Here is a 72089-nt window from a genome sequence, read left to right on the forward strand (position 1 = left end):
TTTATGTTTGGTTTGCAGGAAGCTTAGCTTATAAAGTTCATTTGGGATCATATTTACTTCTGTGAGGTGCTTATATTACCTGGTGATGAGAATAAGGATGACCAGACAAGGAAGAAATGGTGAATGGTTATGATGGATGGGGCCAGGGCAGGGTTGACTGGCAACTAATGAGCAAAGATGGGCAAGTAACTTAAACACTCAGTCTTGGAGCTGGCCACTTTTCCTCCTTCCTCCATCCGGACTTGGTCAAGATTGGCTGGTTTATCGTAAGTCACTGATTCCTGACCCAGCAGCTGCCTCCTCATCAGCACAATATGGTTGTAACCACATCTCCCTCCAAGAATGTTTGGAGAAGTAATTAATGTTTATAAGATGTTTTGAGATCACTGGTAAAATAAACTTTACCTGTCCAGGTATGTATTATTTATCTGCCCAGGTATGTATGTAATATGTAAAATATTGCATTATTTTATTTTCCTCTTCATGGTCAGAACCAAACCAGTGATAATTTAGAAATGATATCAATTTGTAAAATGTGTAGTGTGAAGGCCATCTTAACAATTGGATCTCTATTGGACTGTGCATTTCACTTGAACTATGTACATAAGAAGGAGAAAGGAAAGGAAATGGCAAATAGATGGAGAAGCATTGGAAACAGTGACAGACTATTTTCTTGGCCTCCAAAATCACTGCAGATGTTGACTGCAGCCATGAAATTAGAAGATGCTTGCTTCTTGGAAGAAAAGCTATGACCAACCTAGACAGCATATTAAAAAGAAGAGATATTACTTTGTTGACAAAGTTCTGTCTAGTCAAAGCTATGATTTTCCCAGTAGTCGTGTATGAATGTCAGAGTTGAACTATAAAGAAAGCTGAGCACTGAAGAATTGATGCTTTTGAACTGTGGTGTTGGAGAAGACTCTTGAGAGTCCCTTGGACTGCAAGGAGATCTAACCAGTCCATCCTAAAGGAAATCAATCCTGAATATTCATTGGAAAGACTGATACTGCAGCTGAAACTCCAATACTTTGGCCACCTAATGCGAAGAACTGACTCTTTTGAAAAGACCTTGATGCTGCTTAAGACTGAAGGCAGGAGGACTTCAGAGAAGAAGAGGACGACAGAGGATGAGATGGTTGGCTGACATCACTGACTCGATGGACATGAGTTTGAGCAAGCTCCAGGAGTTGGTGATGAACAGAGAAGCCTGGCGTGCTGCAGTCCATGGGTGGAAAAGGGTTAGACATGACTGAGTGACTGAATTGAATTGAACTGAAGTGAATAAGAAGAGGTGCTGAACCATGATTGGGTAATCTCAATGCCTTCAGATTCAACTCTCAGGTTACATTTCATGATTTTATACAGACCATCCTAGAAATGGTAAATCATTAGAAACAAAGTACCCACACACATTACCTATCAAAATAGGCTTTTTTCCTTGCCTCAGAAATGCCCAAAATACACATGACCTTTTGCAGATTTGTTTCTGTTCCTGTACAGAGGAACAGAAACAAACAAACAAAACAATGTGTATCTCTTTGGATGTATAGTAGCTGGTAATTTTAGTTTATTATGCTTATGTGAAAATTGGAGAGTCACAAAAACCCTCCATGAGAGGCTCCTCCTCTTACTTAACACAGAACTATAATGCATGTGAGACATAGATTAAGAGGGCTTCCCCCCACCCCCACCCCACATAAGGAAGAGGCACTGGCCTGAAAAAGCTTGCATGGTTATTACAGGACACATCCATCAGATGTTTCAAAAGAAAGGTGGAGATGACCAAAGGGCAGGAGGTCACCTATGTAATAAGATCCACGTGAGACAATTAAAATGGAATGCTGAAGGAGGATACATGTGTCCTGACCACATAAGTCCCAGTAAAATTATTCAGAGTTGATCTTCATCTTCCCTGAGATTTTCCAAAAGGCCACATCCCATTCCATCTTCTTTATGAGAAGTTCATGGGTGATAAAACTTGGGGGATTGGAAATGTCTTTAAATGAATGCAAATACTAGCCACTTGTGCACTTTTTCTGGAAGGATAATTAATCTTCTTTTCATTATATATATTAACATGGTCTGTGACCCTTAGGAACCACTGTGCCATGTGAACTAGTGTAGAAGAATTGTTCGTGTATTTGAGCACAAATCAAGTGAAATTTGTATGCAGTATAAACTTGTCTCTACATGCAGATTAGGCATGTTATTTTCAGAGAGTACTTACTTTTGCTTTCCTAGATGCCTCCTGATTTTTTATTATCCTGTAATCCTCATCTAATCACAACTGCTCAACTGAAGTCTTAAGCTGTATACAAAGTATGTGACCTTTTATCCATTCCTATGTACAAAAAAGCATCCTAAGGGATGTGTTGATCATAACCCTTCTCAATAGAGAGCAAAGATCATCTCTTGGAATTTGGTCTAAGGTTGAGGGCGGCGGGCAGGAGCAAAGTGTCAGTGTCAATGTAGGGCTGACCCCGTGCATTCTAATCAGTTTCCATTTCTCATTTCCATCCCATACATGGATGTTTTAACCAAGAAATAGGCTTTAGAGAAAGATTAGGTAGTACTGGCTAACACTGTATTAGCTGGGCAGAGATACACAGAGCAAGTAAAAAAGGACACTTAAACTTGTGGTTGAGAGTTAGTTTGGGAAAGACCCAAAGGCCCAGATCCAGACAAATGGGTAATCCAGATGGCAGGTCAGGGCTGGAGATAGGGAGGGAGAATAGGCCTCACTCCCCAACACAGTTCTCTTAGGAAATGATCTGGATGCCTTTGGAAGGTAGAAGCTCTGGGTTCTCCTTCCACCCCAGGAATAGGAACTGTGCCAGGAGCATGTACACCCAGATCTGCCTCAGACCACACACCATGAGTGGGTTGAAAGTGAAAGTGAACATCGTTCAGTCATGTCCAACTCTGTGGCCTTATGGACTATACAATCCATGGAATTCTCTAGGCCAGAATACTGAAGTGGGTAGCCTTTCCCTTCTCCAGGGGATCTTCCCAACCCAGGGATCGAACCCAGGTCTTCCACATTGCAGGCAGATTCTTTGCCAGCTGAGCCACAAGGGAAGCCCAAGAATATGGGAGTGGGTAGCTTATCCCTTTTCCAGCAGAGTTTCCTGACCCTGGAATTGAAGGGGGTCTCCTTCATTGCAGGCGATTCTTTACTAACTGAGTTATGAGGTTAGGGCTGGCGAAAGCGTGTTAGGTGCCTACCCTGGGGAAGAGAGAAAATGAGATTAGATAGGGCAAGAATTTAAAGGCCATCTTACATATCAGTAAGTAAATTCTTACCAGTGGTAAAGAATCCACGTGCCAATGCAGGAGATGCAGGAGATGCAGGTTTGATCCTTGGGTCAGGAAGATCCCCTAGAGGAGGAAATGGCAACCCATTCCTGTATTCTTGCCTGGAAAATTTCCATGGACAGAGGAGCCTGGTGGGCTACAGTTCCATAGGGTCACATAGAGTTGGACATGACTGAGCACCTAATCTCGGGCTTCCCAGGTGGTATAGCAGTGAGGAATCCACCTGCTAATACATCAGACACAGTAGGCCCAGGTTCGAGCCCTGCATCAGGAAGATCCCCTGCAGGAGGAAATGGCAACCCACTCCTGTATTCTTGTGTGGAGAATCCCATGGACAGAGGAACCTGGTGGGCTACAGTCCATGGGGTCACTGAAGCAACTGAGCACACACATCTGTATTACATTTCCTGGAGACAGGTAGCAGCCGTTGCCAGCAGCTGAAATCACAGGTTCTTTGCTGGGTTGTCTATAGAGGTGACATTCCATGGCTCCCCTCAAGTCTGCACATTCATGTTGCGCCTCCCATCAGGAGAGGGAGTCAGCTTCCTCATCCCTTGAACATGGGCTGGACTAGGGGTTCACTCTGACCACTTGAATGCTGTAGAAGTGAACATTCTGGGACTTCCAGACTTGGGCCTTAAAAAACCTTGTACCTCCTGCTTTAACTTTTGAAACTCTGCAACACCACCTTACATAGGCCAGGCTGTCTTGCTGGAAAGAGAGGCCAGATGGAGAGAGAGGCCCTGGAGGATGAGAGACCATATGGAGATCTCTTGAGGAGAAGCCACAAGGAGAAGTACCAACATATTCTGGCAAACAGCCAACATGGGAGCCATCTTGGATCCTCCAGCCCAGCCCAGCCCTGCTGATGGCCGAGTGTAGTTGCATGAAGGAGTTCAGCCAACCCTGCAAGAAGCAGAGACAAGCTGTACCACTCAGCCCTGCCTGAATTCCTGACACACAGAATCATGAGCAATAAAATTATGGTTGTTTGAAGCCACTATGTACTGAGGTGATAAATGACCCACAGCTGTAGATAACTGAGCTGTGTCTAAATGGCCCTGGGACACTTAGGCATAGTTCAAGATGATAATATCTCAAATGTGGTAAGGTTTGGAAGTGGGAGATTTGGGCAGAAAGTACCAGAATTGTAGTCTTTCTTTTTTATAGTGAACTCCAGAGTTCCCAAAGTACAGTTTTTTGAGGAGAAGTCTGGCCAAATGAAGAGTATAAAGGCAGAAGCCCTCAATATAGATGGCCTTGTGCTTAAGGAGGTCAATCTGTTCATCTCCCTGTCTGCTGCAGCTGGGGCTCCTAATGGGTCATCTGTCTTGGTCAGAACTGATGTGGGTGGGTCTGTGGGATGGATGCTGGAGTGGTAGGTGGTATCCTCTCAACCAGCTGCTGCTGTTACCCATACCACCAGCTCAGGTACCCTCTGCCCAGTGAAAGCAGAAAAGGAGCCCTTCCCTGTCAACAAGACCCTAAGGGAGGTTTTGTGCTAGACATTTGGCTAGCATCTTAAAAGAGACAAAAATTTATACATATTTTCTATTTGCAAAAAGTCCACCATCTTGGATTGTACTTCATTATTTGTCTTCCTTATAAAGCTGCTCTTGGTATTAATTTTAATCAGATCTCTCGTAACCAAAGCATCCCAGCGAGATGGAAATCTCCTGGGAGAGCCATTCCAAACTCTGCTGGTCTGTGGAACAGGAACCCAAGCTGAGTGCAGAGTCTTCAGCTCTGTTTCCTAACATAAGATGATGCAAAGCTCCCTGGTTTTGTATGTAATACTGATAGCCACATTTTTTTATAGGCAAATTTATCCTCAGTGACTCAGTGAATGTGTGTACATGCATTCTCAGCTGTGTCCAACTCTTTTCAACTTCATGGACTGTAGCCCTCCAGGCTCCTCTGTTCCAAACAGGCAAGAATACTGAAGTGGGTTGCCATTTCCTGCTCCAAGGGATCTTCCCAACCCAGGGATCAAACCCATTTCTCTTGTGTCTCTTACATTGGCAGGCAGATTCTTTACCACTGCGCCATCTGGGAAGCCCTAACTCAGTGAATAGGGAAATAGTAAATATTTAGCTAGAACTTATTGAGTCTATTTTATATAATCCCCAAGCTGAGCCAATTGTGAAAGAATAGAGAAAGCAGTCTTTTTAACTAGTTTGCCAGGGCATAGTGTGATAATTCTTCATTTACTGTTGTTGTTTGTGATATTTCTAACAGGTTTTTGTATCTCCATGCTTTGAGTTGAATTTCTCAGGCAAGTGGAGAAGTTAAGGCAAGAATTTAAATTAATACCGTCAATCCAATCCCTAAAAAGCAGGATCTTGGTAAGAGAAGAAAAGAGGGGAGGGGAATACGCTATTAACAAGCCAATGTCTTCTGCTACTCTTAACTGAAACCACAAAGAATGAACCCAAGCTTAACAAACTTTCATGTCCTGTTGTCCTGTGTTTATGTGGGTGACATTCTGGGATCATAAAGGTGTTGGCTTTGTGTGCACCACTGATATCTTTAGAATTCTTAATGCAATTCCATCAGGTCCCAGTTTAAACTACCAATCAGTGTGACTGGGAACAATTCTTCTTCCTGGTCTAACTGGGATGTACTTTACTCAGATTAAAAGGGTTAAAGTACCAAGGGAATCACTAATTCTCTTTTGTTGGGAGAAGTCCTCCTAATCTGACATTTCCTCACATTCCAGCCATACCTTTGCTGGAGGAACTAGGAGATTTCCAGGTCCATGGTGAATGATTTAATGATTTGTGGAAGGCAAGAATGTTAACTTAGTTGATTACTCAAAACTGGCTGATAAGCTATCAGGCAGATTAATCTGCTACTTTTCTAACCTCTCGCAGAGAACTTGAACTGAAGCCTCCTTCTCCACAGGTCATGTTTATTGCACTCTATATAGAAGGCTATAGATTTATGAAAGAAATATGCATTTTGCTCCTTGTGCTTTCATTTGCTTCATCATTTCCTTCCGGGGTGATAAGCCTTTATTTGTGATAACTAAGTCTTCCCTCAACAACAACTGATGATGTCACTATCAGAGTATTATATATATTTGTATAGATACCACATCTTCTTTATCTATTCATCTGTTGATGGGCACTTGAGTTATTTCTATATCTTGGCTACTGTAAACAATGCTGCATGTATTTTTTCAAATTTGTGTTTCATTTTCTTCAGCTATAAGTCCAGGAGTGGAACTGCTAGATCAATGAAATGTTTTATATGTGTTCATGAGAAGGCAATAACTCTCTGAAATGAGCAAATAAAAAAGTTGTTGCTTTATACACCTTTATTTCAGGAAATGAGAAGGTTAAAGTCAAAGGTTTAAAAGTGAATCATAAATTGTTATGGTCTCAGTTGCACCCTAGAAGCAACTGGCATTTAACCAAAGGATGTTTCTAGATGACAAAATGGCCCTTTGTAAGGCCACATAAAATTCCATGATATAATTCAATTTCATATAAGAGACTTTAAAAAAACCTTTATCAATAGAAAGATGTAAATTTTCATACTAGTATATCCAGAAGATATATATGTAAGAGTAATTTAACCTATATCCCCAAGAAATATTCAGGCGATTCAAAATCATCAGCTTTTTGTGTCTTTTGCTAAGATCGTATTATTATTAAAAGACAAATATACATGAATGCAAAAGTATGTTATAGATAGATTTTTTTGTTCAATTTAAATGAGTGAGATACTTGTGACAAGCTGATGCCAGCTTCACCTGTTGGATGATTGGGAATTAAAATTCAGATTTCAGTACTACCACCTAAAACATTATACAATAACCATCAGAAAATGCCTTAACATTGAAAACCAAGTAAAACTCCATAAAGTTTGGAAATAGTGGTGATCCTTGAAAGAAGAGCCATGATAAATCTTTAGCACCAAGTCATGTGGACTTTAGTAAGAATTAGAATGTAATTCTGGGCATTAAGCAAATATTACTCAATTTTACTGACAATGAGAAAAATGAGAATCATCAGGTAATCTCTTAAGTCTTTTAAAACAACTTTCTTTCTAACTCCAGAGTCTAGAAGCTGTATATATATAAGGTAGCCCCGGAAGATATATGGATAAAATAAGCCATCTACATGTCACCAGGTAAAGGACACTTTCATTCCCCTCACCTTAACCATGAACAGAGGACTTTCCAACAGGCTTACATAAGCAGGACATTTAATCCCCCTGGCTTTTTAATCATCCATGGCCCTTATTTTTCATTCATTCCCTGTCAAAAGTAAGTGTGCAGAATTTATTCTACACTAGAGTGTTGCTAGTGACAAAGGAAGAGAAGAAATGGCCAATTAAAGTTCAGTATTTCCAACTATTCCAAACTACATTATAGTGAAAACAACCCACAGAATACCTTGCTTCTGTAGAGTCTGAATTATCTAAGGCAACTAGTACTAAGTAGCACTTCATTACTTAATGATCAGTAAGAAATGAATTTTCTCAACCCTTGGGCTTCTTGGAACAATTGTTATGCCTTGTTGATTAGATAGATGGCTGTAAAAGGGAAGGTCACAGTCTTCACAGTGCTATGCAGATGGATAGAGGGAGGGGCATGCTTAAGCTTCAGAGGTAAATCCAGCCCAGGAAAACCAACACATGTGACAAGGGAAAGAGAGAGACCAGGACTGGAAAGAGCAGCCAGGGGCTAGAAAAGAAGGAATGCGTGCTCTTCAGGGCATAAATCTCTCAGTCAGCCTGGCTAAGGTTCATAATGTGGCTCTGTAACCTCCTGGATGTGTGACATTGGTATGTTACTTAACCTTGCTGATTCTCCGCTCCTTGCCTCTAAAATTATAATGGTATTGCCTTCAGAGTGTGGTCATAAAGACTTAATTGTATTATACATGTGAATCATTTACCAAAGGGCCTAAAACAAACTCAATAAACTATTGTTGTGAAGAAAAAGGAATAAAAGGAATCCAGATTGGAAAAGAAGAAGCAAATCTCACTGTTTGCAGATGACATGATCCTCTACATAAAAAACCCTAAAGACACCACCAGAAAATTACTAGAGCTAATCAATGAATATAATAAAGTTGCAGGATATAAAATTAACACACAGAAGGCCCTTGCATTCCAATACACTAACAATGAGAAAACAGAAAGAGAAATTCAGGAAATAATTCCATTCACCATTGCAACAAGAAGAATAAAATATTTATGAATAAATCTACCTAAAGAAACAAAAGACCTATATATATATAAAACTATAAAATACTGATGAAATAAATCAAAGATGACACAAATAGATGGAGAAATATACCATGTTCATGGATCAGAAGAATCAATTTAGTGAAAATGAGTATACTACCCAAAACAATCTATAGATTCAATGCAATCCCTATCAAGCTACCAATGGTATTTTTCAGAGAACTAGAACAAATAATTTCACAATTTGTATGAAAATACAAAAAAAAAAAAAAAAAAAAAACTGAAATAGCCAAAGCAATCTTGAGAAAGAAGAATGGAGCTGGAGGAATAACCTGCCTGACTTCAGACTACACTACAAAGCTACAGTGATCAAGACAGTATGGTACTGGCACAAAGACAGAAATATAGATCAATGGAACAAAATAGAAAGCACAGAGATAAATCCACACACCTATGGACACCTTATCTTTGACAAAGGATGCAAGAATATACAATGGAGAAAAGACAATCTCTTTAACAAGTGGTTCTGGAAAAATTGGTCAACCACCTGTAAAAGAATGAAACTAGAATACTTTCTAACACCATACACAAAAATAAACTCAAAGTGGGTTAAAGATCTAAATGTAAGACCAGAAACTATAAAACTCCTAGAGGAAAACATAGGCAAAACACTCTCTGACATAAATCACAGCAGGATCCTTTATGACCCACCTCTCAGAGTAATGGAAATAAAAGCAAAAATAAACAAATGGGGTCTAATGAAACTTAGAAACTTTTGCACAATGAAGGAAACCATCAGCAAGGTGAAAAGACAGCCTTCAGAATGGAAGGAAATAATAACAAATGAAACAACTAACAAAAAATTAATCTCAAAAATATACAAGCAGCTCATGCAGCTCAATTCCAGAAAAATAAATGACCCAATCAAAAAATGGGCCAAAGAACTAAACAGACATTTCTCCAAAGAAGACATACAGATGGCTAACAAACACATGAAAAGATGCTCAACATCACTCATTATCAGAGAAATGCAAATCAAAACCACAATGAGGTACCATTACACGCCAGTCAGGATGGCTGCTATCCAAAAGTCTACAAGCAATAAATGCTGGGGAAGGTGTGGAGAAAAGGGAACCCTCTTACACTGTTGGTGGGAATGCAAACTAGTACAGCCACTATGGAGAATAGTGTGGAGATTCCTTAAATAACTGGATACAGAACTACCATAATATGACCCAGCAATCCCACTGCTGGGCATACACACTGAGGAAACCAAAATTGAAAGAGACACATGTACCCCAATGTTCATCACAGCACTGTTTATAACAGCTAGGACATGGAAGCAACCAAGATGTCCATTGGCAGATGAATGGATAAGAAAACTGTCGTACATATACACAACGGAATATTACTCAGCTATTAAAAACTATGCATTTGAATCAGTTCTAATGAGGTGGATGAAAGTGGAGCTTATTATACAGAGTGAAGTAGATCAGGAAGAAAAACACCATTACAGTATATTAACACATATATAGGGAATTTAGAAAAATGGTAATGATGACCCTATATGCGAGACAGCAAAAGAGACACAGATGTAAAGAACAGACTTTTGGACTCTGTGGGAGAAGGTGAGGGTGGTATGACTTGAGAGAATAGCACTGAAACATGTATATTACCATATGTGAAATAGATCACCCTTCCAGGTTCAATGCATGAGACAGGATACTCAGGCTGTCCCTCAGGGACAACCCTGAGGGATGGGATGGGGAGGGAGGTGGGAGGGGGTTTCAGAATGGGGGACACATGTTCACCCATGTCTGATTCATGTGAATGTATGGCAAAAACCACTACAATATTGTAAAGGAATTAGTCTCCAATTAAAATAAATAAATTAATTTACAGAAATAAACTATTGTAATGTCAAGATTATATTATTATTATTAGAGTGAGTTTTAAAAGCTAGTCTTATGATAAAAAATATATATCCCCCAAAAAAGTTTGTGAATTGAAGCCAGCTGGAACCAAGGTGACATGTATGCTAAGTGTTCATTTTGTGAAAAATTTCTATTCCTTAATTCATTTCTTTAACTAGTATTTATTTCTCATCCACATTACTTCAGAAACTGTTCCAGTCACTCAGAATACAAAAATGAGTAAAGCAAAAGTTCTTGCCCTCAAAGAACACCTAGTCTACAAGGGAGATAGCACATATAATTATAATAAAATATGGGGAGAAAAATAAGTTTGCTATGGCAACCTTAAAGTGTGGGTGGCAACCTGGAAACAAGGTCAATAACTCAGATTGGAGGAGTCATGAAAACCTGGTTGGAGGTAACACCCAATTTCAGTCTTGTAAGATGCATAGAAGTTTTCCAAGCTACAAAATAGAGGAAGAATAATCCAGTTAAAAGGATAGCTTCAGTACAAATCCCAAGGCATGAAATACCACTGTGCATGAGAAGAGTGGAAATCACCAGAATTCCACATACACACAGGGAATTGTCGGAGATCAGACTAAAATATTATATAAAATAATTGCATATAATCTGTTGCAGGTGTGGGGAAAGGAGTTGGGAGGGAGGCAGAGTTTGAAGATGAAGAAACTGGTGGTATCAGCTGCTATAAGAAATAGAGTGAGGCACAAGTGATCAGTGCTGAGGTGGTTGGGTCTGGCCTTGGGAAGAGAGATACTTCATCACCTGAGATGCAGAGGAAGAAGGAAATAAAGATGGGTGTGGGTAAAGATAAGCTCATAGGTGGTGGAAGATAGAAGGGCTTCACCTAGGAGAACTTCTCTAATTTTAATATAATAGAAAGAAGGCTATTCATTGAGATTGGGAGTGTGGGCATGAACTGAACTGGAGATTTGAGGAGGGGGTGAAAGTCCAGAAGAGTGGCTTAGAAAACTGAGCAACTGTGAATGAACATATTGTCTAGTTGTGCAAGAGCCCAATTGTAGTGGCATTAACTGGCACAGTTGGGTGATTTTCTCCAGGCATGTTCAGTTTCCCAGGGTTAGGAAAAATAAAGGCAAATGATAATATTATTCCATATGTAATATGAAAAAAATAGGAACACAAGGAATTTGAGTGCTTGTGAGAGAAGAGTTGGGATGATCATACAGAAGACCCAGGCTATATACATAAGGACAAGAGATCAGAGAAGACTGGGGATGTCAAGGATGGGGGAGTCAAAAGATCCATGATCACTGCTGGGAGAGCAGAGGGATCTGGAAGGACATGGGTTCAGGGAGTAAGATATCAGGGTTTAAGTTCTCTGATACATCATTCTGAGTAGCAGCTAAGTCTGGGTCATGGCTCTTGGAATGGGTAGCTGCAGTAAACTGGAAGTAAGTTCATTTATATTTTAAAAAAATAAGTAAGGGACTGGAAAGGCAGGTGGGCTGGCTATATGAATGTTGTAGACTTATACCAGAAGATAGGCTGGATATCATGGTTATACTTTAAGTGCCAACCTTCACCAAATAATGGGATGTATCAGATCACAAATGACAAGGGCAGGGAGGTGATGAAGCAGTCATGTGGCTTGAACTTCAAAAAGGGATGAGCAAGGTTGAAAAAGAAGTTTTGGAGCCATGAAATTCAACCCAACATGATGACATAGAACAGAGGGTTTGAGCCAAGAGGGCATAGCATTGTTGAGCCTGGATGGAGAGTGGAGAAAAGAGAAGCCCCGGCCAGAGAAGACAGCCTGGATGTGATGGGGAAGGAAACAACTGGGATTGGAGAGTTCTGGAATCAAGTTGCTCTAAGTTGATCTAAGACTGGCAGCATCAGCATCACCTTGAAACTTGTAGTCAGTGCAGGATCTTGAGCCCCAGCTCTGACCTACTGAATCAAAATCAGCATATCAATAAGATCCTCAAGCAATTTGTATGCCGATTAAAATTCTAGAAGCACTACTCTAAAAATAAGCAAGATGATTACAGATAGGAAAGGAAACCGAAACTGTTAGTTGCTCAGTCATGTCCAGCTGTTTGCAACCCCATGAGCTGTAGCCTGCAAGACTCCTCTGTCCATGGGATTTCCCAGACAAGAACAGGGGAGTGGGTTGCCATTTCCTTCTCCAGGAGATATTCCTGACCCAGGAATCGAACCTGGGTCTCCTGCGTTGCAGGAAGATTCTTTACCATTTGAGCCACCAGGAAAACCCTAGGAAGTATAAATATAAATTGTTTCTGATGATCCTATCTCAATGTCTATGCTCACTTGAGAAATTAATCTTTTTCAAGGAATAATACTCACAACTCAAGTTGTCAAAGCACCATAAAAATACCAGTTTTCGTTTCTTGCAGGCTTAATGAACTGATCCCTGTTTTACATTTATTTATGCCCATTAAGAGTGTCAGTGACCAATAGGTTTCTTACTTTGACTTCAGGCAGAGAGAAAGGACAACATAAAGACATTTCCTTCGGGGCACATTGCTTTCAGACCTGGAGTTGGTGGGGGAGCCAGCAGCCAGGGCCAGGGCTCTGACTCCTCTACCACTCTGCCTTCTAAGCATTGAACCATGCTTCTTCCATAGCCAGTCAGTCCCTCTTGGGCCAAAGAATTGGGAAGAAACCATGCCAGGGAACCAGTAATTGTATAGCTTTTCCAATGTACTGCTCCAGATTCATGTAATGGACATGTCAAAGCCTACTTTCCCCTCTGAACATTCAGCAGTGACCAAATGGGCCAGAGGAAGCGCGAGAAATACCGTGAAAAATCCTGGGCTGCACCTCAGAGACTAATAAATAATTACTAATGGGAAAGAAAACAGAGGAAAGAGAAAAAGCAATGTAGCAGGCAAGACAGGAAAAATGGATTCTGGCCCACAAGAGAGGAACAAACTGGGGTTTAAGTGCAATTGAAAAAAATCTAACTCACCAAAAAGCAGTAACCCAAAGACAGCAAAAAAAAAAAAAAAAAAAAAAAAAAGACTAAAGCTTGTCGGGGAAACTTTCTGTTCTCACATTTGATCCCTCTACTTACAGCATTTCAATGACTTATGGAAGCTTCGAATTGGTCTGTTGAATCATTCAACTTATGAGAATTGTCCCAAGTTAAATGGATTGCTTCCCCTTGTAGGTTTTTGGTTGCTGGCTTATTTTTAAGGATAGAATCAGAGGGCCTCTGATAAATTATTGAGGGGAGGGAGACTATAACCCAGGCAGCAGAAATGACCGAATAGAGAAGCATGGGCAGGTGCCATACTGTAATTTGTCCACCTCTTAAATTATGTAGCATATGTATCACAATATATTGAATTTAAAACCTGAAGTATGACATTCAGTAAATAATTCATACTGGTTTTTTCATTAAGTGTGAGCTGAGGCTTAGGATGAGGTATCCAGTTTTAGCTAGTGCCTCATTTAAATACAGATGTAGAGAAGGACATTTCTTTAGCTCTTCTATAGACAAGGCATGAATGCTGTGTAGGAAACTGCACCTGAATCTCTCTCTCTCTCTCTCTCTCTCTCTCTCTCTCTCTCACACACACACACACACACACACACACAATTTCCCCAGGAATGGTTTGCCTGGGATAAAAATAAATAATGCATTATTTTTTTAATGGATTTCATTCACCCTTCTCCTGCCTAACAAGTTCTTTCAAATGTATAACTGATAGACAATGATCTCATTAGGTATACTATTTTCTTCTCACAGAAGATTCTGATCCCAAGAAATGTGCCTGGTATTTTAGGAGTGAGTGTTATTCATAGGGTGAAAATTAATAAAACATCTTTTTTGAAGTCTTCCTTTACTAGATCCTACAGTGAACTCACAGCCCAAATACAAATCTTTGATTTAGTTCTGGGAGACCAGTCATGCCCATTTGAAAACTGAAATATTCAGGCAAAAAGAATAAAAAACATGTTTGCAATATTTCAAGCAATGTGCATTTTAGCTTCCAGTGACTGTGTTACCAAAATATGTCCTATAATTTTGTAGAAACAAAGAAACATGTGAGTGATATGGCTACAAGCATCCAAGCTAAAAAACTTGAGTGGAAGTTAATGTCTTTTCTTATTCCTTCTTACATCTATTATCACATTGCCTTTTCTAACATCTTTTCTCCATTAGCTGAACAACTATCATGTTAACATCTTACTTTTAATTTTGTGGAAGTTTTGGAGAGTATGCTCAAAAGATATGATTCCCTCCACCCCCCATTCCCTCTCATGTCATGATTAAGATAATAAAGGTATATGTTAGTCTCTCAGTCCAACTCTTTGCAACTCCATGGACTTGTAGCCCAGGGCTTCCCAGGTGGTACTAGTGGTAAAGAACCTGCAGGCCAAAACAGGAGACAAAGAGATATGGGTTTGACCCCTGAGTTGAAAAGATCCCCTGGAGGAGGTCATGGCAACCCACTCCAGTATTATTGACTGGGCAATCCCATGGACAGAGGTGCCTGGTGGGCTACAGGCCATAGGGTCACAAAGAGTAAGATACTACTGAAGCAACTTAGCTTGCACACATGCACAAATGGTGCAATTAGGGAAGGGTAATGAAGGAAGGGAATCTTGTATAAGTCTTGAAATAAGGCAGGTTTTATTAGTCAGACATTGGGAGAGGGAGATACCATACACAAAGACACAAAACCATGGAACGGAAAGGAACATCTGGGAATAAGAAGTTAGAAGATGGGCTTTACATGGAGCAATGGAAAGAGAAAAACATTACAAATGTAAGAGGAGGTTGATTTGGGGGGACTTTGAAGCCAGACTGGGAAGATAAAGGCTTTGGGTGAGTAATGAGAAGCCTTGGAAAGGTGTGAAGTGGAGAAAGATGTAAACAAAATGCACATGCAGAAGATTACTCTCATGGAGAGTGCAGACTTTGTTGGAGTAGGGAGGGGCAGTGACTAAACAAGTTCTTTAGGAGGATACAGCCAAGCATTTCAGGTACAACTACCTGAACTACCATGGTGATAATGGGAGCTTGCCTTCTCTGCATTCTCCACCTTCTTGCTTCTAGGTCAATTCTCAATCTACTGTCATCTGGTTTCCTCTACTCAACGTAGCCCAAATTTGTCTTTCTCATAAAGCTATTCCTGCCCATATTGTCCACATCTCATGGACACCACTTACAGTGCTGGCAGTTAGAAATTTCCAAGTTAAGCTTGACTCCTTCCTCTGCTGAGCCCTCCTTTATCCAATCAACCTCAGGTTCTCTTTATCTATCCACATACAAATTTCCTAAATCTAATCTTTATGACAACTCAAGTGTACCTAGCCCATCTAACATTTGCAATCAGCTTCTCTTTGTTCTCTCCACATCTGCCATAACAAATAGTATAGTGGTTCAACATTCTTAGCTATACGGCCAGTAGCAAGTTTCTTCATTTATTTCTGCCTCTCTTGCTTCATATGTAAAATTGTAAATCATAGTAGCCTATCTACAGAAGCTATTAGGAAATTAAATGAACTAATGTTTGTGTAGCACTTAGAATGGCACCTGGAATGTAATAGGTGCTGTCTAATATTTTATGTTTTAGTTAAAAATCCATCCTCCCTACCAAGAGGCATCTAGTCATGCCTCATCCCAAATTCTGAAGGGTAAATAATAAGCTGAATACATCCATGAAGTACAAACTTTCCCATGGCCTAGACCTTAACTTTCCCGTTTCTTCTCCTACCACTCCTAACTTCACAATTTAAGCCCAGATGTTATTGAAACATATGTAGCTATCCAGATCTACCACACTAAATCATGTCTGTTAGCTGATCCCATTCCCCTTTCCCTAATCCTGCTTACTCATTTCTGAGATGTCAGCTCGGGCATCATTTCCCTCAGGCAGCCTTCCGAGAATGCCCAGGTTGGGCTGCATACCTCTCCCCTCCACCTCCAAGATAATTTTATCACAGCATGAATTGTATAGGGCTGAAGTCATCTTTATGATCCTACTCCCAGCTCAGACTGAAGAATTCTTCAGGGCAGGGGCTGTGGCTTGTCCCACTGTAAATCCTACAAAAAGAAGGTCTTGTTAGATCTATAGCAAGTTTTAAAAAACATTTATTGAAATAAAGGAAAAAAATTCAACAGGCTTGGTGATTAACTAAATGTGGAAGCAGTGAGAAAGAGAGAGGTTGGAAGCTGATTCCAAGGTTTGAAGTCCAAGTTATTATAAGAATCCATGTCATATTTATAGAAATAAGGAAGTCAAAAGGAGGAAATTCTTTAAGAGAAAACAAAGGAAAGAAAAAACCCCGATGAGCTAATTTTTATTCAGGCTAGGTTTGAAATGCCAGCAAAGCAGTTTGAAATATGGGCTATGTGGTACTGGGAAGAAACTACTATAAAATGGTAGATTTTAGAGTAATTGTGTTTGTCATATGTCAAGAGATTATGCTGCATAACAAAGATCCCCCAAGTCACAGTAGCTTGTAGCAACAGAAGCCTCTTGCTGTTCACCTTTCACCTGTAATTCAGCTGCAGCTCTGTGGTTCTGTTGCTCTGTTCTAGGCTATGTGTGAATTTGGTACATACTGTTCTCAAGGTGGAAAAGTCAGAGTAAGAGGGTAAGAGTCAACCACAAAAACACATCTAAAGCCTATGCTCAGTCGTGGCATTTATATTAATGATATCTACTCACATCCCATTGGCCAAAGCAAGTCATATGGCCAAGCCTGGAGTCAATGTTGTGGGAAGCATGGCAGGGGATGAGATACTATGAACAAATAATTCACTACAGCACAGTGGGGCTAGCTGGAGTTGTGTAGGTAGATCAGATCATGCACTCGACTTCTAATTGAAGGAGAAAGAGAAACCAATGAAGGAAGAAAGGAAGTAACTTAAAGTCAGTCCAAGAGATAAACAGAAGAACCAGAATAATCAATTATAATGCAAGGCAAAGGAGAAAACAGTTCAAGAAGAGGTGGCTACATAGTTCAATGCTGCAGATGACCATGAAAATGAGGATGCCATATGATTGTGAAAAGGAAAGTAGGGTGATAGAGAGAAGGGGTTCATTGCCTATGCTGAATCCATTTCTCTATGTACTTCTGAACAAGTTGGCTAATCTATGTTTAGGGTGATACTCACAGGAGATAGTCTAGAATGATCTTGGACACTAAGTTCCACAGCAGCTGAGGTGTGGACTGAAGATAAGAAACTAAAAGCATATAATATAGCACTCCTAATTTTCATCAAATATTAATAGGGAGATTGTCACAAGAAGGTAGAGTGAAACCTCCAGGCCCTGACTGGGTCAGTCTAGATAGCAAGATTCCTGACAGTGGCTGGAAAACCTAGAGGCAGATTTTTGCTCAATTAAGAAAACATATGTAAAATAGCCAGTGGGAATTTGCTATATGACATAGGGAACTCAAATCTGGTGCTCTGTGACTTTCTAGTGGGGTGGACGGAGTGGGAAGGGAGAGAAAGGCTCAAGAGGGAGGGGACATTTGTATGTCTGTGGCTAAATCATGTTGATGTATGGCAGAAACCAACACAACATTGTATAGCAAGTATCCTCCAATCAAAAATATATAAATACAAATTTTAAAACAAAACATCATTCTCAAAAAAAAAAAAAAAAGAAAACAATCTTCTCAACCTGGAAAGTCCAACAGTGGAATTGTAAGATTCATGAAATGACCACTTCTCCACAACCCAACCATCACTAGAATTTTCAAGCCATATTTAAATGATCATAAAAGTATGCTGTGGGAAAGCACATGATGCCCTGGATAAAGTTAGGCCAATAGTTTAACTTTAAAATCACTTTAAAGTATCAATATAAACTTTATGACTTATGATCATCATATGAAATATGTTGGTTGCCTATACCCACCTTCTCTGACTCCTTCGGTTCAATTCAGTCGCTCAATCATGTCCAACTCTTTGCGACCCCATGAACCGCAGCACACCAGGCTTCCCTGTCCATCACCAACTGCCGGAGTCTACCCAAACCCATGTCCATTGAGTTGATGATGCCATCCAACCATTTCATCCTCTGTCATCCCCTTCTCCTCCTGCCCTCAATCTTTCCCAGCTTCAGGGTCTTTTCAAATGAGGCAGCTCTTCGCATCAGGTGGCCAAAGTTTTGTAGTTTCGGCTTCAACATCAGTCCTTCCAATGAACACCCAGGACTGATCTCCTTCAGGATGGACTGCTTGGACCTCCTTGTAGTCCAAGGGACTCTCAAAGAGTCTTCTCCAACACCACGGTTCAAAAGCATCAATTCTTCTGTGCTCAGCTTTCTTTATAGTCCAACTCTCACATCCATACATGACTACTGGAAAAACCATAGTCTTGACTAGATGAACCTTTGTTGACAAAGTAATGTCTCTGCTTTTTACTATGCTGTCTAGGTTGGTCATAACTTTCCTTCCAAGGAGTAAGCGTCTTTTAATTTCATGGCTGCAATCACCATCTGCAGTGATTTTGGAGCCCCAAAAAAACTAAAGTCAGCCACTATTTCAACTGTTTCCCCATCTATTTGCCATGAAGTGATGGGACGGAATGCCATGATCTTAGTTTTCTGAACACTGAGCTTTAAGCCAGCTTTTTCACTCTCCTCTTTCACTTCATCAAGAGGCTCTTTCATTCTTCACTTTCTGCCATAAGGGTGGTATCATCTGCATATCTGAGGTTATTGATATTTCTCCCAGCAATCTTGATTCCAGCTTGTGCTTCCTCCAGCCCAGCGTCTCTCATGAGGTACTCTGCATAAAAGTTAAATAAGCAGGGTGACAAGATACAGCCTTGACATACTCCTTTTCCTATTTGGAACCAATCTGTTGTTCTATGTCCAGTTCTAACTGTTGCTTCCTGACCTGCATACAGGTTTCTTAAGAGGCAGGTCAGGTGGTCTGCTATTCCCATCTCCTTCAGAATTTTCCACAGTTTATTGTGATCCACACAGTCAAAGGTTTTGGCATCGTCAATAAAGCAGAAATAGATATTTTTCTGGAACTCTCTTGGTTTTTTGATGATCCAATGGATGTTGGCAATTTGATCTCTGGTCCCTCTGCCTTTTCTAAAACCAGCTTGAAAATCTAGCAGTTCACAGTTCATGTATTGCTGAAGCCTGGCTTGGAGAATTTTGAGTATTACTTGACTAGCGTATGAGATGAGTGCAATTGTGCGGTAGTTTGAGCATTCTTTGACATTGCCTTTCTTTGGGATTGGAACTCTTCTAACTCCTTGCAGACACCTATTAAGTAGGTTTTCTGGTATCTTAATGTAATGTGCCTGAAAAAGTTATGTTGAAATCCTAGTCCCTAGTACCTCAGAATGTGACCTTATTTGGTAATAGTATCTTTGCAGATGTAGTTAAGAAGAGGTCAGACTGGAGTAACATTGACCCTTAATCCAATATAGCTTGTGTCCTTGAAAGAGAAGAGACACACAAAGGGAGAAGGCCATGTGATGAGAGGGACGAGACTAATTCTGTAAGGAAGGAACACCAAGGATTGCTGGAAACTATTACAAACTGGGAAGAAACAAAGGATTCTCCCCTATGGATTTCAGAGGGATCATGACCCTGCCGACATCTTGATTTTGAACTCCTAGGGCCAGAGCTACAGAAGAATAAATTTCTATTGTTTTAAGCCTCTCAATTTTTGGTACCCTGTTAGCAGCCCTAGGAAATGAATACATTGAAACAGATTTTAAAAGGCAGTGAAATATCATTTGAAATGTCTGCTGATGACTTTGTTGTAATTCATTTTAATTAGAGTAGGATTCTTTTATTTGAAGCTGCAAACCTCCATCAGTAGGAAAGATGGACAAAATTCCACCACCTAAGAAGATGCAGAAAAAGGGTCAGTATAATAATATTTGCCTTACTGTGAGTTGTCATGAATGAAGTAACATTCCTCTAAGAATTCTCTTTGTGAAACTTACTTTTAATCTTGTAAGTCTTAAAGATTTGAACTCTAGTTTGAGGAGAAAACTCTCTTGAGATGTTTAGTAGCTGTAATTGCTTTAAGGAGAGAAAAAAATGCAGATTTTCACTTGAGTAAGTAAAATACTTTTGCTCATTGTGTTAAATGTAACTGTAGTAGAAACTTTATATTCCATTATTTGCATTTTTCTGGGGAGTGCTTGGCTTCTGGAGGTACAAAATGAAGTACATTAGGCTTTCAATCTAATCAAAAGGGTGTGTCTTTGAGACAGATAATTGGTATTGCAGAATGTGGACTTGGCAGTGGTGGTAGAATGCTCATTGTACATATATAGGCGCAGACATGCAGATCAAGATACATAGATGTCTGGAAGAAGAGCAACCCTTGCAGCCACTAATACTCAATGCCTTTAGCTTGTAATGAAAACCTCAAGGTGTGCTCAAGAGCAATCACTCCAAACATGGACTAGTCCAAATTCTACTGAGCTCATCAATGCTTTGGAAGTACCCATTATGTGTTTCTGTTGGCCACAGTCACCTGAAGATTACACATGACATATATATATAGCATTTAAGAACCTAGGAATTGTTCTCACCAATTTCTAGATAAGACAAGCAAATCAAGACAGGTATCATTGCCTTTCTAGTGTCATATTACTAGTAAATGGCAGTAGAGGATCTGGGACTCAAGTCTCCTCTTTCTTTATGACTTGCACTTACTCTACAGAAATATGAACACCATGGTTCATTTTCATACACATTTATATGAAAGATACATCAGTTTGCACATCTGTACCCTCATACTCTCACAGGAGAAAGCCTCAACCCAGACTCCAGTCCATTGAAGATGTTCTCATAACAGTTTTGCTTTATTTTAAATCAGGATTTCTCTTCTACTTTGAAGTGGCACTAACAAGTATATATATGACTCGAAAGAAAATTCATCCCAGTCCAACTGTTGTCATAAAACCTTAATCATTCAGCAAGTAGCCATTTTCAAACTGCCTACATTCTGTGTTAATACTTCCTTTAGAAACATACCAAGACCTGTGTTTCCACAGAGAGAACAGAAGTTTGCAAACATTTTGAGAGTTTGGAGACAATCACTGCTGAGTCATAAGAAAGTTTCCTTCTTACTCTGATGCCATCGGTTCTGCCATTAAAAAAAAAAAAAAAAAAACTCATTGTTGTTCTATCCTGGTACCATGGAAATCCATAGATTTCCCTTGAGTCTTTCATTTCTTCTCAGGAATCCAGTTCAAGAGCTGAGAACCCATGTAAAAGGAGGGCTTTGCCTGGAAAGAGGCCAAGATAGATGGCAAAAGCCATCACAATACTGTAAAGTAATTATTATCTTATTCTCCAATTAAAATAAATTAATTAAAAAAGATTTAACTAGTTAAAGATGTTATCAACAATAAAAAAACAAAGGTTACTGGTCCAGGTCCTCTATTATAAGCCAAGGACAATCTATACATTACTGCTACCATATCCTACCCACTAAGGATGTTTTGCAACATTTTCCAGAAATTGATGTTGTGAGCTTCACAACTTACTCAAAGTCACCCAGCTGTGAGTGGCAGAGCTGAAAATGGGAGACAGAACTCTTCAGATCTAAAATTCTATGCTTTTCATTTTCATACTATAAAAACCAGCTTTCACATATTGAGTAATAACAGAATAGGAAATGCTCAGTACTATTCTTACAGCACTGTGCTCATAGCCTTCTGTTCATGGGCAAACATCACCATTTCATAAATGCAGATAAAGCTGGAGAGATCCTTTTCGTGGTAGTAAGTGAGGATGCTAGCAGGCAGGGCCAAGCCTCCAGACTACATACAGTGGCCTCCTTCCTGTCCAACCAGGCTCTTTCTCAATGGAAAATGAAAGAGAAGCTCCATGTACTAAGGACTGAAATTTCAGTCACTAGAAAGACAAAGGGAGACTGAAGAACTGTCACAGAAGGGGGAATGGAGGGGATATAACAGCTGGATGCAGCGTGAGATCTGAGATTAGATCCTGAAACATAGAGGAGACATTATTGGAAAAATGAGTTGAAATCCAAAAACATCTGTAGTTGAGGTAATATTGAACCAATGCCAATTCCCCTGTTTTGATCACTGTATGATGAAAAAGATTTTTTATGTTTTACTAGGTAGGTAGAGAGAGAGAGGACTCAATATCAGGTGAATGAGTTGAAACCAGGCTGCTTGCATGGGAATCACAGATCCACCACTTCCAAACTGTGTGGCCTCATTCAAGTTCCTCAAACTTCTCCTAGCCTGGGATTCTCAACCATCAGATGGGAATAATAATAACTATCTCATAGGTCTGTTACAAGCACAAAGTAAAATGACACATGTAAAATGTATGACAGAGCTTGGTACATGGTAAGTACTAATACCTGGAAGCTATTGTCATTACTTTTAATCAGTGTATCCTTTTCTCCTTTTAGCTGGCTGCCTAATGAATACATTCTCAAAAGGATATTAAATACTGATAATAATTTATCATTTTACCTTCCCAGGAATATTTGTATTTTAATGAAATTATATTAAAAGTGCTCGGAGAGAATTCAGTGGCAGATTGTATTTTCTAAAGATAAAACTGATAATATCTCTCATCCCAAAGGCATTTCTAAGACCCTACCACTTTCCATCAAGAGTTATAGTACATGTACACTCCCCTCATGTCTGGGTAGCTTTTGTAAGTGTCTTGACCAACAGAGTATGATGAAAGTGATGTTACATGATTTTCAAAGACAGGTCTGAAATGTCATGTATTGAAAAATATCTGTTCTCTTAAAATGCTCACTCTTGAAATCTAGCCACCACGCTGTGATGAAATCAAAGCAGTTCAAGAAAACAAAAGAGAGAAACAAAAGTCTGTGGCCCACATCTCCAGCCTGAGCTTCCAGTTAAAAGCCAGAACCAACTTGCCAACCATGTGAAAGAATTATTCTGCCAACAGATCTCCCAGCCCTCATCAAGCCACTCACCTAAAGCCACAAGGAAAAGACATGGCCTCCTTCCATCATGCCCTGTCTAAAGTATAATTTTGTAAGTAAAAAATACTACTGCTGTTTTAAGCCATTAAGCTTTGTGATCATTTGTTATACATCTAAAGGAAACACTTTTTGATGGCAGAAACTTACAAAAGTAAGGACTAGGAACAAAAATGAAGATTTTTTAAATGTAGGCAGACTGAAGAACTGGAACTATAAAGGGGCTTCAGTAACCTTGAAGAATATTTTGTGGACTTGTGTTTTTATCTTTCCCAGACTGCAAGACAATTCTTCTTCTTCTTTTTTTTTTTTTTTTTTTTGTCCAGCAGACTAGAAAATGGAACAAAGTGAGAACACCTAAGATTGGACTGAGTTCTGAATAGTTTCTCAGGGAAGATAGTGCCCCCCATCAGAGCCAATGTCAAAGTTAGTCCCTACAGGAGGAGATAAAGTCTGCGGTATGAGGTGCTGAAATAGGTAGGAGGGGTGAAATTGCATTTAGAGTCAAATCCATACCCACCAGAGACACTCAGAGGGCTCAAACATGCCTTGTGTACTCCAGGAATCAGAGACCCCACAGAGACTGAGGCAGAACTGTGTTTAAGTGTCCTCTGAGGAGGTACAGAACAACAGTGGACTGCTGCAGGGGCAGGGACTCTGGGTGCAGTAGATCTGGGTATGGTATAAGCCCTCTTGGAGGAGGTTGCCATTAACCCCACCATAGAGCTCCCAGAACTTACACAGGACTGGGTAAACAGACTCTTGGAGGGCACAAACAGAACATTGTGTGCACTAGGACCTAGGAGAAAGGATTAGTGACCCCACAAGAGACTGATCCAGACTTGCTCATGAGTGTCCAGGAGTCTCTGGCAGAGGTGAGTCAGCGGTGGCCTGCTGCAGGGTTGGAGGCACTGCATGGGAACTTTTGAAGGAGGTCTCCATTATCTTCATTACCTCCACCATAGTTTGGCCTCAGGTAAAATAACAGGGAGGGAACACAGCCCTGCCCTTCAAACAGAAAACTGGATTAAAGATTTACTGAGCATGGCCCCGCCCATCAGAACAAGACCCAGTTTCCCCCTCAGTCAGTCTCCTGCATCAGGAAGCTTCCATAAGCCTCTTATCCTTCTCCATCAGAGGGCAGAGAGACTGAAAACCACAATCACATAAAACTAAACAATCTGATGAAAGTGAAAAGTGAAGTCACTCAGTCATGTCCGACTCTTAGCGACTCCGTGGACTGCAGTCCACCAGGCTCTTTCGTCCACAGGATTTTCCAGGCAAGAGTACTGCAGTGCGGCGCCTTTGCCTTCGCCTCCACATGGACCACAGCCTTGTCTAACTCAATGAAACTTTGAGCCAGGCCTTGTAGGGCACCCAAGACAGACAGATCATGGTGGAGAGTTCTGACAAAACATGGTCCACTGGAGAAGGGAAAGGCAAACCACTTCAGTATTTTTGACTTGAGAACCCCATGAACAGTATGAAAAGGCAAAAAGAGAACACTGAAAGATGAATTTCCCAGGTTGGTAGGTGCCCAATATGCTACTGGAGATCAGTGGAGAAATAACTCCAGAAAGAATGAAGAGAAGGAGACAAAGCAAAAACAACACCCAGTAGTGGATGTGACTGGTGACGGAAGCAAGGTCCAATGCTGTAAAGATCAATATTGCATGGGAACTTGGAATGTCAGGTCCATGAATCAAGGCAAATTGGAAGTGATCAAACAGGAGATGGCAAGAGTGAACGTCGACATTTTAGGAATCAGCTAACTAAAATGGACTGGAATGCATGAATTTAATTCAGATGACCATTATATCTACTAGTGTGGGCAAGAATCCCTTAGAAGAAATGGAGTAGCCATCATAGTCAACAAAAGAGTCTGAAATGCAGTACTTGGATGCCATCTCATAAAAGACAGAATGATCTCTGCTCGTTTCCAAGGCAAACCACTCAATATCACAGTAATCCCAACCAGTATGTACCAACCAGTAATGCTGAAGAAGCTTACATTCAATGGTCTGTGAAGACCTACAAGACCTTCTAGAACTACCAGCCCTAAAAGATGTCCTTTTCATTATAGGGGACTGGAATACAGAAGTAGGAAGTCAAGAAATACCTGAAGTAACAGGCAAATTTGGTCTTGGAGTACAGAATGAAACAGGGCAAAGGCTAACAGAGTTTTGCAAGAGAATGCACTGGTCATAGCAAACACCCTCTTCCAACAGCACAAGAGAAGACTCTACACATGGAGATTACCAGATGGTCAATACCAAAATCAGATTGATTATATTCTTTGCAGCCAAACATGAAGAAGCTCTATACAGTCAGCAAAATCAAGACTGGGGGATGACTATGACTCAGATCATGAACTCTTTATTGTCAAATTCAGACTTAAATTGAAACAAGTATGGAAAACCACTAGACCATTCATGTATGACCTAAATCAAATCCCTTATGATTATGCAGTAAAAGTGACAAATAGATTCAAGGGATTATACCTGATAGACAGATTACCTGAGGAACTATGGACAGAAGTACATGACATTGTAGAGGAGGCAGTGATCAAGACCATAAACAAGAAAAAGAAACACAAAAAGGCAAAATGGTGTCAGAGGAGGCCTTACAAATTGCTGTAAAAGAAGAGAAGCAAAAGACAAAGGAGAAAAAGAACAACATACCCATTTGAATACAGAGTTCCAAAGAATAGCAAGCAGAGATAAGAAAACCTTCCTCAGTAATCAGTGCATAGACATAGAGGAAAACAATAGACTAGGAAAGACTAGAGATTTCTTCAAGAAAATTTAAGATACCAAGGGAACTTTCCATGCAAAGATGGGCATAATAAAGGACAGAAATCGTATGGACCTAACAAAAGCAGAAGATATTAAGAGGTGGCAAGAATACACAGAAGAACTATACAAAAAAGTTCTTCATGACTGAGATAATCATGATGGTGTGATCATTCACCTAGAGACAGATATCCTGGAATGGGAAGTCAAGTGGGCCTTAGGAAGCATCACTATGAACAAAGCTAGTGGAGGTGATGAAATTCCAGTTGAGATAATTCAAATCCTAATAGATGATGGTGTGAAAGTGCTGCACTCAATACACCAGCAAATTTGGAAAACTCAGCAGTGGCCACAGGCCTGGGAAAGGTCAATTTTCATTCCAATCCCACAGAAAGGCAATGCCAAAGAATGCTCAAACTACTGCACAATTGCATTTATCTCACACACTAGAAAAGTAATGCTCCAAATTCTCCAAGCCAGGCTTCAACAGTACGTGAACTGTGAACTTCCAGATGTTCAAACTGGATTTAGAAAGGCAGAGGAACCAGATGACACCACCCTATGACAGAAAATGAAGAACTAAAGAGCCTCTTGTGAAAGTGAAAGAGGAGAATGAAAATGTTGGCTTAAAGCTCAGCATTCAGAAAACTAAGATCATGGCATCCAGTCCCATCACTTCATGGCAAATAGATAGGGAAACAGTGGAAACAGTGGATGACTTTATATTGGGGGTCTTCAAAATCACTGCAGATGGTGACTGCAGCCAAGAAATTAAAAGACGCTTACTCCTTGGAAGGAAAGTTATGACCAACCTAGACAGTATATTAAAAAGCAGACAAATTACCTTGCCAACAAATGTTCGTCTAGTCAAGGCTATTATTTTTCCAGTAGTCATGTATGGATGTGACAGTTGGACTAAGAAGAAAGCTGAGCACTGAAGAATTGATGCATTTGAACTGTGGTGTTGGAGAAGACTCTTCAGAATCCCTTGGGCAGCAAGGAGATCCATTTATTCCATCATAAAGGAAATCAACCCTGAATATTCACTGGAAGGACTAATGCTGAAGCTGAAACTCCAATACTTCAGTCACCTGATGTGAAGAGCTGACTCATTTGAAAAGACCCTGATGCTGGGAAAGATTGAAGGTAGGAGGAGAAGGGGAGGACAGAGGATGAGATGGTTGGATGCCACCACCAATTCAATGGACATGAGTTTGAGTAAACTCTGGGAGTTGACGATGGGCAGGGAGGCCTGACATGCTGCAGTCCATGGGGTTGCAAAGAGTCATACATGACTGAATGACTGAACTGAACTGATTGGATCATCAAAAAAGCAAGAGAGTTCCAGAAAAACATATACATCTGCTTTATTAACTATGCCAAAACCTTTGACTGTGTTGATCACAACAAACTGTAGCAAATTCTTAAAGAGATGGAAATACCAGATCACCTGACCTGCCTCTTGAGAAACCTGTATGTAGGTCAGGAAGCAACAATTAGAACAGAACATGGAAATACAGACTGGTTCCAAATCAGGAAAGGAGAATGTCAAGGCTGTATATTATCATCCTGCTTGTTTAACTTATAGGCGGATACATCATGAGAAATGCTACACTGGATGAAGCACAAGCTGGAATCAAATTGCCGGGAGAAATATCAATAACCTCAGATATGCAGATGACACCACTCTTATGGCATAAACAAAAGAAGAACTGAAGAGCCTCCTGATGAAAGTGAAAGAGGAGAGTGGAAAAATTAGCTTAAAACTCAACATTCAGAAAACTAAGATCATGGCATCTGGTCCCATTACCTCATGGAAAATAGATGGGGAAACAATGGAAACAGTGACAGATTTTATATTTTTGGGCTCCAAAATCACTGCGGATGGTGACTGCAGCCATGAAATTAAAAGACGCTTTCTCCTTGGAAGAAAATTTATGACCAACCTAGACAACATATTAAAAAGCAGAGACATTAAAATAAATGACCCAATCAAAACCTGGGCCAAAGAACTAAACAGACATTTCTCCAAAGAAGACATACAGATGGCTAATAAACACATGAAAAGATGCTCAACATCACTCATTATCAGAGAAATGCAAATCAAAACCACAATGAGGTACCATTACACACCAGTCAGGATGGTTGCTATCCAAAAGTCTACAAGCAATAAATGCTGGAGAGGGTGTGGAGAAAAGGGAACCCTCTTACACTGTTGGTGGGAATGCAAACTAGTACAGCCACTATGGAGAATAGTGTGGAGATTCCTTAAAAAACTGGAAATAGAACTGCCATATGACCCAGCAATCCCACTCCTGGGCATACACACCGAGGAAACCAGATCTGAAAGACACGTGCACCCCAATGTTCATCGCAGCACTGTTTATAATAGCCAGGACATGGAAGCAACCTAGATGCCCATCAGCAGATGAATGGATAAGGAAGCTGTGGTACATATACACCATGGAATATTACTCAGCCATTAAAAAGAATTCATTTGAATCAGTTCTAATGAGATTGATGAAACTGGAGCCTGTTATACAGAGTGAAGTAAGCCAGAAAGATAACGACCAATACAGCATCTAACGCATATATATGGAATTTAGAAAGATGGTAACAATAACCCTATATGCAAAACAGAAAAAGAGACACAGATACAGAGAACAGACTTTTGGACTCTGTGGGAGAAGGCGAAAGTGGGATGTTTTGAGAGAACAGCATTGAAACATGTATATTATCAAGGGTGAAACAGATCACCAGCCCAGGTTGGATGCATGAGACAAGTGCTCAGGGCTGGTGCACTGAGAAGACCCAGAGGGATCGGGTGGGGAGGGAGGTGGGAGGGGGGATCGGGATGAGGAATACATGTAAATCCATGGCTGATTCATGTCAATGTATGGCAAAAACCACAACAATATTGTAAAGTAATTTGCCTCCAACTAATAAAAATAAATGAAAAAATAAAAAAAATAAAAAGCAGAGACATTACTTTGCCAACTAAAGTCCGTCTAGTCAAAGCTATGACTCTTCCAGTAGTCACATATGGATGTGAGAGCTGGACTATAAAGAAAGCTGAGCACTGAAGAACTGATGCTTTTAAACTGTGGTATTGGAGAAGACTCTTGAGAGTCCCTTGGACAGCAAGGAGATCCAATCAGTCCATCCTATAGGAAATCAGTCCTGAATATTCATTGGAAGGACTGATGCTGAAGCTGAAGCTTCAATACTTTGGCGAACTGATGCTAAGAACTGACCCATTTGAAAAGACCCTGATTCTGGGAAAGATTGAAGGCAGGAGAAGGGGATGACAGAGGATGAGATGGTTGGATGGCATCACCAACTCAATGGACATGAGTTTGAGTAAACTCCTGGAGTTGGTCATGGACAGGAAAGCCTGGCATGCTGCAATCCATAGGGTCTCAAAGAATTGGACACGACTGAGTGACTGAACTGAACTGATGAGTTACTGATTAATCATTCTTCCTACCATGGTTTAAATTAATGGAGAACAAATACACAGGACAAGGTAAGAATTCAATCTGGTATCATAGTTTTAATGTCCAAATGGAGGATTCCTGGTATTCTATGTCTGAGGAAGACGTGGCTTGGGCTTGAAGGCAAAGGGGAGCTGCACACTTATACCTTCACACCCTCATCTAGAACGTGCCTGTGGTAGGCCTGGGTTTGTGGAACTAAGCAGATGCAGTGGTAGTCACTGCCTGCCTGGCTCACATCCTATAGATGAGCCCCCAAATTTCTAGGCCTTTTGCTAAAAGGCCAGACCTACCTGACTTGCATCATGTGTGCTTGCTCTAAGGAAGCAAAACCAATCAATGGGCAGCTGTGAGCAGGGACATGCCAGAGACAGATACAAGGACCCAGTCCACACAAGGATCCAGACCACAGGGAGGGCTGACTTAGCCCCAGCTCAACATTGACTCGGTCATTCCTCTCCCACCCCCACAATGGAGGGATTAGGAAGGAGTCAGGGGAGAAAGGCAGAAGCTTTCTCTCCATACTTTCTGAGAGGGCCTGGTGTTCTAGTTAGGGTCTGAGAGAAGACCTGGTGAGACAAGAGCTGTTTTCTAATTAAGGGCAGACATGTGTCTGAGTAGTGCAGTGGCTCTTAAACTTGACTGAGTATCAAAAACTGAGTATCACCTGAATGGCTCATTCAAACACAGATTCTTGGGCTACACCACCTGAGTTTCCAATTCAGTAGGTCTGGGACAGGGCCAAGAAATTGAATTTCTAACAAATTCCAAGTAATCATGATGCTGTTGGTCCAGTATGAGAGGTGTGATACAGGGCATTTCACAGTTCAGAACATCAGCATACAACTTCTCTCATCTAAATCTCACATGATTCATCATTGACAGGTGAAGGGAACCAAGGCTTGTGAGGACTGAGGGTCTCACCCAAGTTCACACAACACTAACCTAAGACTGAGGCTTCACATCCAAATCTTTGGACACCAATTCAAAAATTCTTTTCACTGAGATATAATTTTTTACAGGAATAGAAGCAAGACAAACAGAGAAACCCAAGCATCCTTTTGTTGTTGTTATTCAATCGTTAAGTCATGTCTTACTCTTTGCAACCCCATAAATTGCAGCACACCAGGCTTCCCTGTCCTTCACTAACTCCTGGATTTTGCTCAAACTCATGTCCATTGAGTCAGTGATGCTATCTAACCATCTCATCCTCTGTCATCCCCTTCTCCTCCTGCCTTCAATCCTTCCCAGCATCAGGGACTTTTCCAATGAGTCAGCTCTTAGCATCAGGTGGCCAAAGTATTGGAGCTTCAACATCAGTCCTTCCAATGAATATTTAGGGTTGATTTCCTTTAAAATTGACTGGTTTGATCTCCTTGCTGTCTGAGGGACTCTCAAAAGAGTCTCCAGTACCATGATTAGAAAGCATCAATTCTAGGCATTTAAAAATCAGAGATGAGTATTTTGTGTACTTATCATTAACTTTTTGGGTAATTTCTCTAATTTTATGGTTTCTCTAATTTTATGGTTGCTTTTGAAAATTTCAAAGGGTCTCACATATTTTGAGAAAAAGAAGGCAGGGAAATGGTATGTGTTTGCTTTATCTCCACCTAGACCAGCAGAAATAAAGAGTTGAATGCCTATAGAAACAGCCATGGTTGTGGTAACAACCACTATCTTGCCTGGAGACTAGGTAAAATTTGGCACCTTTGGAATAAGTAGTGGGAGTGTTGACTAGTTATGACTGGTAATTCTTTTAAGAAATGAGCACTTTTTTTAAACAGATGAAAAGACTTAACCAAAATGAATTAATCTATAATAGAGCTATTCCAGACAATACTGGGGGAGACATTTTAAAGAATAAGGTCTGTCTGTTACCTTTCATGTTGTTCCATTTGGATTGCAACCAAGACAACAAACTCTTCATTCGTTCTGAAATCCTCTTAATTAACTTTTTGAAAAACTAGGGCCTAAAACCAACTGGTATGAGGGATCAATGGAGATCATATACTGACAAGTTCAGTTTTCCATGTTTTCTTTCTCATGCTGTTTTCTCATGAGGACAAGAACCCTCCCAGGCATTTCACTTCCTAAGATTTATACCAGTTTTTATGATACTTGATTATTTAGTTATCACAGGCACCTCCACTTTCAAGTAGGCCCTGATGAGATGTCTAGTACACCTCAGTCTAGTGTCACCATTACTTTGGCCTTCTTGACAATGACTTGCACTGCTAGGCATCTGCTCCTGCCCCATAACCCCATTTTATGAACCACAGTTGACAGCATGCCTGACCAACCAGTTTTCAGTTCCTGTGATGTGTATATGTACCTGTGTGAGTATATGTGTGTGTGTGTGTAAATCAGGGTGAGCTGATTTATAAAAGCTTTATTAATTTTTAATACCCTTTATTGAATGATAACATACAGAAAAAGGACACAAATTATCAAGTGCAGACATTGATAAATTTTCACAAACTGAACCCACCTGGGTAATCAGATCAATAAACAGTATATAACCAGCCCCATGGAAGCTCCTCTCACTACCTCCACAAAGGCACCCACTATTCTAACTTCTAACACTATAGATGAGTTTTAGAAATATATAAAAATGTATCCTATGTTTTGTATTCTTTTGTACCTGGCATCTTTGGTTCAAACATATGGATGTTTATGAACTATTCATATTTTTATGTGCTGTACATGTTTATATATGTGTGTGTATATATATATATATATCTCCACTCTCATTTATTTATCCATTCTACTGTTGATGGATACTTAGATAATTTTCTGTTTGCGGTTTCTATGAAAAGCACTGATATGAGCATTCAAGTCTATGTTCCTTGCTATACTATGTATATGTTTCTACTGTACATAAAGCTTGAAATGGAATTGCCAGATCACAGGTTTTGCATGGGTTATGCTTCAGTGCATACTTTCAAACAATTTTCAAAAATGGTGGCATCAATTTATACCACTGTGTGCAGAATGAGAGTTTTGTTTGTGCTACATCCTTGCTGGAACCAGGTATTGTCAGAGTTCTTCATTTCACCTGTTCTGGTGAGGGTCTGATGGTAACTCCTTTTAGTCATGATCTGTAAATGCTGTATATTTGAATATTGTCTTTGTGAAGTGCCAGTATTTCACAAAGAATATTTCTGTAACTGTCTTAATCTCTTTTTTCTGTCCTCTCTACCCTGCTCTCTTTGTAAGACTATGTCCTATTCCTATTTCTAACAACAGTAAATAAATAAATGGATATGGACACTGTGGCATAACCACACACTGAAATACTCCCTATCAATAAAAATAAATGCTATCTGCATACCCATAACATCACTGAAATTCAAAAACATTGTCCTAGGCAAAAGAAGGTAGATGAAAGGAAACATACTATATGACTCGATTTGTATGATATTCTAGAAGAGGCAAAACTCATTAATAGAGACAGAAAACAGATTGGTGGTTTTCCGGGGTTGGAAGACAGTACTGACTGAAAGGGGGCCTGAAGGAATAGTTTATGGTGATGGAAATGTCCTGTCGTGACTTCAGTCGTGGCTAGATGGATGTATACATTTTTCAAAACTCTTTATACTTTTAAAATGGGTAATTTAATACAATTAAATTATACTTCAATAAAATTGATTAAAAAGAAAACTTTTACTGAGCCCTACCACGTGTAACCCATAGAATACTGTCAAATTAGGACTTTTCTCTGGCCATAATGATCAGTCAAGATGCCCAAAGATCCACATGTACCCCAGTGGAGAGCCTTGTCCCTCTAGAAGGAAATACAGGGTTGCCAACATCTTTTGAAATAACTGTTTTGATTGAAGACCTCACAAAAGACTGGTTCTGGCTACTTTGGCCACCTCATATCCCACAAATGGTTCAGTTTCCGCTCACTTAAGGCTTCCTGCCAGTCACCCATCCAGTCAGCCAGCTGGCCCATCACCACATTTAAAATATACAAGGAGAACACAGGCACGTCCAACCTTGGGCTGAGGAGAGAAGCCTTCCCAGCTAGTTTTCCCAACATTTCACTTTGCAGGAGCCAAACTCTAGTTGATTTTCTTTTTTTCTTTTCTTTTGACTGTCAAGAGAAAACCTGACAGGGACCACATTTCCAAAAGCTCCCTTCCCAGTAGAGAACCAATGCTGTGATATTTTAAGAGCCTCTCTCATCCCCACTCCTGGGAACATACTATTTTGTGATAATCGTTAGTGATGGGCAAACTTCACTGGGTTTCCAGATTTGAGTCTGTGCCAGAAGTTGAAAATTCCTATTGATGACTGCAAATCATCCTCGTTTTCTCCTACTTATTTATTTATTTATGTCTTCTTTACTTTGTTTCTTCTTAAGGACCTGGGCCTACTCTCCAACCTTTTACCTACTTTTCACAGTAGAAAGGAAAAAGGGAAGGAGATGAGGTCAGCAGCGTGAGTTCCCTCACATTTCTGCACCTGGTAAGTATACCATCACTCTCCATTTATGTGCCTGCCCTGGGGCAAACAGACTGCAATCAGGCCCAAATTATTAGCATAGCCAGAAAAAAATGATGAGACACTCATGGGCCCACAGTCGCACTTCGAGGGGTGCCCAATGAATTTGTGAGTGAGTAAAGAATGAGTCTTTTTCTCAGAAGGCCAAGAGACATAACTAACAAAGGCCTGCCAACATAATCTTAAAATAGTACTCTTAAAACTGAGTAGCCAAGACCACAGGAAAAGGGAGCATTAAGAAGTTACAAAAAGTGGGAGATGGGAGGGACGTTCAGAAGGGAGGGGACATATGTATACATGTAGCTGACTTGTGTCGATGTGTCATAGAGACCAACACAATATTGTAGAGCAATTGTCCTTCAATAATTGTATTTTGTTCAATACTTCTCAATATTGTATAATATTGTATAATAATAATTGATAATTAAAAAGTGCAAAAAATAAGCTGCAAAAATATGTTAATATTCTTCCTTGAAGGCAATAATTTCTGTTTCCAGAATATAAGAATAATTCATTAAATTCATTCTATTTAAACTCAAACACTCCTATCAGTTATCCCTGTCTATATTTTTCTCTTTTATAAAATGAATGTTGATATTTAAAATTCCATGAGTTATTTTGTCAGGTAAGGATTCAAGCAGAGCATTGAATTTATAAATTAGTGATTATTTTCAAATCCGTAGAGTCCTGATCATAGGACTGGAATTCAAAGCCTGCACTTAATACTAGCCCTGCCAACCAGGGACTTAGAGGATCATGGAGACAGTGGGGACATGTAGTTTCAAGCCCTGCCCAGCTTCCATTAGAAGAATCCCAGAATACAGCATGTCCTGTGACCTTGTAGAAGGCTGGGAATGTCCAGGTCAGAGGCAGCAGCTGGCCTAGGAGGGCTGCCAGAATTTCCAGGACACTGATGCATTCAGAATAGGAGAAAAAGGAACATTGGAGGGAGTGTCTATCAGATGAAGGAGAAGGGAAAGACAGCATGGGAGCCCTGAGCTGGTAAATTCAGATTTGTGTATTTCACTCAGTCTGAAAACACCGATGAGTCACTTATGCTAATAATGTATTTTCTCTTTAACACATTTTCCCCAGTTGGTCTGAAACTATACTGTGTTTACTATGAGTAATCTCACACAGTCACAGCACAAAATTTGCTTTTCTGCCCAAGGAGCAGCCACTTGTTTTTTGAACCAGATTCCCTCAATGTGTAGCTAAATTGGGGAGAGTGTTTCTGCCATAGTTAAGGTCTTTCCACTGCTTTCTGTGAAACTTCAGTGACTGTACATGTTTCTTAAGGAATTTTTCTACTAGACCAAAGAGATCTGTGTCCTATTAATATTCTTAATTCTCTTTAATCAATAATTTTGATTCTCCCTGAACCTTTCTCATTCTGTATTGCCATCTTTAGACAATCTCACATCAAAGAAAAGGAAAAATGAGTGAGAGGAAATAAGCATTCAAAGTATCAACTGTTTTCAATCTGTCCTCTTATGATTGCATTGATTTTATTTTCGAAGTGGTTTGACAACTGGAAATTGATGGAATGTGATACAACAGTGATATCAGAAATACAGAAAATATCTAGGTCAAGTGAAGTAATCTCTGACTTCATCGATTGGTAGTGATTGTTGACAGTACTGTACTCAGAAGGAACCTTAGGCCACTTTTAGACTCAGCAGGAAAGAAGGCCTGCAGTCCATTAATAATGTCTGCCACAGTGGTGTATTTGTGAGGAGTAGGGAAGGAGATGGGCAGCATGATGTCAGCACAGACCTGATGAATTTACCTTTCCTGGTCTCTGCAAAATGTTCATTCAAGCAATTAATATATCAAGTGGAGCTCTCTAGTAACTGACTACATTGAATAAAGACTCAAACATTTTATTCAGAGGACATAGTGGGTCAAGTACAACTCTGGGTACTTCTAATCCAATTATTCCTCATCTCTGTAATCATGTTTTAACCATGACAGAAAGGGCCTGGAAGATTGTCTTCTAGTTTAAAGCATAAACAATGGAAACATATTTATAATTTTTTTTCTGGAATTGCAAGTCTTTTTCATGTAAACACATTCAACACCTCCCTACTCCCCTGTCCCCTTCAATGTTCTTTCTCCTCTGTGTTCTTTGTGTGTACAAAATAGAAGTTGTGTGACTGATGCTCAGAGAAAGGTGTTTAAATGAGGAAATGATGGTGTCATTCTGATTTGAGTCTCTTGTTTACCTAGGAACCAGATAGAATATTGAGCAAAGAGATCTTTGGTCTCAGCCAGGACTGAGAAAGCAAGTCTAATTAATGAGTCAGAAGAGAAACAGTGACGCTTCTTTTGCATGCATAATCTGTGAGTGCATGGTCTGTATGAAAAGATCTTAGACAAGTCTTAAATCTTTTAAGCTTTAATGAATGTGGTTGTTTCACTGAAAAATATTTTTTAGTGTTAAATAGTCATTTTTTTCATATGTGATAAGAGCCTCAATTTTTCTAGCCATAGGGGATGTAGGCTAAAGCAGGCCAAAGGGTTATCTTACATTGGGATCATAAATAATAGCATGTTGTATTAAATGTTCATGTGCACGCATGTGTGCTAAGTCACTTCAGTCAAGCTAAAAAGTGTGCAGATATACACAATTGTGCTAACAAAATATTTGCTTTTCAGTATTGTATTAGTCAGTTCTCGCCACCATAAAGCTGTGTAACAAAATATTCCAAATCTCCTGAGCTTATAACAGCATTTAAATTTCTCACTGTTGGAACTATAGGTCAGTTGAGACTGTTCTGCTTTAGGTTGGGGGTTAGCTTGGCTTTACTTGGGCTTTGGGTTGGGTTCAAATCTATTATATGTGTGACTTTTGAGGAGCTGAGTTATATGAGGTTGTTGCTACCTGGATAGTGTTTTTCTCATTGTGGTCACAGGACCAGAAGGGAATGAATGAAACCACCTTTTCTGTAGATGGCATGCAGTCATTTCCACCCAGATTTCACTGATTAAAGCTCATCAAGTGGCCAGCTCTACTACAAAAGGATAAAGAAATAAATTCCACTTCCAAGAAATAAAATGCAAAATTACATGTCAAAGGATGTGAATATAAAATTCTAAAATAGGAAGGGTACGGGAACTGAGACAATGAACCAATTTACAAAACTACCAAAAATTTAATCTAAAACATCAAGTAGAAAATTATTACAGTGAGGTTTAAAAAAAAAAAAAAATCAGGCTTTAAGGATCAGCAAGATATGAGTTTGGACCTTAGTTCCAATTGTTTCTGTGTAACTTCAACAACAGGCAAGAATGCTGGGCTAGAAAATTGCCCATCAGCACCACTTTGTAGAAATCCTTGTGTTCTGCCATGAATTGGACTTCATTTCTTTTTGCTTGTCTTTTTTTTTTTTTTTTTCACTTAACTGACTGCTTTCCATATTTGGAGTTCAAATTCCTCAACTATGTCATCAGTTTGACTCAGCCAAAAGACACTGTGCCAGTTAAGGCATATATTTTTACAATGGATCACATCTGGTGCCAGTGGTCAGTCTGTGACTAGGGCAGGTGCATGCCCTTAGTTCAGTCAGCCATGGCTTGTGGGAAGTCACACATAACATAACTTTCTCAAGGAGAAATGACTAATTGTCCACCAAGTCATACTTTTACAGCAAAGGTGCTGTTAGGCTGGGAAGCGCATTCTTAGAAAGGAGCCACAACTTCCAGTCTCTCTTGAGTATCTCTTGAGCTGGGCCATGTGACTAAGATTCCCCAATGGAATATAAGCAGAAATCACGTGTATCACTTCCAAACAAAAGGGTTAAAATTTTGGTCCCTTTTCTATGGTCTAATTTCCTGTCCAAGATCCCAAAAACGGCAGTCACAAGATGGAAAGAGCCTGGGTCACTGACTGATAACGTGGGAGGATTTCTGTGAGTAAGAAACAAACATTTAGGGATGAACATTTTGGGTTTGTTTTTACATCAGTTAACAAAGACTATCCATTCTGCAGATTGGAAGAGATCAGTTGTCCCTAAAAAGAGGCTGATGGCATAGAAGTCATTGAGATTAGGTTGTGGAATGGAGCAAAGCATAAAAGGCTAACAACTGAGCAAAGACTTCAGCTGGAGAGGTCTGAATGTTCAGGGTAGGATGACCTGGGGTGGCTTCACTGATACACACTCAGCCTAGAAGATTGAGTTCAATAAGGAATCAACTGTAACTATCCAAGAGCCTGGCCTTTAGGGAGGATGAGCTCAAAATCCAAAATGTCGTTCACACTTTAACACTCACGCATTAAGAGAGCTTTCCTTGAACACAGCGAAGTGAGGATTTCCATTGTGGGCCTGTTTCTCCCCTGGATATGGTTTCTGAAATATCTTTCTTAAGGACTAAGTATCTCTCTCTTTCTTTTAGTGACTCTTCTCACCCAAATCCACCAGTTTTAACAAACTTTGAAAATCCATCATCTCTTTGATGAATACACACTTTCCTCTTAGCCTACATTAGGAAGCAGTATTGGTACCAACCATACTTACACTCACGATGGTGAGGAGAGGAAGCTCTTCCCTCATTTCTCACTGTACCTTGACCCCAGTCTCAAGACTGGGACTGTTGCAGGGAGATAGTGGTGGCTTGAGTCAGATGACTCTGCTAAAGGAGGTCCATCTTGGACTGCAGGGTATTCCAAGGCCGAATAGAAGTTAGGAAGAAGAAAGCTCAATTCCATGCAACTCTTTGTCTCTCTACTCTCATTCTTCTTCCTGACGTAAATCCAGTTATCTGGTTGCTGCCTGCCTCCAGCTGGCACGCTACCCATGTCAACTGAACTTACCCCATACCCCACATTTTCTCTGTGAGCTGCACTACAATTGCTTCTGCTTCTCTGGTTAAAGAAGGTTCCACTGGATCTACACTTCTCACCTCTCGTTAGTAGAGTCCAACCTCAGTCTATATGTTGCCTCCACCCCATGTGTCCAGTTCCTCTCCTTTCCTCTAACAGAGTCACCTTTATCCTGTGGGGCTGACTTCCTTCGGACCCCAATAGGCTGCTAGCTTTTTAGCCTCTGGTCCTGAGAACAAAAGCAGAGACTCCCTTTTAGATCTTCAACAAGAACTCTGCAATACCAGTAGTAGACTGGGGGCCATTCAGCTTCAAAACAAAGGCTTTATTCTGAATCTTCCTTTCTCAACTGATAACCAGTCTGTCACCACAAGAGGGAAGGGTGGGGGGTGGCAAGGCATTGAAGAGAGAGGAGGAGGGTGTAGAGCAGCAAGCTTATTAACGTTTCCAAGAGGCTTGTGATTCAAGCTTGTGGAGCTTAACATTTTTTTTTTTTCTCTCCCAATTATTTTAATGATGCTGCAGAAAGTCCTAAATTCTGTGCTGAGACTGTGTTGCTACCACAGTCTGGGCTGATCACATGGTAACATTCCGACCCAGGCTGGGTCACCCCGTAAGAAAAATCAGCTTGGGAAAACCACTCCTCCTGCTGCTTACATCTCACTCTCTCTCTTAAGGGAGGGGGAAAAGCCTCCTTTTTAAGAGCTTTGAAGCTTAAGTCTCAGATGTGAGCTTTTGCTTCAGAGTTTATTAGTTACTTTTTAGCCCTATACACCACCCTCCTCCAAAAAGTTTATGTTCACTCAGGATGGCAATTATTTGACTCTAATTCAAACCATTTTTGTGTCATTTAGATCCAGGCACATTGCTTGATCTCAATAATAAGGGAGCATACCAAATATTTTTGTTGCTAGAGGAGCTATAGTCATATAAGCCAGTTCATCAATCATGTGTTTTTTCCTTTCACAGTCTTAATGTATTCCTCATTTCATTTTGACCAAGAAAATTAAGCCTACAACATAAACTTAAAAGCCAACTACTGTAGTCTGTACTTTGAACCCAGATACAAAAGAAAACATTGCTTCCTTTAGGTTTAGATCAAGATGTATTGATTTAGGAGGTTAACTAATACTTAGCAGGAGACTGATTAGAGGTTGGAAATGTGGGAGGCAGAAGGCAGGGGGAAGAAGAAGAAGAAATGGATTTTCTTCTTATATATGCACACATGTACTTATCTGCAGGCATTGCTAGATTTTCAGTAATCTACCATGAACATCTTCTTGACTGTGGGATTGTGAGGATGGAAAGCAGCTTTCTGCAAGGTCAGCCTCCCTCCCCACTTAACAAGAGCAACTAAACACGTTCTAGTCTGCATTGTCATCTCCACATATATGAGTTTTTTTAGTTTTATTGACATGTCATCCATACTGGAGAACTGTATATACTAAAGGTATATTTTGATGAGTTTTCACAAACTGAACACACTGTGTAATGAGGCCAGATTATGAATGAAACATCAATAACACCTAGAAGCCACTCACAAACATTGCCGTCTCCTTGCTATCTCACCAGGATATCCACTATCCTAATTGTAATACCATACTTTAATCTTTTTCTTTCAGGTTTCTATAAATGGAATAATATAGAACTTATTCTTTTATGTCTAGGTTCACTCAATATTATGTTTGAAAATTTTACCTTTGTTACTATGTGTAGTTTCAGACTGCCTACTCTTTTTGCTATTGATATTCATTGTGTGAGTATACCAAAACATCTGCATCTATTCTACTGCTGATGGGTTTCAGGGAAGTTTCCATTTGGCTATTGTGAATAGTGCTGTTATGAATGTTCTAATACATGTCTTTTGGTAAACATGCAGTATGAAAAGTATGAAATCCATGAACAGTATGAAAAGGCAAAAAGATAGGACACTGAAAAATGAACTCCTCAGGTCAGTAGTTGCCCAATATGCCACTGGAGATCAGTGGAGAAATAACTCCAGAAAGAATGAAGGGATGGAGCCAAAACAAAAACAACACCCAGTTGTGGATGTGATTGGTTATAGAAGCAAAGTCCAATGCTGTGAAGAGCAATATTGCATATTGCTCTAACCTGGAGTGTTAGGTCCATGAATCAAGGCAAACTGGAAGTGGTCAAACAGGAGATGGCAAGAGTGAACATTGACATTCTAGGAATCAGCGAACTAAGATGGACTGGAATGGGTTAATTTAACTCAGATGACCATTATGTCTACTACGTGGGCAGGAATCCCTTAGAAGAAATGGAGTAGCCATCATAGTCAACAAAAGAGTCCAAAATGCAGTACTTGGATGCAATCTCAAAAATGACAGAATGATCTCTGTTCATTTCCAAGGCAAACTATTCAATATCACAATAATCCAAGTCTATGCCCCGAACAGTAATGCTGAAGAAGCTGAAGTTGAATGGTTCTAGGAAGACCTACAAGACTTTCTAGAACTAACATCCCCCCAAAAAATGTCCTTTTCACTATAGGGGACTGGAATGCAAAAGTAGGAAGTCAAGAAACACCTGGAGTAACAGGTATATTTGGCATTGCAGTACAGAATGAAGCAGGGCAAAGGATAATAGAGTTCTGCCAAGAGAACGCACTGGTCATAGCAAATACCCTCTTCCAATAACACAAGAGAAGACTCTACACATGGACATCACCAGATGGTCAACACTGAAATTAGATTGATTACATTATTTGCAGCCAAAGATGGAGAAGCTCTATACAGTCAGCAAAAACAAGACCAAGAGCTGACTGTGGCTCCGATCATGAACTCCTTATTGCCAAATTCAGACTTAAATTGACAAAAGTGGGGAAAACCACTAGGCCATTCAGTATGACCTAAATCAAATCCCTTATGACTATACAGTGGAAGTGAGAAATAGGTTTAAGGGACTAGATCTGATAGACAGAGTGCCTGATGAACTATGGATGGAGGTCTGTGACTCTGTACAGGAGACAGGAATCAAGACCATCCCCAAGAAAAAGAAATGCACAAAAGCAAAATGGCTGTCTGAGGAGGCCTTACAAATAGCTATGAAAAGAAGAGAAGCAAAAAGCAAAGGAGAAAAGGAAAGATATAGCCATTTGAATGCAGAGTTCCAAAGAATAGCCAGGAGAGATAAGAAAGCCTTCCTCAGTGATCAATGCAAAGAAATACAGGAAAACAATAGACTAGGAAAGACTAGAGATCTCTTCAAGAAAATCAGAGATACCAAGGGAACATTCCATTCAAAAATGGGCTCAATAAAGGACAGAAATGTTAGGACCTAACAGAAGCAGAAGATATTAAGAAGAGGTGGCAAGAATACACAGAACTGTACAAAAAAGATCTTCACAACCCAGATTATCATGATGGTGTGCTCACTCACATTCACCTAGAGCCCAGACATCCTGGAATGTGAAGTCAAGTGGGCCTTAGAAAGCATCACTACGAACAAAGCTAGTGGATGTGATGGAATTCCAGTTGAGCTATTTCAAATCCTAAAAGATGATGCTGTGAAAGTACTGCACTCAATATGCCAGCAAATTTGGAAAACTCAGCAGTGGCCACAGGACTGGAAAAGGTCAGTTTTCATTCAAACCCCAAAGCAAGGCAATGCCAAAGAATGTTCAAACTACCGCACAATTGCATTCATCTCACACGCTAGCAAAGTAATGCTCAAAATTCTCCAAGCCAAGCTTCAGCAATATGTGAACTATGAACTTCCAGATGTTCAAGGTGGCTTTAGAAAAGGAAGAAGAACTAGAAATCAAATTGCCAACATCTGCTGGATCATCAAAAAAGCAAAAGAGTTCCAGAAAAACATTTATTGCTGCTTTGTTGACTATGCCAAGGCCTTTGACTGTGTGGATCACAGTAAACTGTGGAAAATTCTGAAAGAGATGGGCATACCAGAGCACCTGACCTGCCTCTTGAGAAACCTGTATGCAGGTCAGGAAGCAACAGTTAGAACTGGACATGGAACAACAGACTGGTTCCAAATAGGAAAAGGAGTACATCAAGGCTGTATGTTGTCACCCTGCTTATTTAACTTTCATGCAGAGTACCTCTTGAGAAACTTTGGGCTGGAAGAAGCACAAGCTGGAATCAAGATTGCCAGGAGAAATATCAATAACCTCAGATGTGCAGATGACACCACCCTTATGGCAGAAAGTGAAGAAGAACTAAAGGCCTCTTGATGAAGTGAAAGAGGAGAGTGAAAAAGCTGGCTTAAAGCTCAACATTCAGAAAACTAAGATCATGGTACCTGGTCCCATCATTTCATGGCAAATAGATGGAAAAACAATGGAAACAGTTTCTGACTTTATTTTTTTGTGCTCCAAAATGACTGCAGATGGTGATTGCAGCCATGAAATTAAAAGATGCTTGCTCTTTGGAGGAAAATTTATGACCAACCTAGATAGCATATCAAAAAGCAGAGACATTCCTTTGTTAACAAAGGTCTGTCTACTCAAGGCTATGGTTTTTCCAGTAGTCATGTATGAATGTAAGAGTTGGACTATAAAGAAAGCTGAGCACAGAAGAATTGACGGTTTTGAACTGTGGTGTTGGAGAAGACCCTTGAGAGTCCCTTGAACTGCAAGGAGATCCAACCAGTCCATCCTAAAGGAGATCAGTCCTGAGTGTTCATTGGAAGGACTGATGTTGAAGCCGAAACTCCAATATTTTGGCCACCTGATGCAAAGAGCTGACTTATTTGAAAAGTCCCTGAAGCTGGGAAACATTGAGGGCAGGAGGAGAAGGGGACGACAGAGGGTGAGATGGTTGGATGGCATCACTGACTCAATGGACATGGGTTTGGGTAGACTCCGGCAGTTGGTGATGGACAGGGAGGCCAGACCTGCTGTGGTTCATGGGCTCACAAAGAGTCAGACATGCCTGAGCGACTGAACTGAACTGATGGATTTTAGGAAAGTTTCCATTTGGCTATTGTTAATATTGCTGTTATGGATGTTCTAATGCATGTCTTTTGGTAAATGTATCTCCTTGCTTTGTGCTTCCCTGGTGGTTCAGGTGGTAAAGAATCTGCCTGCAGTGCAGGAAACTTGGGTTTGATCCCTGGGTTGCGAAGATCACCTGGAGAAGGAAACAGCAACCCACTCCAGTATTCTAGCCTGGAGAATTCAATGGACAGAGAAGCCTGGCTGGATACAGTCCACAGAGTCGCAAAGAGTCAGACACGACTGGGTGACTTTCACTTTCTACACTTGTCTTCCTGGGCTTACTCCTAGGAAAGGAGTTGCTATATGTGCAATGTACATGTGATTAATTTTACTGGAAACTGCCAACTGATAATTCTTGCTAGCACTATATAAGAGTTCCAGTTGCTCCATATTTTTGCGAGTACTTGATGTGTTCAGTGTTCCTTTTAGTTCTTCTGGAGGGCATTTAGTGATATTTCACTGTAATTTTATTTTGCATATTCTATATCCATTAATTTTCATTTCTATGCTTCAGTTAATTTCCAACCATCCCTTAACCTTAGCAAGAGCTGACCTGACAATCCAGTCTCCCCTGTGCCAAGTCTCCCCTTTGCTATAATGATATATCCACATCACCTCTTCCACCCACTAACATGGACTTTTCCTCCCGTAAAACTCTTACGGAATTTGTACATGGAGTCACCCCATGTATACTTGATTAACCACTGGGTAGTGTTAGGCTCTAAATGTTTCTCCTGTGTTAGTCTGTCTTTCCAATTGGTGGCAGAATCCCTTAAGGACAGTGTCCAACTCAGCAGTCCATGTGTACTCGTACAAATCCACCAGGCTAAGTTCAAATGAATATGGGCTATGCCTTGATTGGACTGAACTTTGCACTTTTTGCCCAATCCTTATCATGCCCAAGAGCTTTATCTCAGATGGCTGATATTGATAAAACCACTCAAGACTCAAGTCATCAAATAGGACAGGAAGTTGAATAATATGATTTTTTTAAATGGTTCTTGGAGTTAGAACTGTATTTGAAACTCACACAGACCAATTTGGTTCTTTGTAATCTTAAGAAGTTATTTTATGATTCTGAACCTCAGTTTCCACATATACAGATAAAGGCTAGAAAGAGAAGAATAGAGAGGATTTAACAAGAATAGGTAAGTGTCTGGCATGTTGTAGGTACTGGAAAAGTCCATTCTGTGCTCCCCATACTATTCTTCTTTGGAGAGGTCTCAATCTCTCAGTCTTTTAAGAGGATAAAATAAAATAGCTAAGTGGACCTTTAGTTTGATCTGGATTCACCAAGCCTTCTTTGTCAGCTTCTCTGAAATCAAGCAGTATCCTGAATTAGGTGGTAAATTTTGAGATAAATTTAATAACGTTTTCCAAAAAATAATTTTTTTGAACTAAAATTTGAGAGAATATCTTTTCTGAAATATACTATATCCCTTAACAGCAAAATAGTCTTTGAGGCAAGGCTAGTTACAGCTTTATATGCAATCAATCTCCATCTTTCCATTTGCTCAGCTTACTAAATAAAAGTACATTAAGTACAAATGTTGCAATTGCCATCCATCTCTACCCTTAAGTATGTGATTAAAGTTCCAGCATGTCTACTTTCAGAAGGGCTCTTAGAAAACTGAATAAGGAAAGGGTTTGTCTTAGCACTTTCTTACTCTTCCATAAAGGTTTTTGATAGCTTTTCTCAATGGGCAGGCAATTTTTGGAGTCACATATTGACTTCGTTCCTTAAAGGTGACTTAGGACTTGGTCACTATTCTTATAGAGAATTTAATACCTAGACCATGTGCAGAAGAGTAAAGATAGTTGGATAGTCAAGGGAACAAATAAGGGCTTTTAAGATACCCAGGGGCTTCCCAGGTGGTGCTAGCAGCAAAAAACCCACCTGCCAATGCAGGAGACATAAGAGACACGGGCTGGATCCCTGGGTTGGGAAGATCCCTTGGTGGAGGACATGGTAACATTCTCCAGTATTGTTACCAGGACAACCCCATGGACTGAGGAGCCTGGCAGGCTACAGTCCATAGGGTCACAAAGAGTTGGGCACAGCTGAAGTTACAAGCACATACACACACACACAAGTTACCCAGAGTCCACCAATGGGAAGGAATTTTTACCATCCTAACTCTGAAGGTGAAAGGAAAACTGCACAGAAGCTGTTGCATAACATAGGACCATATCCACTCTCAGAAATGAGGTCCAGAAGGGAGTCCAAGAACAAATGCTGTAATTTCCCCACCTTCAACCACCTGTCAGTACCTCTCAGACACCAGAAGTCCAAGGACACAAGGATGGATGATTATATCCACAGATATCACTTCATAGCATATAAAGCAGGCTTGAACAAAGAGGAACATGGATTGGAGGTGGGGTGGGGTAGGTGGCTGTGGGAACAAACATAATAGCCAACAAGCATTTGAATTTTCAATCTTATATTCAATCTATAGAATCTAATTCTTTTTCCTGTATAAGGTCCAGACTAAGAAATTGTATGAAAACAAAATAGTCAAGAGTGGGGCAAGTGTGTTTGGTTCTTGGGCTTACATTGTGCTTTAAATCTGATGTGGTGAACTGGGAAAAAAAAATATCTAGATCTGGGATTGGCAGAATGCCTATTATTATAATGTGATTTTAGTGTTGCTTCAAATCCCACCCCGCACCAGAGAGAAAGGTCCCATTTTACCTTATTGATTTATATAATCTCATTTAGAGTTTGGTCTTTTCTAGTGTGTGCCTTTATTTCTTTCTTTTCAAAAATGTGTCTGGTAAATGCCAATGCTGATGTCTGTGCATGTGTATGTTTCACATTTTAGGGGCTTCAATTGTTCCATTCTAATAGTGTTCCCCTCCCCTTTGAACTACCTCTGTAGTCTATTACAAAAAATCTGCAGGACTTGAAATGTATTAAAGTTCTCAGATTTTCCCAGTACAGTGTTTCCATCTGTTTTTTAAAAAAAGACATTTTATAGCTCTGGGAGAGTCACTTAAGAATCCCAGATACTGAGGCAGCACATGCCCCTGTGTGCTGAGAAGCCTTGACTGACAAGAACAGCTTCCCTCTCACCTGGCCTCACTAAACCTGTCTGATACTAAGGAGTCAATGACTCTTTTCTCAACTCATTCTTTATACAAAATCCTGCAGTTATGCATGCAATTCACTGCAGGTAGTATCACTTACCCTTTAAAAGCTGTTTCCAGAAATCATTTATTTTTTTTTTTAACAAAAATAAAAGCAGGGGCTTGATGGTTCAAATAAATCCTAATGATCTGAGGAGATAAATTATTGAGCCCAGTCACCTCATATAATTTGGTGTCTAGATTCACATGCTGTCTGCAGAACAAGATGGAAGTGATGACATGCTCCACAAGACATCATATTCATACCACAGATCAACCACTGTCAAATTGTCATTTGCACCTTCTAGTATAAATAAGTATAATTCAGGTTCTCAAACTCAAATGCTTATAGGAGCTATGAATGTAGCAAAACAGGTATAAGGAAACATTCCTCAACTTGCACAAAGGCTCTCGGTCTGTTTCTGTTTCTTAAAGTTGATAGAAATATTCATATAAAACATATGATTTTGTGAATATTGTGAATGTGTTGATAAATGGCAATAGAAGCCAAGGACCATAGGGAAGTAGTGGGTTCTGTGAAAAACTGGGGAGTACATATCTTTGGAGAGACACTCCACTATGTTGGTCCAGCACACTGAGACTATGTGGAAATGAAGACCTGGTATTTTCAAATCTCTCTGTTTTAAAAAGCTGGAATTGTGAGTTTTTATGGAAACTTTTCTAAATTTTAGATATTGGCAACAAATTGCCAAAAGTTAAACTATACTTCATAGGCCAAATCTAATACTGTTTAAGCCAGGTATCACCTATTAGCCACCAGTTAGCAGCTACTAGACTCAATGAGTTCGTGAATGAAGTCACTGGGCAGAGTTTTATATGGTATAAGAAGAGGGCTGGCTGCTCCAATTTCCTTCTACAAGATGAAAATAAAGAAATCATAGAATGTTCTAGAAGTCACTAAGAAGGCTGTTGCTGTTGTTCAGTCACTAAGTCACATCCAACTCTTTGTGACCCCATGGACTGCAACACACCAGGTTCCTCTGTCTTTCCCTATTTCCTGGAGTTTGCTCAGATTCATGTCCATTGAGTCGGTGATGCTATCTAACCATCTCATCCTCTGCTGCCCCCTTCTCCTTTTTCCTTTTGGAGCTTCAACTTCAGTAATAATCCTTCCAAAGAATATTCAGGGTTGATTTCCTTTAGGATTGACTAGTTTGATGTTCTTGCAGTTCAAGGGACTTTCAAGAGACTTCCAGTACCACAATTCAAAAGCATCAGTTCTTTGGCACTAAACCTTCTTTATGGTCCAACTCTCACATCCATCCACGACTACTGGAAAAACCATAGCTTTGACTAGATGGACCATTGTTGGCAAAGTGATGTTTCTGCTTTTTAATAAGCTGTCTATGTTTGTCATATCTTTCCTTCCAAGGAGCAAGCATCTTTTAATTTCATTGTTGCAGTCACTGAAGTGACTTTGGGACCCAAGAAAATAAAATATGTATTGCTTCCACTTTTTCCTCTTCTATTTGCCATGAAGTGATGGGACCGGATGACAAGATCTTAGTTTTCTTTTAATGTTTCCCATTGACAGCAACATAATGTGTGCTAAACATGAGAGAGTCTTAGGATTTCACAATCCATTGATCTGGTAAGAAAATTTGTCTAAGTTATTGCTTATCATTGTGCAGATAAAGGCTTTTCAAATGAGGGCTCAATATAGGGGACTGGGTATGCCAGAAGATATTCTTCAGTACTTTAAGGCATTTCAGACCAAGCCTGTGGCTCCTGCTCCTAACAGGGACATTTTATAACCCTACAGCACCTAAGTCTTGCAAGGAAGCAGGGTGACTCTGAAAGTAGCCCATGTGCCAGTCTGCTGCCTCTATTTCCCCTCCTACTATCTCTGCACTGTCTGATTGGGGCTGTTATGGCTCTGTCATTGACCTGCTGGCTGGAACTCACATCCTCTGGCTTTCTGAGATGGTCTGCATCCTGTTTGCTGCATTTGCTTTCCTCAGGTTCTGCTGTCAGTTTTTCCAACCAAAGTGCATTAACTTTGAACCCTTGACTTCTTTGCTAAGAGGATGCTGTGCCTGACAGCATGAGGCCAATTTCCCACCCCCTCCAAGAGTATCTACCTCATGGAAGGATACACAAAATTTTTCCCCTGACAACAACCCTTCTTGCCAGACACCATGCCTTGGAAACCCTGCCTGAACACTGCCCATGGTTTGCATTGAGTTACATTGGCTGACTGCTTCTGCACAAGGACATACCAGAGTCACAACATTGGAAATATTATTTTATGTCTTTCCTTTTGGTTTGAAAAAGAAATTTTAAAAACCAGTTCCCTAATGAACAGAAAGCATGACGTTATTGACCTGAAAATAAAAAAGGCAAATGCTTATTAAGGCATGTTGGTTACTATGTGTTAGAGGACAGGAATTCCCAGTGATGCAATCTGCCTCATCCAGAAAGTGAGCACAGAAAAGCTTTTCATATGTGCTAAGTCTGCAGCTGCAATAAAGCCTCCGTGCAAACAGTCAGCTCTGCCTGCAGATTAGTAACCTCTCTACTGAGGTTCAGATCCCTGGGGATGTAGTGGCATTTCCTGATGGAATCCAGCACACACGTTCTATATCCAGGTCCCCAAAATGATACTTTGCAAGGAAAAAAAAAAAAAAAAACAACAACGGTCTATGAGGAGGTACTGCTACCAAGTCTTGGTGGCCCTGAGGTCAATAAAAATATTATTTGAGGAAAAAAAATCACCAATGTTAAAGATTAATTATCTGTTAAGTCATGGAGGTGAGAGTAGCTTTTTCTAATGGGTGATGAGTTTTTATGCATCACACATGAGGTATGAGTTTGAAGTACTGCACACTAGACAAAACTGAGAATGTACAGTGAAGAGCCCACAGAAAGGTAAATTAAAGAGAATTTGATTGCAACTGAGTATGTAATTCGGGCTTTACAAGTGGTGCTAGTGGTAAAGAGCGTGCCTGCCAATGCAGGAGATGTAAGAGACATGGGTTTGATCACTGGGTCAGGAAGATCCCCTAGAGGAGGAAATGGCAACCTACTGCAATATTCTTGCCTGGAGAACCCCATGGACAGAGGAACCTGGAGGGATACAATCCATAGCGTCACAAAGAGTCAGACATGACTGAAGCAGCTTAACATGCATATAATTCACTTTCTTAGACAACTCAACTCTCATGTCCTTTAAATGAGCAGCTAGAATTACATCCATGTGTGCCATCTCTTCATGGGAAATAGATGGGGAGACAGTGGAAACAGTGTCAGACTTTATTTGTGGGGGACTCCAAAATCACTTCAGATGGTGATTGCAGCCATGAAGTTAAAAGACACTTACCCCTTGGAAGGAAAGTTATGACCAACCTAGAAAGCATATGAAAAAGCAGAGACATTACTTTGCCAACAAAGGTCCATCTAGTCAAGGCTATGGTTTTTCCAGTGGTCATGTATGGATGTGAGAGTTGGACTGTGAAGAAAGCTGAGCGCTGAAAAATTGATGCTTTTGAACTGTGGTGTTGGAGAAGACTCTTGAGAGTCCCTTGGACTGCAAGGAGATCCAACCTGTCCATCCTAAAGGAGATCAGTCCTGGGTGTTCATTGGAAAGACTGATGTTGAAGCTGAAACTCCAATACTTTGGCTACCTCATGCGAAGAGTTGACTCATTGGAAAAGACCCTGATGCTGGGAAAGATTGAGGGCAGGAGGAAAAGGGGACGACAGAGGGTGAGATGGCTGGATGGCATCACTGACTCAATGGACATGAGTTGACTAAACTCCAGGAGTTGTGATGGACAGGGAGACCTGGCGTGCTGCAATTCATGGGGTCATAAAGAGTCAGACACAGACTGACCAACTGAACTGAACTGAACTGTACCAAAAACAGCTCATTCAACTCAGACGAATATAAAAATTAGCGTAACTGACATAACATCCTTCATATAAGCAAATGGCAGTCTGTCTATAAAATGTTAGGTCAATAAAACAACCCTATTCCTGCATGTTTCATATCGGAAACATTTTTTTAAAATCTGCTTATAGGTATCTGGGAGAATTCAGTCAGGAAAGCTGGAACCACTCTAGGTGTTTCAAACGGAAGAGATTTAATAAAGGAACTTGATGACAGAGATGAGGAGGAGTTAAGAAGCCCTACAGAGGATAGTGAGGCAAACCAGAGATTAATAGCAAGAAGCAGATACCGTTCCTAAGGTTAACAGAAGGAAAAGTAATTCCCAGGACCAGAACCTATGTGCACCTCTTGGAAGCTAGAATTCATGGTGAGGTCTTCCCAGTGAAAGCTGAAATCACAGCAGAGATGATGAAATCTGAAGAAAAGGGAGTAGAGGAGAGATGTTCTGGCTTCTGCCATCTTCCATCCCCCAGTCTTCCATCAAAGTATCTTTTTGGCTGAACATTATCAGGAAGCCAGGTTGCAAAAGAGCCTGGGAAATGTAGTTTCCAGAACAGAGTGTGGGAAACATTGATGACTAGCAAATGACTAGCAAATTTGGCATCTCTGAAAACATGCATATTTGTATATTTGCTTTAGCTAATTGACCTATATCTTAAATGGACTTCGAAGAGCAAATTTTAGCTCCCTATTCACTCATTTTCTTTCTAAAAAATGAATGAAGGAAAACCACAGATGATCACACTGTGATGTGCTTGCCAGTAATTTACCCTGCGAGATATCTGGTGAGGTCTCTTTGTACCCATATATCTTCATTTCTCCTTAAATGTTCTTTGCTGTCTCCCCAGTTCCTTTTTTATTTTAGCTTTGGGATTATCCAGTAAACAGGAATGATGATTTCATTCATTTTTATAACCTAAGCCCTCACAGGGTGAGGCAAGCTGTGGAGAGGGGGAGTACATGCTGGTAACTATTTTAGACTTGTAAATTTTATAAGTTCAAATATCTTACTCAGTGTTAGAACATGAGTAGGGAAATGCTTGGTTCAATGATGTAAACACAGCAAATATCAGCCTAGAATTTAGAAAGGGAAATATAAGCCAAAGAGTTTTTTTCAGAAGCATCCCTGCTTTTCAGACACTAGCATTTTCTTTGGGCCGAATTGCTCAAGTTCATTAGAGCTCAAACAGCCTTTTTACTTGCCACCATGGGGATCTGATTTTTTGTGCTCCAAAATCATTGCAGATGGTGACTGCAGCCGTGAAATTAAAGGACGCTTACTCCTTGGAAGGAAAGTTATGACCAACCTAGAGAGCATATTAAAAAGCAGAGATATTACTTTGCCAACAAAGGTCCATCTGGTCAAGGCTATGGTTTTTCCAGTGGTCATGTATGGATGTGAGAGTTGGACTGTGAAGAAAGCTGAGCGCTGAAAAATTGATGCTTTTGAACTGTGGTGTTGGAGAAGACTCTTGAGAGTCCCTTGGACTGCAAGGAGATCCAACCTGTCCATCCTAAAGGAGATCAGTCCTGAATGTTCATTGGAAGGACTGATGTTGAAGCTGAAACTCGAGTACTTTGGCCACCTCATGCGAGGAGTTGACTCATTGGAAAAGACCCTGATGCTAGGAGGGATTGAGGGCAGGAGGAGAAGGGGACGCCAGAGGATGACATGGCTGGACGGCATCACCAACTCGATGGGCATGAGTTTGAGTAAATTCCAGGAGTTGGTGATGGACAGGGAGGCATGGCGTGCTGCGGTTCATGGGGTCACAAAGAGTCCTTACACGACTGAGCGACTGAATTGAATTGAATTGATGGGGATCTGTTCTCTGAAATTAAAAATGCAGAATGATTTGTTTTTGAAGTCTATTAAGTACAATCTGCATCAAAAAGATGTGCATGTTTTATTTACCAAATAATTCCATTTTTGTCTATTATTTGCCAGCACTATTCTAAGCTATTAAACCATTTGGTCTTTTAAACAACTGTATAAGATACAGATAAGAGGACCCCAGTGTTGTACCCCAGACTATTACTTCTTCTCATTTTATAAATGAGGATACTGAGGCACAGAGAGATCAAGTAACTGTCCCGAGGTTAAACAGCAAGGTACAGCCAAGATTTTTCAGATTGACTTCTTGGTATTTCTGGGCTCCAGGAGTGAGTGATTCAGTGACCAAGGTGGAAGCTACCTGGCCTTTTAGGATTTAGCCTCAGAAGTCACCTAGTGTAACTTTCCCTGTCTCTTGTTTGGAGCAATGACAAGTCTGATAAAATCCAGCAATGCAGGAAGGGTATCCAAGGGTCAAAGTGTTTGCAGCCATGTTTTGAAGCTTTCACCGTGAGCAAAGTACCAGCAGCAATGACCACAATATATAATACCAGATGGTGGGTTGGTTTTTATTTGCTGAAATGACCTTATGGTTTCCTATATTTGGCCCTCACTTATCTACAACAGGAAATGGAAGGAAATAGAGCCTTTCCTTAAGGCAGTTTTCTGTTCCAATCGGTATTCTTCTAACGCCTCCCTTTACTCTGACAACCTTCTAAATGGCATCGGACAAGACTTCCACTGACTCAAGTTTCATTGATGTAGTTGTACCCAAATAGAAAATGTTCTGTTGCCTATATTCAAAACACATTGCTAAGCCAATTTTCTTTAAATTCCCCTGAATTTCCTCCCCTGGGAGGATCATACAACTGCCAAGTTTGAATTTTAAACTTTCAGATACTTTTGAAAAATACTTAGTGTAGGGGAAAAAAGCATTTGGTAAGGTGATGTTGGTGTGTGTGTGGGTGTGTGTGGGTGTGTTGTACTCAGAGAAAAATGCAGGTTTTCTATTTTAACTGTAAAACACTGAACTAATTTAGCTCATATCTTTTGAAAATAGGTTCAATTTATGGGGCCAGTGACTATCAAAAATTTTAAGTTGAAAAATATTGGAAAAACCACTCAACTCACCAGAAATTTGCTTTTGATTAAAATCTGAGTTTGTGACCAAGTGTTGCTTTTTTAAAAAAATAGCTCTTGTGAATGCCACAATTAAAGTATTCAATGACATTTCTTTATGATGTATCCTGAGGGAACAATTTGATTGGTATACAGAGAAAATTTTCAGAAAAAGAACATTTCCTTCTGTACCATAGTATTAGACAGGAATTGTACATGCAAAGAAGAAAACACTGGATGATCTGACTGGGTCAGCTGTCACACCTTCAAGGCCAATGTTAGTTCTAATTACATGGTTGGCTGCCAAATGTGTTCTTTCCTCCCTCACCAAGGCATAAGTAGACAAAAGATGGCTCACTGCAAATAACAGCTCACTGTTACATTTTCTTTGACAACCTCTAAATGTGCAGACAAAAATGTTAAAGGAGTTATCAATAAAACTGCTTTTATTGATTAAGGATGAGTCAATATGAAATTGAATCATCCAATCAATTCAACAAGAACTTCATAAACCCAGTCAACAGGAGTATAGTACATGGAACATGTAAATGAATGGATGGAATTGACAGAGTTGACTTAAGTAGGAAGCTAACACAGTCTTCCTAGAATGACCAAACCTCTTTTAAGTTCACACGTGAAATACAGAAAGCCTCATGTGACTTGGCAGTATAAAGAGAAAGTGAAAGTCATTCAGTCGTGTCCAACTCTTTGAGACCCCTTGGAATATGGAATTCTCCAGGCCAGAATACTGGAGTTGGTAGCCTTTGCCTTCTCCAGGGGATCTTCCCTACCTAGGGACTGAATCCAGGTCTCCCCCACCGCAGGCAGATTCTTTACCAGCTGATCCACAAAAGAAGTCCACCAGTAGTGGATTGGGCAGCATATCCCTTCTCCAGAGGATCTTCCTGACCCAGAAATTGAACCGGAGTTCCTGCATTGCAGGAGGATTCTTTACAAGTTAAGGATTAAAACCACCATTTCTGGAACTGTATCCCCAAGGTTTGAGTACTAATTTTACTAGGAGCTGGATAGCTTTGGACAAATCACTTTAACATCCTGCACTTTTTATTTTCCCTCTATAAAATAAAAACAACTAAAGTTAATACTTTATAATGTTACTGTGAGGATCAAATGAGTTCCTTCATGCTCAGTGTCCAATAGAGTATCTTGCATACTGTGTGCTCATTAAACATGGCTATCATGTATGCTATTGTCTGCTTCTGATATTCCTACCAATTTATTGACATACTTTCTCTAGCCACCACAACTGAGAAAGCAGGATAAGTCCTACCTTCAATTTTATCATCTGGTGGCCATGGGGAAGTCATTTATTGTCACTGAACTTTGTGGGATTTTAAGGCTATTCTTACATAGTGGCATCTGCTTTTAAATCAAGCAAACTAAAACACATGAAATAGCACATGGTAAGTAAATAGTTGACATGCAGAGTCCAAAGTAAAATGGCAGAGTGGTACAGAACAATAAGTTTAAAAAAATAAAAAGAATTAGAAAAAAAAAGGAGGAAATAAATATACTGCATAGAGGAATCAATCAAAGGAAAAGGCACACTACTTAAAAGAACACCTTTCAAATGTAACAGTCAGAATCAGAAAGAAATGAGAAACTCTGGCCTCCCCCACCTCCCAAATGGCGCTATTACTTCTACCCAACCTTAAACAGATGGAAGAAAGACTGTTAGTGAACATCTATTTCCAATTTGTAGGAATGCACACTCAGAGGATATGAAGGCAGTCCATAGAAAATGTGAATAAAATTCATAAAGAAATCATGGGAGACTTCCCGGTGGTCCAATGGTTAAGAATGCACCTGCTAATGGAGGGAACATTGGTTCAATCCCTGATCTGGAAGATCCCACAGGCCATATTGCAACTAAGCCCATGCACCACAACTATTCAGCCTGTGCTCTAGAGCCCATGCTCCACAACATGAGAAGCCACCACAGTGAGAAGCCTGGGCACCACAATGAAGACTAGCCTCCACTCGCTGCAACCAGAGAAAGCCCACATGCAGCAACAAAGACCCAGGACAGCCAAAAATAAATAAGTAAAATTATTATAAAAAGAAGTTTTTATGCAAAGTTCAGAATGTAGTACTGATTACAGTTTGAAAGTTATTGAGACAGTAGATCTTATTAAAAGTCTTCATTGAAAAAAGCAAATAAAATCTTCATTGCAAGAAAAAAATGTAACTATGTATGGTGACATATATTAACTAGACTTATTGTGGTGATCATTTTGTGATATATACAAATATTGAATCATTATGTGATCTACTTGAAATTAATATAATTTTTATATCAATTATACCTCAATTTTTAAAAGTTAAAATTATTTGAAGAACCCAATAGTTAATCTTAATAGGTAGAAGAGACAAGGGGATTAAAACATGCATAAGAGAAAATGTCACCTGAATGAAAATGATTTAAATTAACAAGTCTATTAAAATGACTATAAAATCTATTCTAAGATAAACCAATAAATAACGGCAAGCACAGATACATCATGCTAAATTTTGAACATTAAGGATCAATATGATTTTCTTCAGGAATACAGATAGAAAAAGCAAGTTGAGTACAAAGGGTAAAAATCAACCTGTATCTATTGTCTTCAAGTCATTTGGGATGGAAGGGTTGGTAAAAAATTCTAAACCAAGCCAAAAGGGCATACAAATTTAAAGTCAAGTAAATTATATGCAAAAGTTCAGGAACTATACCTTTTTGTGAATAAGCTAATATTTGAAAAGTACTTAGAACAGAGTCAGGCAGATACTAACAGAAAGCACTATGTAAATGTTATTTAACTCATTAAACAAGAATACAATAAATCTCATTAAATCCATAACCTCTTTTCAATAAAACCTATTTTAGGAGAAGTCCTGATCAGACTACATATTGATGCATTGAACATATTTACACATAGAACTAAAATTAAATCAATGTGAGAAATATGATTTCAGAAGTTCCATATTCTAATTACTGAAACTTAAAAGATAACAATAGAGCAACAGGAAATCCAGAGTTGAAGGGCAGAGCTAAGGAGATTAGTCAGTGTACTAATACCCTATTTTTATATGGACCATCAGTAGATTATACATAAATTTAATGAATGAAGAACTAGAACTTTTTGTTATTCATATGTTCAACTAGTATTTCTGAGAAACCACTATGTGTCAGGGACTATTCTAAGTGGTGTGGATTTAACTACAAATAAAACAAAGGTCCGTCTAGTAAAGGCTGTGGTTTTTCCAGCAGTCATGTATGGATGTGAGAGTTGGACTATAAAGAAAGCTGAGCACAGAAGAACTGATGCTTTTGAACTGTGGTGTTGGAGAAGACTCTTGAGAGTCCCTTGGACTGAAAGGAGGTCCAACCAGTCCATCCTAAAGGAGATCAGTCCCGGCTATTCATTGGAAGGACTGATGCTGAAGCTGAAACTCCAATACTTTGGCCACCTAATGCAGAGAGTTGACTCATTGAAAAAGACCCTGATGCTGGGAAAGATTGAGGGCAGGAGGAGAAGGGGACAACAGAGGATGAGGTGGTTGGATGGCATCACTGACACAATGGACATGGGTTTGGGTGGACTCTGCGAGCTGGTGATGAACAGGGAGGCCTGGCGTGCTGCGGTTCATGGGGTCACAAAAAGTCGGACACAACTGAGTGACTGAACTGAACTGAACTGAACTGAACTGAAGGCATGTAAGATCCCCATTCCTTCCTTCATACTTCATATTCTAATAGGAAATGAATATACCACGCAATTAGATAAGGAAAAAAGAAACAGATGAACAGATCAATGAAAGAGTCTCAAATATAAATGGGCAATTACGTGATAAAGATGTCATTTCAAACAAGCAACAATAGATGGATAATTCAATAAATGTGATGGGAAACTGACAAGCCAAAAAGAAATTCCAGATAAGTCAAAGATTGAAAGGTAAATACTGAAATTCATTAAAATATTATAACAAATAATCAGTGAATTTAAGATCTTGCAGTGTGTAAAGTCCCTTTGAAGTAAGACATAAAACAATGAAAGTCACAAAGTTAAAGATGAATACATTTAGTTACAAAAATATTTGAAATTTCAATACAGAAAAAAATGCATCATAAAGTCAAAAGTCAGTCAAAGGATGGAATAAATGTTCATATTAGAAAGGACTAATTTCTGACAAAGAAGTATTTTCTTTAATATACAAAGAACCTGTACCAACTAATTAAAGTTTTTAAGTGTTATAATAGTATTATAACATTCTCTTTGCTTGCTTTTTAAGTCAATAAGAAAGAGGCAAGCAGTCTAGAAAAACAGATAAAGAATCTGATGAGTTGATGCTTTTGAACTGTGGTGTGGGAGAAGACTCTTGAGAATCCCTTGGACTGCAAGGAGATCAAACCAGTCAATCCTAAAGGAAGTCAACCTGAATATTCATTGGAAGTACTGATGCTGAAGCTGAAGCTCCTATATTTTTGCCACCTGATACAAAGGGCTGGCTCTTTGGAAAAGACCCTGATGCTAGGAAAGATTGAGGGCAAGAGGAAAAGTGGGTGACAGAGGATAAGGTGATTGGATGGCATCACTGACTCAATGAACATGAGTTTGAGCAAACTCAGGGAGATAGTAAAGTTCATGATGTTGCAAAAAGTCAGACGTGATTTAGTGACTGAACAACAACAACAAAGCATAAGGTAAAACTTTTCAACCATCAGTTCAGTTCAGTCGCTCAGTCATGTCCGATTCTTTGGGACCCCATGAATCGCAGCACGCCAGGCCTTCCTGTCCATCACCAACTCCCGGAGTTCACCCAAAAAGGAAATAGAAATGATAATATAGTATTTGTACCTAATAATTTTACCATCAGTTGATGGTACATAAGGTTGATGAGGATTCTGTTGATTATAGAATAAATCAGTATATATTTTGAGGGACAGTTCAACTATATGTTTTCAATATTTTTTAAATAAACATATTCTGATTCAGAAATTTTATTGTTGGAAATGCACCCTCTGAATATTCTTGCAAACTTGTACTTGAATTTCTTATTAAAACATTCTTACAATAGCAAACAAAACAAAACCTGGAAAATAGCTAAATGTTTATCAGGAGAGACAAATGAAAGAAATCAAGTAATTAGCCTCCAACTAATAAAAATAAATGGAAAAAATAAATAAGAACAAACAAACAAATGGAAAAAATAAATAAGAACAAACAAACAAAAAGAAATCATGGCAATAATACTAGTCTGATAGTAAGACAGATCTATGTGAACTTTCATAAATATATATATACACACGTATATATATGCATATTTCTTCATGATATTTGGATTTTAAAAATCAAAAGATATGGATATCAGAGTGTGTGATATCAGTCTTCTGTGCAAAATGTTTTTTCACAAATACAAATACACAAATGTATGTGCAAATGCTAGAGTATATGTAATGTCTTGATTTCTATAAGATTACATTCGCATCCTTGAACCCTGGTTGCCTTTAGAAAAGTCATTTGGGGTAGAAAAGAAGGAAGGAGACCTTTATTTTCATTTAACTCATTTTGGTAATGTTTAATTTTTTAAAATAAACATGTGGATCATTTTTTTGAGTTAACAGGAGTTATCTGGGTAACAGAATCATGAATCATCATAAATTTCTTTCTCTACTTTTCCCTATTAAAAATGCTTTGAAATATTATTTAAAATAAAGTGTGATTTCATCATTATTAAATTTTTAGTAGTTTATAAACATGTTAAAAGGAAAGTGAATCCCCTAACGTATTCAGATATTTTGTAAACTGGGAGCAAGTTTTTCAGTTTACAACGTGAAGGGCGGCCTGGCGGCTAAACAAGGCTATCATTTGTTATTAGCATTCTCCTTGTCTCCTAGTGGTTTCCTGGTCCATACAACAAGATAATGGCTTCATCCCCTAGTTCTCCTTCCCCAACCCTGGAACCTTGCCTTCTCCAAAGTGAAACTTTTAAATTCCATTAAAAACAGATATCACTGGAGGGTTTCCTATTACGTGAAATTGGAACAGAGACCACAGAGCTCAGAAAACTGTATGAAGTAAAAAAGAAAATGTAACTTAGAAGACACTTCTGAAAGTGTTCTTTAAAGCAGGATTTCATGGAAGAATTAATTAGTCATTCATTTTTTATTTGCTTTGTTTTTAATTGAAGGATGATTGCTTTATAATTTTGTGTTCGTTTCTGTGTTTCAACAACATGAATCAGCCATAAATGTACATATGTCCCCTCCCTTTCACCCACCCTCCGTCTCACCCCTCGGGGTCATCACAGAGCACCAGTCTGAGCTCCCTGGATAATACACTAACTTCCCACTAGATACCTGTTTTACAAATGGTAATGTATATATGTCAATGCTACTCTCTCAATTCATTCCACCCTCTCCTTCCTTAGGAGTCAGTCATTTTTAAGATCCATTCACCTTATTCAAGTTATCTCAAAAAGAGGAAGACAGCCAAAGAAGAGCTGATACCATTCAACTTCCACTGTGGCTTAATTGAAGGTAGAAGCCAAATGAACAAAATAGGAAAAGCATCCAATTTTGATTTTTAATTATTGACATAGGACATGAAGCAAGAGTCAGCTGATCTGAAACGTTTGTTCCTATCTAAAAGTGCTTCATTTGTTTATTGTTGAAAATGAAGGAGGACATACGGGGATGCAATTCAGACATCTCTTGGTAGTATCATAAAGAAAAATCACTTAGCATACAGAAATGAAATAAATTACCACAAATATACTTAAACTGAAATTAGCCAAATAGTTCCGGTTCTGTCTGATTCTATGTTTGGCACTTTGCGATACTGTATCAACTCTTTAGCTAAAATCAATAAGACTTAAACTTACTCTGAATTCAAATACTAATAACAAGAACATTCAAACAACCAGAGATATTTACCCCCTTATATTAGTTTCATGACAAATGAATGAAAAGCAGATAGAACTAATTTCTTTGACTCTCCCTTCCTTCTTTCCTCCCTCCTTTTTCTTCTTCTTTCTTTGAAATACCCACTCCATAGTGTCTCAAATGGTCAGGACAAATATGATGTAATTTCTATGTATTATTTTTTTATTAATAGCTGATACAAGGATAATACTTGGTCATTATCAGGTAGTATGGTGCTGAGGTTTTCATTATAGAAACCAAAGCAAACAAAATTTTCAAAAACAGATTGTGCTAAGTGACATTTTCTTATGATTACTTGTAATGTATAAATAAGCAAAATATAAAATTGCAATTTGATTTCACATTTGAAATGTTCCATATGATAAGTCCATTTATCTGCATATTAAAATAACTAACTCCCCTTAGTCTCAATCTTTTCTGTATACAATTTTTGTTTACTTGTCTAATAAGATACTTAAACAGTACTTTACTGAGTTGACAAAAATTAATTGTTAGAAAAGAAGAACTACTTTAATTTTCAAGGCATGTAATGTAATGACTGTTTTCCTTAATTTTCTTATGACATTTTCTGCCCTGGATTAGACCACATATTGCACATCTATTAGCTACTTCATGCATGCAAATTGATCTTTATTAATTATTCACACATGAAATGGCACCCTAATAGTTTAAAATGACTTCATTTCATGTGTATTTTAATAGTTTAAAAGTAGACAGTTTACTGCGAAGTAAGGATGTATACTTACTGACATGAATGACCTTGAGAGAATATTCTTAAGGACATAATCAGCAATAGTCACTGGTATGTCAAGAACATAATCATTGATAGTTTGGAATTGAAATTTTGGATTCTGGAGGTCACATAGGTTTTTTAAGAATTTTCTCAATCTCTATTGTACGTTTTTAAACGAGGTTTTCTGCACTTCCTTTTTCATTCATCTTGGGCAATTAAGGGCCATCCAATTTTATCTTTTCAGTCTCCTATAGCCTTCTTTTTCATCCTATGCTTCTGCTGAGTTCAAGGACACCCGGTTTCTTGCTTAAATAATTAAAACAGCCTTTTAATTTGTTCAGGAGAACAAGTAGCACCTTCAGTCTGGCGCTACTCCAAGCCATTCATGCTCATGTCTACCAAAGAGATTTTTCTCAAAGTAGATCCTATGGCGAGAAGTCCAAATTCTTTTGCCCAGTAAAGTGCAGGCACCCTTCTCTCCTGTTCTGTTCAGACACAGTCAATTGCCAACCATTGCTTTAATGCATGTTGATGTTTCATGCTTTCCTGCCTTTACCCCTGCTGTTCCCCCTGCCTGGAATTCCCTTCCCCCTTTCTTATCTTCTCAACACCTGCTCAGTTTCCATGATTCAACTCAAGTATTATGTCCTCCCAGGAAACCTCTTACCCACCAGGGAAGGTGGTAACTCTATTCTTGGTTCACATTTTGGACCATATGTAAACTTCATTTGATCAATTTTTGTATTTTACTGTATTCATCCTTGCAGCCTCAGAAACTTAGCAGTGTCTGGAAAAGTGAAAGTCACTGAATGAATAAAATTATAAGTCATTGAACAAAGTGCAGGAGGCAGGTTGCTAAAGCCAACCATTGTACTTCATTCATGGCAGAGTGCAGTTTGAATTTGAGGGGTTATCTTAGATGGGTAGAAAATCCAGGGCTTATTTGAAGCCCCTCTAGAAGCTGACACTAAGACAAGGGTTTTAGTCTAAGCAGATTACAGGAAGGTGGAGAAAACATAATTAGGGAAATTGGGAAGTGAGGCAAGAAGGAGAAGGCAAGTAACGTGTGCTATATATTCCAGTTAGCTCTGGGGGTGACAGGAGCCATGGGAAGTTGGATCACGCACCTCAGAGTCATCCCATCCAGTGATGTGAGAGAGGTGAGGTGCTCACTCACCAAGGACCATTGGTCATTGGTTAAGGGCTGCTCCTGGGAGGTATCAGTTCCCTAGCACACCTGGTTAGTAGCACATGTAGGCAAAGCAAACTCCACCAGATGGTGGAATTTGGCAATCAGGGGTATACTGGTGTGGTCAGGGTTAAGTGGCTGCGGTGAACATTGCTATGTGGGCTGTATCCAGTTTTTGGTGACAGGGAGTAGTCCTTGTAAACATGAGAGGATAAAATGCAATATTTCCCAAAATGTCTTAGGCCACATAGACCTCACATTATTTTTTCAACAAACAAATTCTACATTAATTAGGGCAGGAAGCAAAATCTTTTGTGTCTAATTAAGATTATTTGTGACGTATGCCCAGGATGAGAATATCCCTTAAGAATCACCAGTCAGAGTGATTCTCTTGGATTCTTATTGTTCATAACAATATGAGCTTTATCATTATTTTAAAGTTGCTGCCCTCAAACACCTTTTGCCTTTGAAACACTTTCTTACTGAACTTGTAGGTAACCAAGATGAAAAGGGTTTGCAGTTGGGCCTATGAGAACCCTGTGGAGAGATGAACGTGACTAACAGTTCAGGAATAACTATGTCAGGCTTCCCAGGCTTCATGCACTATCAGATACTGTGAAAGGTACAGAAACACGCAAATAAAGTTTTAAGTAGATGAAGAATCTCTAGGTATTAATTATAGTATTAGAATATACTATTCCCCTGGGAGATTTATTTTTGTAAAAAGCAAATGACCACACAGAACCTCTCCAATGAAGTCAATTATAAAAACATTGCATTGATTTTATTAAGATCCCCAGACAACTTCAACTATTTAATGAACTATTTGGAGATACTCTCCACCTACTTATAATTTCCTCTCTTTCACTCATTCACCCAGTCTCCTCAGTTGACTCCTACTCCAGTTCCATGCAGGCCCCTCCCTACTTCAGTTCAGTTCAGTTCAGTCGCTCAGTTGTGTCCGACTCTTTGTGACCCCATGGACTGCAGCATTCCAAGCCTCCCTGTCCATCACCAACTCCCGGAGTTTACTCAAACTCATGTCCATTGAGTTGGTGATGCCATCCAACCATCGTGTCCTTCATCATCCCCTTGTCTTCCCACCCTCAATCTTTCCCAGCATCAGAGTCTTTTCAAATGAGTTAGTCAGTTCTTTGATTTCTTCGCATCAGGTGGCCAAAGTATTGGAGTTTCAGCTTCAACATCAGTCTTTCCAATGAACATTCAGGACTGATTTCCTTTAGGATGGACTGGTTGGATCTTCTTGCTGTCCAAAGGACTCTCAAGAGTCTTCTCCAACACCACAGTTCAAAAGCAACAATTCTTCTGCACTCAGCGTTCTTTATAGTCCAGCTCTCACATCCAGACATGACTACTGGAAAAACCATAGCCTTGACTAGATGGACCTTTGTTAACAAAGTAATGTCTTTGCTTTTTAATATGCTGTCTAGGTTGGTCATAACTTTTCTTCCAAGGAGCAAGCATCTTTTAATTTCATGGCTGCAGTCACCATCTGCAGTGATTTTGGAACCCAAAAAATAAAGTCTATCACTGTTTCTGCTGTTTTCTCATCTATTTGCCATGACGTGATGGGACCAGTTGCCATGATCTTAGTTTTCTGAATGTTGAGTTTTAAGCCAACTTTTCACTCTCCTCTTTCACTTTCATCAAGAGGCTCTTTAGTTTTTCTTTGCTTTCTGCCATAAAGGTGGTGTCATCTGCACATCTAAGGTTATTGTTGTTTCTCCCAGCAATCTTGATTCCAGTTTGTGCTTCACCCAGTCTAGCATTTCTCATGATGTATTCTGCATATAAATTAAATAAGCAGGTGACAATATATAGCCTTGATGTACTCCTTTCCTGATTTGGAACCAGTCTGTTGTTCCATGTCCAGTTCTAACTGTTGCTTCCTGACCTGCTTACAGATTTCTCAAGAGGTGGGTCAGGTGGTATGGTATTCCCATCTCTTTAAGAATTTTCCACAGTTTGTGGTAATCCACACAGTCAATTGCTTTGGCATAGTCCCAGAGAAAGGCAATGCGAAAGAATGCTCAAACTACCACACAATTGCACTCATCTCACACACTAGTAAAGTAATGCTCAAAATTCTCCAAGCCAGGCTCCAACAGTACATGAACTGTGAATTTCCAGATGGTCAAGCTGGTTTTAGAAAAGGCAGAGGCACCAGAGATCAAATATCCAACATCTTTTGGATTATCAAAAAAGCAAGAGAGTTCCAGAAAAACATCTATTTCTGCTCCCTACTTCACTTTTCTTTTATACCTGTTATCTAAAAATATGTCCAGGGAGCTCTTATTAATTCCTAGTCTCTGAATCATCCTCTAGTCCTCATCAGCATTAAGACTGTGGATCTGACTCCTCTTCTGAAAGCTCTCTTTAAATGAATTCTAAGACAAATTACTGTTTTTCACTTCTCTGAACATTTTCATGCAATATCTATTCCCTTCCTTGGCAATCTTCTCCCAAATGTTTGTGTGTGCTCAGATGCTCAAGTTGTGTCAGACCCTTTGCAACTCCATAGACTGTAATCTGCCAGGTGCCTCTGTCCATGGGATATCCCAGGCAAGACTACTGGAGTGAGTTGACATTTCCTTCTCCAGAGGACTTTCCAAACCCAGGAAATGAACACATACCTCCTGCATGGCAGGTGGGTTCTTTACCACTGTGCCACCTGGGAAGCCCCCATATGGTTAAGCCTTAGCTAAGAAATCCACAACACACTAATTCTCTTTCTGAACTGTGGGCCCATGCCTAAATACCTGCTCTAAACTTCTATGAGAATATTAAACCAGAGCCTCATAGGTAATTCCAAAAAGAACCACCCTTGTACCACTCAGCTTCTGCACACACTCCTTTCTGTTAAGGGTGCCACTAGTTGTTGTCACCTAGATTCTAAACCCAACAGATATCACTGATTCTTCCCCTACCCAACAACATTGTCTTTTTCTTTGTATGGCTTTCAAGCTCCTATTACTATCTGGTCCCTTCACCTCTGATTTTTTCTATACTCCTTACTCCTTCCATGACACTCCATCAAAAATGACACTGGTTTTCCTAACATGCATCTCTAATCAGAGCATTCCTCTGGTAAAATTCTTTCACAGTGATCCACAGTGAATAGTACTCAGGAGCCCCAAGGTCCTGAAGTTTGCTTATGTTTCAAACTATACTATGTTGGCTATTCTCTCTTTGTATCCCAGATCCACTCTTCACCTTGTTTTATGCCTGAGAGGCAGGTCTCTATGGCTTCATGGATTGAGATTCTCAGCCTCTACAGAATCCCCTCCTTTGAGTATGACCTGGGTCTATGAATATGATGGAGGGATATCACTCCCCTTTTTAGGTTATGGCAATGATTGATGGGAATTTTTCAGATTTAATTAACATTTAAGATTTAATTAAGGTCCCTCATCAGTTTAATTTGAGTTATCCAATGGTGAAATTATGCTGAGTAGGCCTAGTATAATCAGGTAAGTCTTTCAGAAGAGAGTCTAGTAGTCAGAGATTTCTCCTGCTGGCACTGATGGTCATGAGTGAGTTCTCCAGCTATAAAGACATGAATTCTGCCAACAACCCCATAAGCTGAGTACCCTGAGCCCAAATGAGACTGCAGTTCTGGCTACCATTGTGACTGTAGCCTTGTGAGATCCTTGGTAAGGAACCAGCTAAACTGCTCCTGTATTTCTGACCCATGTGAGATAAGAAATGAGTGTGAAGCTACTAAGTTTTGTGGTAGTTTGTTATATAGCAATAACTAACTAATATGCTTATCAACCTGGGCAAATTAGGTCAATAGGAGAAATCAAAGATTGTTCAGAGAGTAGGATGAAGGAGAGCTTGAGGTACTTATTCTCCCTGCCAGTTCCTTTTCAGCTGACACTCTACCAGAGCTCCTGCTGCCCGCCAACTTCTGCCAACAGCTTCTCTTTAGCTGCAGCCAACTGTTCCTCCCATGTCCCTGTAGACCTAAGGCTGGTAAAGCCTCTGGTTTGGATTCCTAATGTAAAATCAGAGTACTTCACTATCCCTAGGTATTTTTCTTCAACTTTGCCCACATCTTGAGGGGATGTCCCTTTGTTAATCAAATTCTTTTTTAAATATTGTGCTATTGCCTTCCAGCTGGGACCCTACCTGAAGAGTAAATTTACCTCCTAGTATCCTATTCAAACCCACTTCCAAATCTGAACTACCAGCCATGTTGCACAGAGCACAATACAACACCTTGCCACATAATGTCTTGTCATTGGATTTCTCCTACTGTCTGGAATCTAGAGACCATTGGCATGGTGGGGGAAGAAAACCCAAACAAACAAAAATATGAATATCAGAACAGATTACTGACAGACAACTCCTTGCGACCTGTGTAACTTTAAGAAGCTGTCTTAACCTCTCTAGGTTAAGACATCTGTAAGGTTAATTTCATCTTTAAGATGGGAATAATAATACCCACTGAGTAAGGGTCTTATGGTGATTAAATGAAAAAATAAATGGAAAGCAGCTAGTACGTAAAACTCAGTAACTAAAGGTGTTGGTGTAAATACTGCTTCTGTTAACATATACATTCATAAAGACACCTACTAATTCTACTGAAATTTTACTCACCCTGAATTTTTCTCTCAAGTATTCTCACTTCCATGAATTTAATGAGTCCACATTTCAGAAGTGAGATCACTCCTCCACTGAAACTACAGCACTTGTTTCTCACTTCTCTTAAAGTTCTTACTTTGAATGTTTTATATTTGTTATATTTACCTGAAGGCATGCCCCATCTCTTCTGCTGAATTATAAATGCATTATGGGAAAAGACTTCTTAACTTTGTATTTCCTGGGCCTTAAGTGGATAGAGCCATGGCTATAATAGCTGCTCAAGAAATATCTGGAGACTAGATACATAAAGAGAAATATTATCATTGACTCTTCACAATATAATTAATATGGATTAAAGCATTTTAATATCATTGACAAGACATATAAATATATTGATGTTAATATAATCAAATAATACTTAATAGACATCTAAAACCACCTATTAATCTCCAAAATATACAAGCAGCTCATGCAACTCATTACGAAAAATATAAACAACCCAATCAAAATGTAGGCAGAAGACCTAGACAGACATTTATTCAAAAAAGATACCAATGACTAACGAACTCATGAAAAGATGCTCAGCATTGTTCATTATTCAGTTCGGTTCAGTTGAGTTGCTCAGTCATGTCCAACTCTTTGTGACCCCATGAACTGCAGCACTCCAGGCCTCCCCATCCATTACCAACTCCCAGAGCCTACCCAAACGCATGTCCATTGAGTTGGCAATGCCATCCAACCATCGCATCCTCTGTTGTCCCTTTATCCTCCTGCCCCTCAATCTTCCCCAGCATCAAAGTCTTTTCAAATGAGTCAGCTCTTCACATCAGGTGGCCAAAGTATTGGAGTTTCAGCTTCAACATCAGTCCTTCCAATGAACACCCAGGCCTGATCTCCTTTAGGATGAACTGGTTCATTATTAGAGAAATGCAAATCAAAACTACAATGAGGTATCACCTCACACCAGCCAGAATGGTCATCATCAAAAATCTATAAACAATAAATGCTGGTGAGGATGTGGAGAAAAGGGAGCCCACTTACACTGTTGATTGAAATGTAAATTGACACCACTATGGAGAAGTCTCAGTTGGTAAAGAATCTGCCTATAATGCAGAGGACCCAGGTTCCATCCCTGGGTCGGGAAGGTCCCCTGGAGAAGGGAATGGCAACCCACTCCAGAATTCTTGCCTGGAGAATTCCACGGACAGAGGAGCCTGGCAGGCTATAGTCCATGAAGTTGCAAAGAGTCAGACATGACTGAGCGACTGTCACTTTCACTGTCAGGGAGAACAGTATGGAGATTCCTTAAAAAACTAGGAATAAAACTACCATATGACCCAACAATCCCATTACTGGGGATATACCCTGAAGAAACCAAAACTGAAAAAGGCAAATGTACTACAGTGTTCTTTGCAGCACTATTTACTATAGCTAAGACATGGAAACAAACTAGATGTCCATCAACAGATGAATGGATAAAGAAATTGTGGTTCATATACACCAAGGGATATTACTCAGCCATAAAAAGGAACACAAGTCAGTTCTAATGAAGTAGATGAACCTAGAGCCTATTACACAAAGTGAAGTAAATCAGAAAGAGAAAAACAAATATTGTATATTAATGCATACATATGGAATCTAGAAAGCTGGCACTGATGAACCTATTTTAGGACATCAATGGAGATGCAGACATAGAGAACAAACTAGTGGACACAGTGAGGAAAAGAGATGATGGGATGAATAAAGAGAGTAGTACTGAAATATATAATTACCATATGTAAAATAGATAACTGGTAGGAATTTGCTATGATGCAGGGAGCTCAAAGCCAGTGCTCTGTGACAACCTAGAAGGGTAGGATCGGGTGGAAGGCTGGAGGGAAGTTCAAGAGAGAGGGGCCATATGTATGCCTATGGCTGATTCATGTTGATGTATGGCAGAAACCGACACAATTTTGTAAAGCAATTATCCTCCAATTAAAAATAGATTAATAAAACAACCTATTAGAAAGTTTATTTGTCAGAAGTATGGGTTCACTTAACATTGACTTTTGGTATCTACCAAGTACAATAGAAAATAACATAAAACAAAATCAATCATCTAAGAACTAATGACCTTAATTTGCATGTGTGTCAGTTCAGTTCAGTCACTCAGTCATCTCTAACTCTTTGCAACCCCGTGAACCGCAGCACTCCAGGCCTCCCTATCCATCACCAACTGCTGGAGTCTACCAAACCCATGTCCATTGAGTTGGTGATGCCATCCAACCACCTCATCCTCTATCATCCCCTTCTCCTCCCGCCCTCAATCTTTCACTTTCATCAAGAGGCTCTTTAGTTCTTCCTCACTTTCTGACATAAAGGTGGGGTCATCTGCACATCTGAGGTTATTGATATTTCTCCCAGCAATCTTGATTCCAGCTTGTGCTTCCTCCAGCCCAGCGTTTCTCATGAGGTACTCTGCATATAAATAAGCAGGGTGACAACATACAGCCTTGACATACTCCTTTTCCTATTTGGATCCAGTTTGTTGTTCCATGTCCAGTTCTAACTGTTGCTTCCTGACCTGCATACAGGTTTCTCAAGAGGCAGGTCAAGTGGTGTGGTATCCCCATCTCCTTCAGAATTTTCCAGTTTATTGTGATCCGCACAGTCAAAGGCTTTGGCATAGTCAATAAATCAGAAATAGATGTTTTCCTGAAACTCTCTTGCTTTTTTGATGATCCAGTGAATGTTGGCAATTTGATCTCTGGTTCATCTGCCTTTTCTAAAACCAGCTCGAACATCTGGAAGTTCACGGTTCATGTATTGCTGAAGCCTGGCTTGGAGAATTTTAAGCATTACTTTACTAGCATGTGAGATGAGTGCAATTGTGCAGTAGTTTGAACATTCTTTGGCATCGCCCTTCTTTGGGATTGGAAGGAAAACTGACCTTTTCCAGTCCTGTGGCCACTGCTGAGTTTTCCAAATTTTCTGGCATATTGAGTGCAGTACTTACACAGCATCATCTTTCAGGATTTGAAATAGCTCAACTGGAATTCCATCACCTCCACTAGCTTTGTTCATAGTGACGCTTCCTAAGGCCCACTTGACTTCACATTCCAGTATGTCTGGCTCTCGGTGAATGTGAATAATCACATCATTGTGATTATCTGGTTGTGAAGATCTTTTTTGTACAGTTCTTCTGTGTATTCTTGCCACCTCTTCTTAATATCTTCTGCTTCTGTAAGGTCCATACCATTTCTGTCCTTTATTGAGCCCCATCTTTGCATGAAATGTTCCCTTGGTATCTCTGATTTTCTTGAAGAGATCTCTAGTCTTTCCCAGTCTATTCTTTCCTCTATTTCTTTGCCTTGATCACTGAGGAAGGCTTTCTTATCTCTCCTTGCTATTCTTTGAAACTCTGCATTCATATGGGTATATCTTTCCTTTTCTCCTTTGCTTTTCACTTCCCTTCTTTTCACAGCTATTTGTAAGGCCTCCTCAAGCAACCATTTTGCCTTTTTACATATCTTTTCCTTGGGAATGGTCTTGATTCCTGTCTCCTGTACAATGTCACGAACCTCTGTCCATAGTTCATCAAGTATTCTGTCTATCAGATCTAGTCCCTGGTAGTAATTCAAATTTGGCAACATTTTTGTTGTCTTGACACATATCCTCTCATTTATTTATCAATACAGCTCTGTGAGGAGATCAGCTATTAATCTCTACATGTTATTCATGAAGGAGCTAAGACTGTCCCAATTTGTTATTGCCTTAATCAATCTAAGTGGTAACCTTTCTGAATAAATACCCACTGTTAGGCAACCTAATAAAAACTGTTAGAATAAAAGAAGAAGAAAGGCATAATAGTCCTATCTTTCAAAATCAGGCCATAATATTTCAGGCAGAAGGCCAAGAAATACATTTAAAGATACATAGAGTAAGTAGCAATCAGAACCTTGTGTTTGTGTGGCATTTTTTACTTCAAGTTCACACAGGCTAAGCATTTGACCTTTATCATGCTATCTGGCATCACCGACTCAATAGGCATGAGTTTGAGTAAACTCTGGGAGTTTGTGATGGACAGGGAGGCCTGGCGTGCTGCGATTCATGGGGTCGCAAAGAGTCGGACATGACTGAGCGACTGAACTGAACTGAACTGATGCTATCTGAGGCAGGTAGAACATATTTATTTACCCTGATTAACAAATGAGGCCAAAAGATGACCATTTTAAAGTCAGCCAGCCATAGCCAAACTAGAAGTAGAATGTAAGTCACCCAACTATGTCTTGGGCCGTAAGCAACATGTGCATACAGCATCTACTGTGCGTAACCTACAATATGATACAATCTGGTTAGATACATAAAATTTGTTGTCTCTTAATTTTTAAGAAGAAGTCAGTATTTGCCTGAAAAGAATAACCCAGACTCCTGATATTAGGCCTTCTAGTATGGCTTTACCCCATATCACTTTACCCCATCCATCCTTCCACCATATCTAAACACGTGAAAGTGGCTCATTCGTGTCCGACTTTTTGTGATCCCACTGACTACACAGTCCATGGGATTCTCCAGGCCAGAATACTGGAGTGGGTATCCTTTCCCTTCTCCAGGGGATCTTCCCAACCCAGGGATCAAACCCAGGTCTCCTGCATTGCAGGTGGATTCT

This window comes from Dama dama, chromosome 23, assembly GCF_033118175.1.
Source record: "Dama dama isolate Ldn47 chromosome 23, ASM3311817v1, whole genome shotgun sequence".
Lineage (NCBI taxonomy): Eukaryota > Metazoa > Chordata > Mammalia > Artiodactyla > Cervidae > Dama > Dama dama.